Source organism: Gossypium hirsutum, chromosome D04 (assembly GCF_007990345.1).
Source record: "Gossypium hirsutum isolate 1008001.06 chromosome D04, Gossypium_hirsutum_v2.1, whole genome shotgun sequence".
In the NCBI taxonomy this organism is placed as follows: domain Eukaryota; kingdom Viridiplantae; phylum Streptophyta; class Magnoliopsida; order Malvales; family Malvaceae; genus Gossypium; species Gossypium hirsutum.
This window is the reverse complement of record NC_053440.1, coordinates 36304869-36376957: the sequence shown is the minus strand read 5'-3', so window position 1 is coordinate 36376957 and position 72089 is coordinate 36304869. Positions and strand designations below refer to the sequence as shown.

Sequence of the window (72089 nt, the reverse complement as noted above, 5' to 3'; positions counted from 1 at the left end):
TTTTTAGTGATATCGAAAATAGTGATTTTGGGACCATAATTTCAATAAGAGAGTTATTATTTTATTATTATTTTTAAGTTTATGGGATTATATTAGGGTCATATTAAAATTTCATTAAGAAATTTTGATGTTTAAATGGTTAATTAAGTAAAAAAGACTAAATCGTAAAAAGTGTAAAAGTTGATTTCTATTAGTTAAAGGGGTCAAATGGCTATGAAACCTTAAACTAATGGACTAAGATAGTATATATACCATTATTAATGTTAGTGGAAAATTTTGGACACAATTATGTTAGTTTTAAGTTATATTATTAAGGGTAAATTTGTAAATTAATAATTAAGGTTAAAATAAACTAAGGAAAATGTGTCATCTTCTTCACTTCTTCTTTGTTTCAACAAAAATTGAGGGAAAGAATATCCATCATTAGGTTTTTAAGGTTCAGCTAGCCTAAGTGTGTGCATGTAAGTGAATTCAAGCCTCATTTTTAATGATTTTTATGTTTTTGAGATCGTTTTAGCTTAATCTAACTAGCTTAGGGGTTAGCTTGAAAAACTATTAAAGGTTCAGGGTTATGCCATGGATGTTTTTGAATAGTTTTTGATGTTATTTGATAAATTATGATTCCTTGTTGAAAAATAAACAAGTTTTGTTAAGTGATTTTGATGAATTTTAGAAATAAGGATTAAATTGTTAAAAGTATAAATGCTAGGGTTTTTTGTGAAAATGTTGTAAATATGGGTTGTTTCAAGGTCCCTTACATCTTTGATTAACATGGATTTAGATTAAAATGGTTAGATTTTAAGTTATAAGCTTAATGACTAAATTGTGAAAAGTTAAAATGTTAGGGGCTAATTGGTAATTTTTCATTAATATGAAAATAGATTAAATTGAGTAATAAAATTATTTAATTGATTGAAACTATCTATATAGATCAATATAAACCACGTTCAGACTTAGATCGAGGAAAGCCTAAAGCTTCGGATTAGCTCGATCTTACTTCTACGCCCCAGTTATTAAGGTATGTTCGAATGAATTGTAATCCTTTAAATGTTGTAAAAATTGAATGATTATTATATTTTTTTGATGTAAATGAATGAATATACAAATGTATCAATGCTATGATGAGTTGATGGATACCACCAGTTGAACCTTAGGAATTCTTAAGATACAAATGACATGTCATTACGGATTTCATGTTTCGGGTGCTGGTCTTAAATGTCCTACCGATGGCTAAGGTTCTGCATCTGTTGTGAATTCTCCATAGCTCATGTGAGCAGCATCGTGTAGCTTACATTTCGACCCACATCTCTTATAAGTAGGCCCATTTCACAGCTCGTGTGAGCATCAATGTAAAGGAAAGGTTACGGTTATATGTAAGGGCACACTTCGTGTAAGCTTTCCTGTGTATCCGATGTAATTCTAGATGGTTCAATGGGTAAGAAAATGAAAAGAAAATGGTAAGTGTGCATACAGAATGAATCATGATCTTATGGTAATGTTGATGACTTAAATTTTATGTTTATATATGGTAAACTTCATATATTATGGTCGAACTCATATGTATCATGAACAAGTACACTAACTTGTAAGTTTAATGATGTTGTTTAGGCTTTTACTAAGATTTTGGCATTGGTAATGGTTTATACTTGTTCTATGAATTGTATTATTGAAATGGTAAGTTACGTTTTAAGTTTATACGAGCTTACTAATCACTCATTGCTTACGTAGTTTATTTCCTTTGTTTTATAGATCATCGGAAGCTCAATTTGGTTGGAAGCTCGTCAGAGACCTATCACACTATCCAGAGTAAATTCGGTAGTTTTGAGTATTTTGACCAAGGTTTATAATGGCATGTCTAGGATGATATGTAATGGTATTTTGGTGAATGTGGTAATGGTGTTTAGGCATGTATAATTTTTGAAAGTTATGTTGGTATGGTACTATTAGATGCCTTATCAAATTATGTCATTTTGATTATCTTATGGTGCATGTTGATAAGGCTCTTTATGGTATGTTTTGAATGGTTAGAAAACGGTTAAATGTGATATGTTTTGTAGGTGTTTGAAGCAGGTATTTATGGTTGAAAAAATGGCAAGTTTTGTTAGTTGATGTTTTGGTATAATGTGGTGACTTTGAATGACATATTGGTTAGGTGATTTAGCATGGTTGGAATGGTATGTTTATGCAAGTTTGAATGGTATTTGAATACCTTCAATGTGTGTTTAAATGTTTTGAAAAGTTATGCATGAAATGGTTTTGAAATGGCTTGATTTTAGGTAAATTTTGGCTTCACACGACTTAGAATACGAGCATGTGACACAGCCGTGTGAGGCTACTTAGTGAGTTGCATGGGTGAGGACACGGGTTGGGACACGGCCATGTGTCCCTTGTTTGAATGTTACACAAACTAGGGTGATTCCACATGGCTATGTGACCCTTGTTTTTCAAAATTTTCAACTTTTTCCTTAAATTTTCGTTTTGTTTCAAATTAGTCTCAAATTGCTTCCAAGCTATTTCTAGGGCCTCAAATGCTTGATTTAGGGAGGAAATGTATGAGAATAAATGGTTTATGTTATATTTTAATTATTAAATGTTATGTTGTTTAATATTTCTGATTTTACGGTAATGCTTCGTAACCCTAATTCGATGATGGAGACGGGTTAAGGGTGTTACATATATTGGTATCGAAGCTATGGTTTAATCAATTCTCAAACTGAACATAGCATGTATGGAGTCTAGAAATACATGCCATTATATAACCTGTGATAATGTAATAACTCCTGACTCAAATTGAACTATGTTTGGGAGAATTTGTACAAGAGAGAATTTGTACGACTCAACAAATATGCTTGATAGTGTATACCATCAAAGGCTGTTATGTGTACCTGATTTAAGGATCGTCTAAATGAAGATATCAAGTTGCTAGTTTGGATTCTAGAGCTGAAAGAATTCATGGTTTTGGTTGATAGAGCATATAAGATCGAGGAACTTAGTAAAGAAAAAAGAAAAGAAGATTTTGAGGTTTGTGATACGGGAAAACAACCTATGGAAAAGTTATCCTCATCACCATCAAAGAAATAAAAAGAATTTCACAGTCGTTCATCAGCTTTAGTAGAATTCTCAATGAGAGATAAAGAGAAACATCATTCGAGTTCGAGATCTTAGGCTACATCTGTGGCGAGTGTGGTAGTGTTAGAAATAACAAACTTGAATGTCAGCAATTCAATAGATGACATTTTAGAGAATGCAGATTGAAAGATGGATCATGCTTCAAATGCGGTTCTTATGATCATTTTCTCAAAAATTTCCCTGAAAGATTAGATAAAGAGAAAGCTCATAATACTCGTTCGAGCTATACGGCTTCGAGAGGGAGACTGCCCAGAAATAGTGGTAATACGGGTAACAGTCGGAGTGGAAGAAAAGATTCTGCTGTTAGATTTGAGGCACGGGCACCAGTTAGGGCTTATGCGATTCGTGGTCAAGAGGAAGCTTCAGCACCTAATGTGATCACTGGTACATTTTCTATCTTTGATACTATTGTTAATGTTTTAATTGACCCGGGGGTCAATGCACTCATGTATGCACAAATTTAGTGTCGAATAAGAAAATACCTTTTGAGTCTACTGAATTTGTGATTAAAGTAACGGATCCTTTAGGCTAGTATGTGTTAGTTGATAAGGTTTGTAAAAACTATCCTATGATGATTAAGGATTGTAACTTTTCGACAAATTTGATATTGTTTCTATTTTAAGAATTTGATGTGATTCTGGGTATGGATTGGTTAACTCTACATGATACTATTGTGAACTGTAGACGAAAGCATATTCTGTTAAAGTGTCAGAACTGTGAAAGGATCTTAGTTGAGTCAGATAGATTGGATGGTACATCTAAAGTTATCTCAGCTATGATGACACAGAAATATGTTAGAAAGGCTGTGAAGCATATCTAGCTTACATGTTTGATTCCAGAGTTTCATAAGTGAAACTAGAGTCGGTTCTGACTATTTGTGAATTCCCAGATGTGTTTCTAGAAGAGTTACCAGGGTTACCTTCGGTCAGAGAAGTTAAATTTTCTATTGTGTTAGTACCGGGAACATCTCCGATATCGATAGCTCTGTATAGAATGACATTTACAGAATTGAAAGAATTAAAAGCAGAGTTGCAAGAGTTGACAGACAAACATTTTGTTTAGCCCAGCGTTTCTCTTTGGGGTGCTCCTATATTATTTGTTAACAAAGAGGACGGGTCAATGCAGTTATGTATCGATTACCAACAGCTCAATAAAGTCACGATCAAGAACAAATATTCCTTGCCACGTGTTGATGATTTGTTTGATCAGCTGAAAGGTATGATAATATTTTCAAAGTTTAGCCTCCGTTCTGGATATTTTTAGTTGCAGGTTAAAGACTTGGATGTGTCAAAGACTGCTTTTAGAACTAGGTATGGACATTATAAATTTCTTATTATGCCATTTGGTTTGACCAATACGCCTGCTGTGTTTATGGATTTGATGAACAGAATATTCATGCTGTATTTAGACAGATTTGTTGTTGTGTTCATTAATGATATTTTGATTTATTCTCGAGATAAAGCAAAGCATGCCCAGCATTTAAGAATTGTTTTACAGACTTTGCGCGAAAAATAATTGTTTGTTACATTTAGCAAACGTGAGTTCTAGCTCCACGAAGTTGGATTTTTGGGACACGTGGTATCGGCAGATGGTATTAGAGTTGATCCGAGTGAAATACTGACTATAGTGGACTGGAAACCGAGAAATGTTTCAGAAGTTAGAAGTTTTCTAGGTCTAGCCGGATACTATCAGAGATTTGTTAAAGGATTTTCTATGATTGCTACACCATTGACGAAACTACTTTAGAAAGATGTCAAGTTTGAATGGTCTAAAAAGTGTCAGCAAAGATTTGATCAGTTGAAAGTGTTGTTGACCGAAGCCTCTGTGTTGGTTCAGCCAGAGTCCGATAAGGAATTCGTGATTTATAGTGATACTTCATTGAATGGTTTAGGTTGTATTTTAATGCAAGAAGGAAAAGTGGTAGCTTATGCGTCACAGTAGTTGAAAACACACGAAATATCCGACTCATGATTTAGAGCTTGCAGTTATTGTGTTTGCTTTAAAGATCTGGAAACACCATTTGTACGGAGAAAAATGTCATATCTTCACAGATCATAAAAGCTTGAAGTATTTGATGTCACAAAAAGATTTGAATTTGAGACAACATAGACAGCTTGAACTGTTAAAAAATTATGATTTTATCATTGATTATCACCCAGGAAGAGCTAATGTCGTTGCTGATGCTCTAAGTAGAAAATCTTTATTTTATTTGCGAGCTTTGAACATATGGTTGCCGTTGATTGATGATGGTTCTATTTTAGCTGAATTAAAAACTAAACCGACATTTTTGCAACATATTTGTAAGGCTCAGAAAAGTGACACTAAAATGATTGCAAAACGGGAACAGAGTGAGTCGACACCTCATTCGGACTTCCATGTTGGTTCAGACGATAGTTTGTACTTCAGAAATAGGATTTGTATTCCGAGAAATTCTGATGTTATTCATAAGATTTTACAAGAAGCTCATAGCAGTAGCTAGTCAATACATCCTGGTAGTAATAAAATATACGGTGATTTGAAACAGATGTACTAGTGGCCAAGTATGAAATGAGAGACTTCAGAATTTGTATCAGCTTAAGGACTATTGTGAAAAGTTAAAATGTTAGGGGTAAATTGGTAATTTTGCATAAATATGAAAAATGGATTAAATTGAATACTAGAAGTATTTAATTGATTGAAACTATCTATATAAATCAAGATCAGCCACGTTTGGACTTAGATCGAGGAAAAACTAAAGATCTGGATTAGCTCGATCTTACTTCTACGCCCTAGTTATCAAGGTAAGTTTGTATGAGCTGTAATCGTTTAAATGTTGTTTAAATTGAATGATTATTATGTTATTTTGATGTAAATGAATCAATATAGAAATGTATCAATGCTATGATGAGTTGACGGATATCGAGTCTTGGTTGAACCTTAGGAATTCTTAGGATACAATTGACATGACGTTAGGGATTTCCTATTTTGGGTGCTGGTCTTGAATGTCCTATCGATGGTTGAGGTCCTGCATCTGTTGCAGATTCTCCACAGCTCATATAAACATTGATGTAAAGGAAATGTTACAGTTATATGTAAAACAACACTTAGTGTGAGCTTTCTTGTGTATTCTATGTAATTTTTAAATGGTTCAACGGGTAAGAAAAGAAAAAGAAAATGGTAAGTGTGCATATGAAATGAATCATGCTCTTATGGTATTGTTGATGAATTAAATGTTATGTTTATATATATAAACTTCATGTATTATGGTTGATCTCATATGTATCATGAACAAGTACACTAACTTGTGAATTTGATGATGTTGTTTAGGCTTTTACTAAGCTTTTGGCATTGATAATTGTTTATACATGTTCTATGAATTGTATTAGTGAAATCGTGAGTTACATTTTAAGTTTATATGAGCTTACTAAGCACTTATTGCTTACGTAATTTCTTTCCTTTGTTTTATAGATCATCGGAAGCTTGATTTGGTTGGAAGCTCGATTTGGTTGGAAGCTCGTCGGAGACCTATCACACTATCCAACAGTCAATTCGGTAGTTTTTGAGTATTTTGACAAAGGTTTATAATGACATATATAGGGTGATTTGTAGTGGTATTTTGGTGAATGTGCTAATGGTGTTTTGGAATGTATAAGTTTTGAAAGTTGTGTTGGTTTAGTACCATTAGATGCCTTATCAAATTATGTCATTTTAATTACCTCATTGTGCATGTTTATAAGGCTCTTTATGGCATGTTTTTAATGGTTAGAAAATGGTTAAATGTGATATGTTTTTGTAGGTGTTTGAATTAGGTATTTATGGTTAGAAAAATGGCAAGTTTTGTTAGTTGATGTTTTGGTATATTGGTTAGGTGGTTTAGCATGCTTGAATTGGTATGTTTATGCAAGTTTAAATGGTGTTTGAATCCCTTCAATGTGTGCTTAAATGGTTTGAAAAGTTATGCATGAAATGGTTTTGAAATGACTTGATTTTAGGTAAATTTTGGGTTCACATGGCTTGGGCCATGGGGGTGTGACACAGCCATGTAAGGCACATGGCCTGGCGACACAGTCGTGTGTCATCTGAGGATTTCTTAGGGTTCAAGTCAATGAGTTACATGGCCTAAAAAATGGCCTGACACACAGGCATGTGACACGCTCGTGTGACCCTACTCAGTGAGTTGCACGGATGAGGACACTGGTTGGGACATGGCCGTGTGTCCCTTTTTTGAAAGTTACACGGTCTAGTGTGATTCCACATAGTCGTGTCACCCTTGTTTTTCAATTTTTGCAACTTTTCCTTAACCTTCCGTTTTGTTCCAAATTAGTCCCAAATTGCTTCCAAGCTATTTCTAAGGCCTCGAAGGCTCAATTTATGGACAAAATGTATGAGAATGAATGGTTTATGATATATTTTAATTATTGAATGTTATGTTGTTTAAATATTTTTGATTGTATTGTAATGCTCTGTAACCCTAATAAGACGATGGAGATGGGTTAGGGGTTTTACAGAAGGTTACAGGTACAAAAAGTCTTCAAACAAGGATATTATTGGCCAATAGTACAGAAGGATACTCACCATTTGGTGTGAACTTGCGACTCTTTCCAGAGGTATGCTCAGGTGCAAGACAACCAGAAAAGCGTCTACATATCATGTCGAGTCCTTGGCCATTTACGACTTGGGCAATTGACACCCTCGATTCATTCCCAATAGTTACAGCCCAGAACAAGTTCATAGTGGTAGTTGTAGACTATTTCACTAAGTGGATTGAAGTTGAAGCTCTAGTGACCATTACAGAGAGACAAATGGAATCTTTCCTTTGGAAATAAATCGTGTACAAGTTAGGCATACCACGCTTAATCATAGCGGATAATGGCACACAATTTTAGGGAAAAATTAAGAATTTTTGCAATGACCTACAAATCGCCTTTGCTCAGAGTTTTGTCCAAGTGCCACAAACAAACGGTCATGTCGAGGAAATGAAAAAAAGATTTTGACAACCTTGAAAAAGAAGGTGGACGAGGCCAAGGGTGCTTGGTTGGAAGAACTACCAGATATTATGTAGGCTCTACGAACTTCACCTCATATAGCAATAAGGGAGACTGCATTCTCTCTTGTTTATGGCGCAGAAGTGGTAATTCCTATTTAGATTGGCATACGATCACATAAAATGATACATTTTGATGAAGATACCAACCAAGAGACCCTAAGACTTAACCTTGATCTAATTGATGAAGTCAGAGAAGCAGCAAAAGTTAAGAATGCAGCACGCTCTCAGCAGGTGGCTCTATACTACAATTCCAGAGTTAAGAATAAGCAATTCCAAGTCGGTGACCTGATCTTTAGAAATATTGAGATAAGTTTCTCTACATCACAACAAGGCAAGATGGCTCCCAATTGGAAGAGACCTTACAGAATCATGTAGAAAATAGGGTATGAAGTGTACAAGTTGGCGAAAATGGAAGGCATTGTCCTACTAGGAACCTGGAACGCTTGACACTTGAAAAAATACTATGTGTAATTTCTTACCCTTTAATGAAGAATGTTATTGACAAATATTTGTACTTAAGTTATTCAATTGTTAACACAGCTCGGAAACCTACGCTCCTAGCTGATGTTTAAAGGTTAAATGAGTTATACTCACAACCTTTATTTATTTGAGTTAGCATAGTCAAGCTCACTATTGCGAAACAGCACATGGACCTTTGCTTCCAGCTGATAAACTTCAACACAGCTCGCGATCCTATGCTCTTAGCTGATGTTTAAAGGTTAGATGAGTTATACTCTTACCCTTCATTTATGTGAGTAGGTTGAGTGAAGCTCGCTACTTTGAAACAGTTCGTGGACCTACGCTCTCAATTGATGTTTTAAGGTTAGATGAGTTATACTCACAACCTTTATTTATTTGAGTAAGTTGAGTTAAGCTCGCTACTCCGAAACAGCTCACAAACCGATGCTACTAGCCGACAAATCGCTAACCTACGCTCCTAGCCAGTTTTTAAAGGTTAGATGAGTTATACTCACAACCTTCATTTATTTGAGTAAGTTGAGTTAAGTTCACTACTCCAAAACAACATTTATTTCTCCTTAGTCAATTTTTAAAGGCTAGTTGAGTTAAGCTCTCAACCCAAGTTACTTAAGACCTTTTGAATCGAAATGGGTTAAAGATCGCATAAGTAAAACCATTTGGATACTATAAGTCAATTGAAAGCTTATGAAAGCGTGTTCAATTTTTTTTTTTTTGCAAATTCCAATTACTCAATACTAATAGTACCATTATGCAACGAGTTATATAATGTTCAAAAAAGGTTATAATGGCATAATATTAGTAAATCAACTTAAAATTTTTTCAACTAAAAATTTTCATTCCATACTTGAAAACATAAATACAATAGAATACAAGTTAAGGCATATCATTAGTCCCTTCAGGGTTGCTGGAGGCTTCGTTCTCTCTTGTACTTCCTTAGTCAACTTTGCTGTTATCATCTTCGTTAGAAAGGGCAACGCTAGCTTCAGCTGGATCTTCGTCCAAATAAAAATCTTTAGAATTTCTCCACTTGAACGCGAACTCAGCCCACGTAGCTCCAAAAGGGAAGTGGATATGAAAATCTAGTTTGTCACCAGTGACATTGCAGAAAGTATCGAAGTCAACCCTACATGCATCAAAAGGCCCACCAACAACTTGAGCATGCAACAAAATATTGACTTTCAACTTGGGTTGGAAGTTGTTAAATTTTTTAAAAGTTTCCTGTTTAGAACTTTCCAAAGCATCAACTTACCTCTATTCCGAGCTCACCATAGTAGCCTTTTTCTCTTCACCCATCTTGCTCATAGTGGCCTGATGCTCTTCAACCATCTTCTTTAGAGTAACATCCATGATTCCCTTTTCTGCCCTTTCAGCTGCGATGTAATAGCCCGGTTTAGACCCTAGTCGGAACAGTAGTTTCAGAACCACAAATCTGAGGTCGTAAAATTATTTTAATATTATTTTTAGTAATTACAGCATGTTATTTGATATGTGTGAAAATTTCGTGATTTAATTTTACCGATTGGTTGTCTAATTTGATAAAAGGACTTAATCGCGTAAAATGTAAAACTGACGTTCTAATTGTTAAAGTGATGGGATCCTTATGTTGTAATTTGTACATTAAACCATGGGATGGACGGTTATGGGCATATGTTATATAGTTTTCTAATTAAATTACAAAGGTTAAAATAGTAAATGGTATATTAATAAGAAATAAATAAAACAAATCAAAAGTTAGTGGGTGTTCATCTTTTATGGCCGAATGTGAGAAGAAAAGGAAGCCATTTACTTTGTTTAAGGGTTCGACACTTTGAAGTAAAATTCGAGGTATGAATTTTGTTCAATTTTTGATAATTTTTACGTTTTTGAGATCGTTGCTTCGTGTTTTAGCTAACCTGTGCTTTAATTTTCTGATTGGATGATGAAGTTAAGATTTTCCATTGTTGATAGCTTGATGATTTTTGCGTTTGATGATGAAAAATAAATATATGTTGTTAGATTATTATGTTTAATTAAGTAATTTTTGATAAAAATGTATATTAAGTATGAAATTGTGAAATTTGTAAACTTAGGGGTCAAAATGTGAAATAAATGAAAAAAATGGGCTGCTAAGGACCTAAGGAGAATTCGGCGTAACATGGGTTTAGTGAAATTTTGAGTATTTTGTGTTGTTTTGAAATAGGTCTAAATGGTGAAAATGTGAAATGCTAGGGGCTAAAGGGCAAATTGCCCAAATCATGTATTTTTGGATGAATTTGAGTGAATATGTTATTAAGCAAATCAAATTTTAATTAATCTGGATCAAGAGAGAAAGAAATCGAATTTGGAGAGGGGGAAATCAAAAGTAGTCGAATAGCCGTTCCGGTCCATTCGTCTCCTACGAGGTAAGTTCATAAGTAAATAATTGTTGTTAATTTATATGAAAATGTATTTAATTACGCTGAATTGAATTTTAGTAACTATATATGAGTTTGTCAAATTGATATAAGTGTGGGAGAAGTAGATACGAGCTTGAATCGATCGACATATATGTCATGACATAGGATTTCGATATGTGATTTCGTGTAACACCACGTCTGGGACGTCGGCATCGAATTGAGATTTACATGTAAGACCTTGTCTGGGACAGTGGCATCGATATTTGATTACATGTAAGACCTCATTTGGGACGTAGGCATTTTACGAGTTTTTCGATTTATCTGAGTATCTTATTGATTCTGAATGGTTCAATGGACAGTGATAAGTTAAGATCGAGTGTGAAATCGAGTTAAATGGCTCAGGTACGTGCGAAATTAAATGTTCATGAAAATAGGTAAGTATAATACTTGAGATGATGATATGAATTATACATGTTAAAGGTGTGACTATTATGTGCATGAGTTTGTTCATGTTCGGCCATATTGATATAATTATGCTAATGTTCATTTGATAATTTATTTTCTTATAACTTACTAGGCAATTTAAGCTTACTCTGTGTGTGTTTGTTCGTTGTTTTATAGATTTTTGGAAAGCTAGTTACGAGCTCAGGGATTGTCAAGGAAGTCTGTCACACTATCGACCTCTATTTTAGTATTTTAAAAGCTTGAAACTTTGAACATATGGCATGTATAGGCTAGCATTTGTTTTGTTTAGTCTTGAAATGTGTATATATTTAGCCATGCAAAAATGGCTTAATTTTGATATTAATGTTATGTGTATTCGGTCATGGCAATAGCTTATTATGGAAATATATTTCATGGTGTATATATATGTGGTATTTGGTTATATGGTTTTGTTTGATTAATAAGTTAGTTGATGGTTGTGTAATTCTGGTCATGGTATACACACGTTTTGGTAAGTATGTTCCAAAACAAGTATGAACGGTGTTTTGGTTATATGTCTTGGTTGAGTAATGATATGAATGATTTATAAATAGCTCATTTAGTAAGCTTGATACATGATTTGATTTGTAATTGTGGCTGGTCTTGTGTTTCAGCTCAGTGAAGAGGTAAATTGATGAAATTATGTTCGATTGTGTAAAGGTTATTTAAATCGGTTTGTAATGGTGAAGCATGCACATATTATATGCTTGAATGAGTGAATTTTTAGGTACAGTTCAAGATGAAAATGGCATGAATTATTTTTGGAGGTTAAATGTGATGACTGAATATTGGATTAATGGATTTGGTTGTATATATGAAATTTTGGCATGGTACATAGCATATGAATTTGACATGTTTAATTTTGATTATTGAACTTAGAAAATGGTTAAGTATAGTCAAGTGGGCAGTGTATGAAATGGTTAGTTTTACAATTAAAATTCGATAATTTAGAAATTTGTTGTATGTACTTGTATAATTTTTCCCATTTGGCCGTGTGATATAGTTCGGCTTAAATTAATATGTGCATGTACAAAGATCGTAAATAATTTATATTAATATTAGTTAATGTTATGAATTGATATGGTTAGTTGTGGTTTAAATATGAGCAAGTGGGTAAGTTAATATAATGGATGTATTGTTGTAAGTTGAGTATACAATATGATTGATGTTTATTTAGGTGCCCAAATGCCTTACTATATAGCCACAAGTTTCGGCTAATGGAATTATAATGTATATATATTACGATATGATGTTTTATAATAGTAAAATATGTTTGGTTAGTTGGTTAAGTAGTACACATGTAAGAATTTTTTAAATTTATGACATATGATTTGAATTTGGTTTTCATGTGTTAGTTTGATTAAAAATTTGATGTGGATTGGCTTTATGATTCATATATTCGAATCTAGTATAAATGATTCGTGGACATTCGAGTTTAGTAATGTTACAAATGTATCGTTATTCTTTGGTGAATAGAAGCTGATAAATGATTGTGCTGAATTGTGTCTTTTACGGTAATGCCTCGTAACCCTAATTTGGCGACGGATATGAGTTAGGGGTGTTACATGTGATCTCCCTATACAAATTTTCTATCTTGCCCTCAAAGACCACCAAATATGCAGCTAAATCTTTATTCCTCCCCCACAAGTCTTGGTTTTCTTTTTTTTAGCTTGGAATGGAGCTCACAGGCTCTCTCTAGGGCTTGCAGAGCATTCTTGTAAGAGCCATCAAGCTCCTTTTTTTTACTTCAGCTTTGCTTATGCCTTCCCTCAGACCCAAACCAACCATGCTAGCCTCAGCCAGGAGAACTTGTAGGGACAAAGCTAGTTCTGGCAAAGAATGTTTCTTCACACCACTAGATGAACCAACCGAACACATGCGATCTTTAGTTGCTTCTTGCAGAGAGGTCATCAAATGGTTGGTGACATCATTAGGGATATAAAGGAACTCCCTTGTGCTTAGGTGCTCACGCCAGGGGAACAGTTCTCCAGCCTTGCCACCCATCCTAACAAATTTTACGGGTGCACCAGTAACACCATCCTTCACGATGGTATCAAAAACACCTTCATTCGAAGGTCCTTCTGTGGTTGGGGGATAAGAAGGAGGATAAGTAGAGGGTGAGTTAGTAGAAACATCAAGTGATGAACTTACATGAACAACCGCAGGTGAGCTCACATGAGCGACAGAGCTTGAGCTCGCAACAAGGGAAATAGGAGCGGTGACCACAATAGTAGAAGGCCTAGCATGGTCTGTCCTCTTTTTCTGATGTTGTTCTAATCTTACAATATCTTCCTTTGTAACAACTTATTTTTCAGTTGTGCCAGAAGTAGTGGTTGTGGGGCCACCAAATTTGATAAGTAAGTTCATAAATATTATTATTTAATATTTACGAGTCAAATATGGTTTTTAAAAGGTTTTTGATTGATAATTTATGTTTTATAAACAATTTATTAAGTTCAAGTGGTAAGACTTTAAAGTCAAGTAGTTTTAGAAAATGAGGTATCGGGACCTCATCTCTATAAATCGAGCCGCAAATATTTTTATAATTTTTTTCGGAGTGTCATTAAGGTTGTATTAAAGTTTCGTTAAGAAATTTTAACGTTTCAATAGTTAATTAATTAAAAAGGACTAAATCGTAAAAGATGTAAAATTTGATCACTATTTGATGTAAGTGATTAAATAGCTTATTGAAAAAAGGAAAAGGGACTTAAATGGTAATAAACCATTCAAGGAGTTAGTGGACAATTATGGGCTTGAATTTGATGTTTATTTTATTTATTAACTAAGGTTAAAATGGTAATTTGATAAATTAAATTATATCAAAAACAAAACAATTAGGCTATCATCTTTTTTTTCATGATTTTTGCCGATATTGAAGAATGAAGAAGCCATGGATGATAGCTTAAGCATTCGGCCAAAGTCCTCCTTTGCATGTAAGCTAAATTTGGGTTTATTTCTTTTAATTTTTATGTTTTAGAGATCGTTGCAACTAGGTATAGCTAGCCCGTACCTTCGATTTTGAAACTGTTAAAGATATTTAATGTTGCCTTTGATGAATCTATGTGATTTTAGTTATTAAATGATGAATTTGAAATGTTGATTGTTATTTAAAAGTATTTTATTAAGTAATATTGATGAATTTTCTAATTAGGGACTAAATTGTTGAAATAATAAAAGTACTAGTAGTTGCTGTGAAATTATTTCAAAAATGGATTTTTTTATGCCATGAATATTCGGATAGTGGGAAATTTCAATAAAAATGGTTAATTTGCATGTTTTAGGCTCAGGGATTAAACTGATTAAAATTAAAATTTTAGGGTCAATTTTGTAAAAATATGAAAAATGACTAAATTGCATAAAATACATTTTTTACTATCTAAATTAACACACCGAATGAAATTATTAATTTACATCAAGATCAAGTAGAAAATCGAGGAGAATGGAAAATTACCAAATACTCTCTGTACTTTGACATTTCTGCGATTTGGCCAGGTAAGTTCATACAGTTTAAAAATTTAATATCTATATGAACCGTTGAATTGTATAACATGATACCGTAAGTATTTATTCAATTGATGATAATGAATGATGATTTGAGAAATATTATTGAAAATTGATGTTCGGATTGGATTGAACGCGGGATAGAGTACAATCATGATTTGGTGTGTTACAGGGGATTGGAGTGGAGATGGCTATGGCGTGATGTATATTCATATTACCTGAGTAAACCGAGATTCAACATTTGTTGCGAACTCTCGTGTTATACTCTCTGTTTGGTGTGTTGGTTGTTTTAGCTCTTGTGAGCATTGATGTGTTGGTTGGTAACTCTTATGAGTATTGGTGTGTTGGAGGGATTGGCTCATGTGAGCATCTGGTGTGTTTGGTTGGATTGACGATGTACTCTTATCTGTAATTCACTCTTCGAATGGAAAATCTCGGTAAGGTAATCTATATAATAAATTTGAAAGATTTGTTGTAACATCCCGATTTTGGGCCTAATCGAAACAGTGGTTTCGGGACCACAAATTCGATGAGGAAAAATTTATTTTTACTGTATTTTTATGGCCTAAAATTTCACAGAATGATTTTTTGAAAATTTCGTTCAAAAATTTCGATGTTTGGGCACTCAATTTTGTCAAAAGAACTAAATTGTAAAAAGTGCAAAAGTTGAGTTCTACATGTTAGAGGTGTCCAATTATTATGAAATTTTAAATTGGTGGTCTTTATAAGGTAATTAGACCATTGGTTAAGTTATGGACAAAAATGAACCTGAGATAAGTGAAATAAGAAAATTTTAAGTTAGGGGCATTTTGGTAATTTGAAATTAAAATGAATTAAAAGGGAAAAAGATGAGAAATTGTGCTCATCTTCTTCATTTGGCCGAAATTAGCAAGGGGGAAGCCATAGTTAGGGTTTTCAAGCTTCCAATCTCTATAGTAAGTGATTTCAAGCCCCGTTTTTAATGTTCTTTATTTTTTTAGTCCCGGTAACTTGATTTAGCTTATTCTAGCAATAATTTAACCTAGGGTTTATATTTGGGAAAATACTCATAGGTGAAATGTGTTTATTTTGATGTTTTATGGTAGAATATGAAGTTTGAAATTATGTTAAACAACTTTTGCTAAGCGATTTTAAGTAAAAACGAGGAAAACGACATAATCGGTAAAAATACCTAATGTTCATAAGTAAGTGTTAGAGTGGGAATTCGATGTTACCATAGAAGGGAAAAATTTTCAGCGTGTTATAAAACATAAGAATATGGGATGAAATTTAATTTCCGAGCTTTGGGGCAAAAGTGTAAATATGTAAAAGTTGAGGGGCAAAATCATAATTTTTCCAAAGTTAGAGTCGAGGGCTGTTTTGATAAATGTGAGTATTAAATAAACTAAAATTGCTATTATAGATCAAGAAGAATGAAATCCGGGGTTAGACCGAGGAAAGAAAAAGGTTGAAGACTAAGTTGATAGATTTGGTCATATTTTGTACCGAGGTAAGTTTACAGTAAATAAATACAATATTTCAATAATTATTATTAATGCTGCTATTTTCCAGCAATTATGTATTTATTTCATGAAATTATTTAATGTTAACTCAAGTATGAGATGATAGAGAATCAGTGTTAAAAAGTCCCGTTGAAACATAAGGAATGTATTGGATACAAATGTCATGACATTTGGGTAAAGAGATCCCATGTAAGACCATGTTTGGGAGATGGCATTGGCATCATTGAGACTATGAGAGGTCCCATGTAAGACCATGTCTGGGACATGGCGTTGGCACCGAGATGAAAGGTCACATGTAAGACCATGTCTGGGACATGGGGTTGGCACCGAGATGAGAGGTCCCCCGTAAGACCATGTCTGGGACATGGCATGGGCACCGATATGAGAACTCCCATGTAAGACCATATCTGGGATATGACATTGGCAATACAAGTAACATCCTATGTAAGACCATGTCTGGGACATGGCTTTGGCATGTAATTATCAGAAAAAAGACCCAAGTATCCTTATTATTCCAATGTGGCTCAACGGGCTAGTAAACAAATTATGTTCCATGAAAGTTCAGGTAAAAGCATAAATAGGAAATTCAGGTAAAAGCATAAATAAAAAATTTAGGTGAGTTATAAGAGTTAAGAACATATTATGTTATCAATTGAGAACCAACATTTCAGCAAGAGAAGAGTAAGTTATAATCATGAGTTATCTAAGTAAAAAAGTAAGTGAACGAGTAAGAGATTAAGTAAAGAGGAAATTAGAGATCATGACACTTGAGTATATTTATTTGTGTTAAATGTTGTTATTTATTTTCTTGTAAACTTACTAAGCTTTATGCTTACTTCCTTTATTTTCCTTCTTTTATAGTATTACAAGAAAAGTCGGGGATCTTAAAGACGTCGGAGAGCGCTCACACTATCAACAACAACAACTCGGCATTTTATGATGATCAATGTTTGAGCTATGGCATGTATAGGGACTTAGTCATTTTGAATGTATGTCCTTATGATATTGCTAAAGGATGATGTGTAAATATGTGATAATTTTTAGCTATTAAAATGGCTAAGTAAGAATATGTTTGGTATTATGAATGCCTAGGTGATAGTTTATACCTAAAAATTATGAAAGAGTAAACATTTGCAATGAAACAGTTTTGGGACAGCAGTAGTGACGTGACTTTGAAAAATCACCAAGGATAGTATAAAGTGAATTAGAGAGTGAATGATATATAGAATTAAGGCTTATCAAGTCTATTTTCATAGAAAAATAACGGTAAAGGAATTTTATATTCTGAGATATTTGAATTTTTGTTAGAGAGGGTCAGAATGGTTTTTAGAGTCCCCTGTTCTAACTTTATAAAATCATTAAAAATTGTAAAAAAATAATTATGAGTTATAATTTATATGTATAGATTCCTTAGTGAGTCTATTTTCTGTAGAAACAAGTGAGAATGCCATATGAAAATCATACGATGAGAAAATTTATTTTTAGTGAATAAAGGTCAGAACCATCAGGCAGTGAAACATGGGAGATTTTAATGAATAAACTGTACTAATTGGCTAAACCAAAAATTCTAAAAATTTTATGGTAAGATAATATACGAGTCTAGTTTCAAGGAAAATTTATGGATCTAAATTTTGAGCTTCTTAACTCGAGTTATAATTAAATTACCGACTGCTGTGCAGGTGCACAACATTATGGTGAACAGTGAAATAAATTTTAAAAGCAAATTTTATGCCCCGAACTAATAAGTTAAGTAACGCCCCATGCTCAACTCCGGAAACGGTCTAGGGTAAGGGGTGTTACATTTGTTATTTATTAGATATTGATTTGAACATGAATGAATTCAACAGTTGAGACTGTAGATAATGCTTAGGTTTATGTTAAGCTTAAAGATACATTATATCATGTTTAATATTAATGATATACATTGAAATGGTAAATGACAAAAATTAGAATATGCTTATGTTCTTGAGAATGTGGTATGATTCAAAAGGTGTATTTTCTTATAAAATGGTTTATCATGTGATTGACCTCATATGAATTGTATACATAAATACACTAACTTGTATATTGATTATGGTGATTAGGCTTATGCCAATCTTAATATTATGATTGATGTTTATGCTTATGTCTGGTATTATACAAATGAAACGGGTAAGAAAGGGTAATGAAACGGTAAGTATATTATTGAAATATGATATGAATAAAAAGGGATTGATGAATTGAAAGATGTACTTATATATGAGAAATTACGTATGTTATGGATGAACTTACCTATGAAGTGAATAAATATACTAATTAGTGAATTGATGTTGTTATTTAAGTTTATGCTTAGCAAATGGAATGGAAAGTAAGTAAAGGAAGTAATTCATAGTTTTATAAAAATATTAATGATGGTGTAAATTGTTTTATAAAATCCTATTAAGTTAGGAATGAAAAATATATATGATGTTGATAAACTTACTCATTTATGAGTTGATGGTTATGTAGTTGATAAATCTTGAGCATTGGTATAGGTTTATATTTAATATACAAAGTTCATTGTTGAAATGGAATGTCATGTTTAAAGTTTATACGAGCATACTAAGCATTCATTGCTTACGTAGTTGTTTTTACCTTACTTTACAGATTATCAGAAGCTCGATTGGGTTTGAAGCTCGTCGGAGATCAATCACATTATCCAGCGATAATATCGGTAGATTTTGACGTTTTGGGCCATGGTTATAATGGCATGTATAGGTGGACTTATGTTTAAGGTTTAGTTAATGTTTATGACTTGTAATGTTGTTTTGAAGTGCGGAATTAATGGTATTTTCATACCTTGGTGGTTGGTATGTTTGTGGTACTTTGATGCTAAATGGTTGATGTTTATTTGGTCAAGTTGATGCAAGGTTTTATGACCAAAATTGGTATGTGATGAAAAGGTTTCATTGAGGTCATCTGAGGTAAGTTTTGGTATGGAAATACATTAGATATAAATGCCAAAGGAATGATCAATTATGCCTATGTTTTGGGTAAACTTGATGAATTGTGTTTGAGGTGCTTTAATGGCATATTGAAAGTGGTCTTATAATGCATATTTTGGTATGTTTTGGTGCTTTGTTCATAGATGCTTTTAGCTTGTAGGTTCAAGGTTGGTTTGGGTGAAAGGAATGGTTTGAAATTGGCCTATTTTTTGTCCACATGGCTTAAGACATGGACATGTGTCTCAGCCGTGTGTGACACACGACCACGCGACACGACTGTGTATCCCCTATAGGTTTTTAAAGGTTGCATTTCGAGAGTTACACGGACTGTGTGTCCCCTATAGCTTTTTAAAGGTTGCATTTCGAATGTTACACGGCCTGAGACATGGACGTGAGTCTCAACTGTGTGAACGACATGGCCTGGTCATAGGACCATGTGACCCCTGCAGTATAAATTTTTCAAACTTTTTTTAAACTTTCTAAATATTTTCGATTTAGTCCCAGACTGTTTCTATTGTATTTTTTAGGGCCTCGAGGGCTCGATTAAAGGATGTTATGAATGTATTGAATGAAATCAGAATATGTATTGCATTGATATGAGTTAGGGGTGTTACATCATCCTCCTCGCAGCTTACCACAACATTAGCAACCCTTGTATTAGTATTGCGCTTCTTGTGCATGTCCAGCATAGAAGCTCGCACGTCCTTATATTCGTCAATTTTGTGCGACAAACTAGTAGTCTCCTTTGAATTGTCCTCACTTTCTCGAGCTGTGCTTGCACACCAACAATTTTAAGATCAGTAGTAGCAGTATGCAAGTTAAGGTTCGCACCACTTTCCACATATAACAAAGGTAGTGAGAACCAATAACAATGCCTCATTTTACAATAACCATAGAAATAATTTCTTGGTTCTTCTTTGTATCCTAACAGAACCAGTCCCAAGTCATCTTTAGCCCTATGTGGCCATGTGAAGCTCTCAGACTACACCCCAATAGTATCAGCTACTTATTTATCATCACTTGGTCTCCATCCGTTGGGGCTAAAATTTGCCAAAAAAATCAAATTATATTCCTTGCTGTTAAGACATCCTCCAAATCTAGAACACAACCCTTATGAAGCCTCTTAAATTGCGTCTAACCCTCTCTAGTCATAATGTCCCACTGAATTAAACATGCGTCCTTACTTGGCGAGGACCACTCTATGGGAAAATCGTAACCATTGACAAGCTTGCACTTCACCCTAATGTACTTCCCCCAATTCAAGCAAAGGTTAGAGCACTTGTTGGAAATGATAGATTTCACATCTTTGTGAGCGGTGAAGTAGTAGAGACCTGATGAACTCCCTCAGTTTTGGGCCTTCAGTCGGTACATGTTTTGGAAAACAATGAACAATGGTACTTCATCACGGTGATAGCAGTTGACGAAATAGGCCGTCGCAATCCAACAGAAAAACCTAGACAACTGGCTTAGTGTGATCCCATAATTTTCAAGTAGGTGACAAAAGAAACGGGGAAGAGGCAAATGAAACTCAGCCTCTGTTACGTAGAGGGGAAGAAGAAAATTGTTGTCGCTGGTGTTGCTCAGGCGATGCGATTCCTTAAGAACTGAAAATTGATATGCAAAATTGGGAATTTTAATCCTTCGCACTTCTAGGGTTCAAAACATTTCCACCATCTTCGTAGTACAAGTGTAGAAATTAGCCTCGACAGGAACCTCGCCGCATGCTGTTGCGGTGGATAGCTTGGAATTATCTGGCGACTACTACCTCCCCTAGTTCTAGGCAAGATCATAACAGAAGAAGAAAGAATACCCAAAGTAGAAAAATTTGCAAAATTTTACCTTAAAGAAAACATTCCTCGTCGAATGTAGCAGTTGAAAGTGTTTGAAGCAATAATTTTTAGGGCTTTATAAACCGCTTTTTAAAGAATTTTTGCCCTCATACGTTAGCGGTTCGAATAAACAAGGTCAAAGGAACGGTAAGATCTGAATGGGTATAATCCCTCCATACATGTGGCAAGGTAAACGTTAGGCACTAGGGACCAATGTGTGTTTGGTAAGCCATTAAAATTTAAAACATCGGTTCTAAGAAGTGTCACTTTACAACCCTTCTTAAAACCACCAGGGGGTGATTATATTGTTATAGAATATCCGATTACCAACCCAAAACCCAGATATAACCTGGGTTATTGACCCGCGACCTGAGTTTAGGCCCCACCAAGTAGCTACGTTGAGGGGCTTGCGGGGATAGCTCGCATGTTATCTCGTGAACCCAGTTTTCATGTCCTTGGTGTTCGTAAGTACAGGGTACAAAGCCAAACAAGTGAACTAGCAAACACCCGAACCAGTGAACATGTGTTAAGTCTAGAATAGTATATGTGTCGACATGCATATAGCCTACCTAGAACGTTAATTCAATGAACAGTAATCATACCATATAAAGACCCAATTCTCCCCACCAAGAAGACACACAACAACTACACTCAACATAGATAATTGACACATGTTCATAATTTTTTGAAAAGAATTCCCAAATATCTAAAAGAATATATCTAAACATTATTATTAATAACAAAACCTTCTCGGAACAAATTCTGTTTCGTCTGGCACACCATTTTTTAAACCAATGTAATATAGTTTCTTTAAACAAATATATCTAATCTAGTATAACTACAATACATCAAACATCGTGTACGACTATGCTCCATCATAATAAACAAGACTTTTTAAATCAATAAATAATAAAGTTTTTATTTGTTTTAAATTTAAAGGCTTAACCCATAGTAAATTGATCTAATATATTGATTAATTTAATTAATAAATATATTTTATTCTTAATATATTTAGTAAATAATTACCATAAAAATAAATAATTAAAAAAGCTTTAACTATTTTAAGTTTAAATTGTTATATGATTATAATCTACTTTATATTTGAGCTAGATCTTTGCACTAAACACATACATTTACATCAGATTCGAAACATCTATTTCTAATTTTTTTTACCCAAAATCATTAATATGTACCATTTTTTTTGCAATCGTTAAAATTGTCTAACAATATAAACTTTCTAACTGTTGATCCGTGGGGATAAAAATAAATTTATGAGAAATTAATGATGGTTTCAAGGCGTGTATTAATGTCACTTTCTTTAAGGTTGTATTCGTCCCCATCTATATTTTGGCGTGCAAAATAGTTACTAGCAAATGAACCTCGAGGATACAATGAAACCCATTGACTGTCAACATTTTGCACTGATGGAAACAGTCTACTGAACATTGAGCGCAGCATAGCAAGAGTATCAATTTCCATAAAGAACTTCTGCAGTTATGCTTTATAGAACAATCTAGAAATATTAGAAGATGGAGGAGAATAAAAAGAAACTTTTTTTTGTCAACTTTTGATGTGTTTTTGGTATATCAAATGAATGAAATTTGAATCCTATTTATAAGAGTTCTTGTATCTCTTCATAGAGATATAATTTTCCAACTGGATAGTCACATCTTTTAGTAATAGACATAATTATTCAATAGATATCTACTTGAATAATTATGACTCTTTGTTAATAACTGTAAACGGAAAAATATTTAGGATTTTTCCTATGTAATTTATTACCTTTTTACTTAAATCTATTGTTAAAACTAAGTAATTGTTTAATAAATTAATGAAATATATGAAAATATGAAATTAGGACATAGAAATTATTAAAATGTGATTTTATACTTTATCATATAGTTTTCATACAACAAATGACTTATTTTATATTAATTTGAATATATTATATTTTTTAAGGCATAAAGTGGGCCATACATGATTAAATTAAATAATAAAATATAAAATTATATTTAATAATTCATTTTAAATATTTCATTAATAATTTGGGTTTTAATTAATTAATTAAATTGGATAAATTTTATTCTTTGGTCCTCTAACTTGTTGATTTATTCTGGACAGGTCTGATAGCTTTGTTGTATTACAAAACTGTCCAAATTGGACACCAATTCAACCCAAAATTCGGCTACACATGGCTGTCTATAAACCACTCTTTGGTTTAATTGCACAAGGTCCTTGAAGAATTGAAGAAATTAGAGATTTACCTGAAGATTTGCACTTGATCGAGTCTCAATCCTGAGTTGTTGTGGCACTCAAATTGACCAAAAATCAAGGAAAAATCAGCTCAACTTGCTTAATTTTTGGTCAGCCACCCATGGAAAAAAGATGAAAACTCCTATTTTTAGCAAACTATCCCCCTCTCCTCACCAATAAATAAGAACCCTCAAGCATCCCTTAATCATCCCTCATTCATCATTCTCTCTTTTCTCCAAATTCTCTTAACATTTTCCATTCCCACACCTAGCATCATCTCTTCATAGAGAATTTAGAAATTAAGCCTCGTAAAGAACCCTTGGTCAGCCACCTTGGAGAGCCATCAGCAAAGGAGCAAAGCAAAGGAACAAAGGAGCCTCGTTAGTTAGAGTCTTGGGTGACAGCCACTCTGAATTAGGTTTAAGCATCATATCTGTTTGCTATGTGTTCTTTGTTCTTGTTTACAACAATGTTAGCTTAATTTTATTTAAGCTAGGATAACTGCTTTGATTAAATAATATTTATTTGATTCATGCTTATAATGTTTGTGCCTCAATCGATCACGTTTTCAATTAAAATCAAGTCTGTATTTCGTTTATATGTGATTGAAATACACCTGAATTAGGTGAGCGATTCTGACCAGACGACGGCTAATGGACACATAATTGAAATGTGCATGCTCAATTTAGATCTTGACCCGATTAAATCGTATTTTGCATAACAACTCTGACCAACCTCTGTTATCTGCATAGTTTTTAGATTTGTGTGATTAAATTGTTTCAAACCTGACACGTCCCTGTTACCTCACACGAATGCTAAGAAACCCTTAGTAAATAAGGATCGGTAAAATGCGTATTTACTAATTAAAGGATTCCGAAAGAACCTAATGTGGTTTCCAAACTCATGAAAGATCGAGTTGCCATGGAATGTTTTTCCGAATATTATTAAGCATGTTGATAATAAATTGAGTTTAATTAAAGTAATTGTCCTAGTTTATTTATGTTATAATTGTTGCAAATTGTGTTTAACTTTACAAAAATCTATTTCATTCATATAGTTTGCATACTTAGGATAATTTGCATTAGGGATAATTGCCTTTAGTTTAATATATTTTAATCACCACTTCTTAACTATATTGTGTTTTTATTTACCAAATTGTTAATATAATTTTACAAATTAAGTGACTTAGCACAAATACAATCCCTGTGGAGATGATAACTCGATACTTACTTATTACTTAATAACGACTGTGTACACTTGCACAAACCTACGCATTACAAGTTTTTGGCGCCATTGCCGGGGATTGTCAACTGTTGCCACAATCAAATTTTTTCGTGAAATTATTTATTTTTAATTTGATTTATTTCTAACATTAATAACTTATTCTTTTTAATTTTTTGTGATTTTTTTTCAGGTATTTGTGAGCATAGATCGAATTATCGATTTACTCCCTGTAGACCTTGAAGTTGAGCGAACTTTCAGACAAAGAAGACGTCAACGAATAGCTCAAAGACAAGTCGAGATGGACCTTGGAAATCAAAATGAAGACCAAGGTAATGAAGTTGATCATGTACGAAATCCCATCCGCATTGCCGACGATAGGGATCGATGCATCAAACAATATGCTATGCCACTTTTGAGTGAGTTGAAATCAATGATGTTTCAAATGCTACAAATGGTAGGCCAATTTAGTGGTATGCCCATTGAAGATCCACATCTCCACCTTCGATTGTTTATGGAGGTGAGTAATAGAAGGCCAGATATTGAGGCAACCCAGTTTGAATTGAAATCAATGATGTTTCAAATGCTACAAATGGTAGGCCAATTTAGTGGTATGCCCATTGAAGATCCACATCTCCACCTTCGATTGTTTATGGAGGTGAGTAATTCATTCAAGATAGCTGGTGTGACTGAAGACGCACTGAGGTTGAAGTTGTTTCCGTACTTGTTGCGAGATCGAGCACGAGCATGACTCAATTCATTGCCACCAAGTTCCATATCTACATGGCAAGAATTAGCAGAGAGATTTTTGGTTAAGTATTTCCCACCTAGAAAAAATGCTAAGTTAAGGAATGAGATCACAACTTTCCAACAATTGGATGACGAGTCTTTGTATGAGGCTTGGGAGCGATTCAAGTAGTTACTTCGTAAGTGTCCTCATTATGGGATTCCTTATTGTATCCAGTTGGAGACATTCTATAATGGTCTCAATGCATATACAAGATTGATGGTAGATGCTTTCACGAATGGTGCAATTTTGTCTAAGTCTTATAATGAGGCTTATGAGATCATCGAGAGGATCGAGAGGATCGCGAGTAATAACTATCAATGGCAAAAAAATTTAATAGCTTCAGAAAGACGTGTAGCCGGATTTCATGAAGTTGACGTCCTCACTTCGTTATCAGCCCAAGTATCGTCTATTTCCTCTATGATAAAATAGGTAACCCGCTAATAGTACTAATAATTTTGCAGCTCAGCCACCAAGTCTGTTCGAAGTAGTTTCTTGTGTGTACTGCGGGGAAGGTCATTCTTGTGAGAATTTTCCATCAAATCCCGAGTCAGTGTACTATGTGGGGAACCAATATCAAAATAGGAGTGGAGAAAGACCCCATTCTAACTTTTACAATCCTTCATGGCGTAATCATTCTAACTTTTCTTGGAGCAACCAAGGAAATGGACCGAACAACAACGTATTACAGCAAAGACCAACCAATCTCAAGGGTTTAATCAGCAAGCTAAAGCATACATGGCAAAGAATGATGTTTTAATCCAAAGCCAAGTAACAACACTAAAAAATTTGGAAAACCAAATGGGTCAGTTAGCTACGGAGCTACGTAATAGACCGTAAGGAACCTTGCCGAGTGATACTGAGAATCCAAGAAATTTGGGTAAAGAACATATCAAGACAGTGGCATTGCGAAGTGGTAAAATTCTAGAACCCCGATTGATTGATATCGAAGATAAGCTCGTTGAGAATAATCAACCAGTTGTTAAAGTTCCTACACCAAAGGAATCAGAATATGCAAAGTCTGACAAGGTAAACCCTCACTTAGTGAATTCAAATATTTTAACATCTTTGGATGCAGATTTACCTACTCAGAAAAGTTGTCTGGTTCAACCGAAAGTTTCATCACCTCCATATCCACAAAGATTGCAGCAAAACAAGCAGAAATATGAGGTGCAATTCAAGAAGTTTTTGGATGTTCTGAAGCAGTTACACATCAATATTTCGTTGGTGGAGGCTTTAGAACAAATGTCGAATTATGTGAAGTTTATGAAGGATATACTGTCCAAGAAGAAATGACTGAGTGAGTATTAGATTGTTGCCTTGACAAATGAGTGTAGTGCGTTCCTCTAGAACAAATTGCCACCGAAATTGAAAGACCCACGAAGCTTTACTATACCCTGTAACATTGGTGAATCTTACTATAGTAAAGCTTTGTGTGACTTAGGAGTAAGTATCAACTTGATGCCTAAGTCTATTTTCAAGATGTTAGGGATAGTGAAGTAAGACCTACAACTGTGGTGCTTTAGCTAGCAGATCGATCTTTAGCATATCCCGAAGGAAAGATCGATGGTGTTTTGGTAAAATTTGATAAATTTATTTTTCCTACTGATTTCATTGTCTTAGATTTTGAAGCAGACAAGGAAGTGCCGATCATCATTTGGAGACCTTTCTTAGCAACGGGAGGAACGTTAATTGATGTGCAGAAAGGAGAACTCACCATGCGAGTTCAAAATGATCAGGTAACCTTTAACATTCTTAAAGCGATGAAATTTCCCGATCCGGCAGAGGAGTGTTCAGTTATGGAAGAGATGGAAACCTTGGTTTCTATGGAAAGCAATTTTGAAGTAGATCCATTGAAGAAAGCCTTAGATCTTGACCCTTTAGAGGCTGAAGAAGGTGAAGAAAACATGGCTTTGATGGAAGCCAATCCTGGAAATTTTATTCAATCCACACGGTTTGAACTGTTGGAGTTGGAAGTTAAAGAATTTGTGCAACCCAAGTTGTCAATTTAAGAACCACCTAAACTCGAACTAAAGGTACTTCCTTCCCATTTGAAATACGTTTATTTAGGTGATTGTTCTACTTTGCTTGTGATTATTTCAGCAAAACTGACGAAAGATCAAGAGGAGCAACTAATTGATGTTCTAAAGAAATTTAAGAAAGTAATTAGTTGGACCATAGCTGATATTCGAGGTATAAACCCTTCTTTTTACATGCATAAAATCATTTTAAAAGAAGGTGAAAAAGCTCGAATTGATGGGCAAAAGAGGCTCAATCCTATTATGAAAGAAGTTGTGAGAAAGGAAGTGATTAAATGGCTAGATGCAGGAATCATCTATCCTATTTCAGATAGTTCGTGGGTAAGTCTGTTGTAGTGTGTGCTGAAGATAGGTGGAATCACGATTGTTAAAATGAGCGTAATGAATTAATTCCAACCAGAATTGTTACCGATTGGAGAATCTGTATTGATTTTAGAAAGTTGAACAAAGCCACTTGGAAGGACCATTTTTCGTTGCCTTTTATAGATCAGGTGTTAGATCGACTGATAGGTAATGAATTCTATTATTTTTTAGATGGCTATCGGGATATAACCAAATAGTTATAGCCAAGGAGGACCAATATAAAACTACCTTTACTTGTCCATACGGTATGTTTGCCTTTAGGCGAATGCCTTTTGGTTTATGCAATGCACCTGCAACTTTTCAACGATGCATGATGGCAATATTTATTGATATGGTTGACAATTTTGTTGAGGTTTTCATGGATGATTTTTCTATTTTTGGTAACACTTATAATATCTGTTTGAGTAATTTGGCTAAGGTACTGAAGAGATGCGAAGAGACGAATCTTGTCCTTAATTGGGAAAAATGTCATTTTATAGTCAAGGAAGGGATTGTCTTAGGTCATAAGATCTCAAAGAAAGGAATTAAAGTCAATAAAGCAAAGGTGGACGTAATTGAAAGATTACCAGCCCCAATGAATGTGAAATGAGTCAGAAGTTTCTTAGGCCATTTCGATTTTTATTGAAGATTTATCAAAGATACAATGTTTGATTTCAACAAAGCATTTTTGGAAGCTTTTGAAGAGCTAAAGAAGCGTTTAATCTCAGCCCCAATAATCGTTACACTTGATTAGAACTCACCTTTTGAGTTGATGTGCGATGCAAGTGATTATGTCGTTGGAGCTGTGATAGGTCAAAGAAGAAATAAAGTGTTTCACCCTATTTACTATACAAGTAGAACTTTTACGGGAGCCCAACGTATTATACGGTAACTAAAAAGGAACTCTTCGCTATAGTTTTTGCTTTTGAAAAATTCCGCTCATATCTTATAGGTACCAAAGTTACAGTAATTACTGACCATGTGGCCATTAAATACTTGCTCACGAAGAAATATGCAAAACCAAGGCTAATTCGTTGGATACTTTTACTCCAAGAATTTGACCTTAAGATCCAAGATAGAAATGGTGTCAAAAATCAAATAGTTGATCATCTGTCAAGGTTGGAGCAAGATGTGGTAACCCAGTCATGTGTGCCTATAAACAAGAATTTCCCAGATGAACACTTATTTGAGGTAAATCGAATTCATGAAATACTCTAGTTTGCTGATTTTGCTAATTATCTTGTATGTGGAATAATTCCTCGAGAAATGACATACCAACAAAGGAAAAAATTCCTTCATGATAGTCGGTATTATCTTTGGGAGGATCCGTTTTTGTTTAAACAATGTGCAGATAATATAATCCGAAAGCGTGTAACTGAAAGCAAGATTGATGAGATCTTGTATATTGCCATTCATCTCCAAGTGGGGGACATTTTGGTGGTTCACGTATTGCAACAAAGATTTTGGAAGTAGGTTTCTTTTGGCCTACACTATTTAAAGATACTTATGCTTATGTGAAGAACTGTGATAAATGCCAAAGGACTGGAAATATATCAAGGAGGAATGAGATGACCTTGACAAACATTTTGGAGATTGAATTGTTTGACGTATGGGGCATTGACTTCTTAGGCCTGTTTCCTTCTTCGTACGGGAACAAATACATCTTAGTTGCTGTGGACTATGTATCCAAGTGGGTTGAAGCTGATGCATACCCTACAAATGATGCTAAGGTAGTCTTGCGATTTCTACATAAGCATGTGTTTACATGATTTGGGACACCAAGAGCTATTAGTAGTGATGAAGGTTCTCACTTTATGAGCAAATGGCTTAAATGGTTGTTTGAAAAAAATGATGTGAAGCACAAGATTGCTATTGCCTATCACCCCCAATCTAATGGGCAAGTTGAAAGAGTGAATCGCGAAATCAAAGGTATCCTTGAAAAAGTAGTACGCCCTAGCAAAAAAGATTGGTCTTGAAGACTCGATGATGCATTATGGGCCTATCGAACAACATTTAAGACTCCGTTAGAAATGAATCATTGTCGGTTAGTCTTTGGAAAGGCATGCCATTTGCCATTAGATTTGGAGAATAAAGCTCACTGGGCTTTAAAGCAGTTGAACTTTGATATTAAACAAGCCGGTGAGAGAAGGATGTTACAACTTGATGAGTTGGAAGAGCTGAGGTTGTTTTCCTATGATAATTCCAAAATGTGTAAAGAGAGATCAAAGAGATGGCATGATAGTCATATACAACCTCGTGAGTTCAAAGAAGGTTAGAAGGTTTTTTTGTTTAATTCAAGGTTGAAGTTATTTCCTGGGAAGCTTAAATCCCAATGGAAAGGACCTTATACCATCTATTGAGTTTATCCTTATCGAGCTATTGAATTATACAACAATTATGGAGGTAAGTTTAAAGTTAGTGGTCAACATCTCAAACACTACTGGGATGGTGAAATTGAGCGAATTGAATCCTCGCTCAAATTAGCAGACCCTTAGTTTGTCATGAACTCATTTTGTAAATAAATAATTAGAACTTATTTTCTTAACTTATTACATTTAATTAATTTTGTCTAAGGAGATTGAAACTTAAGTGGGACTGCTGTGACCCCTTCAACCTTTCTTGGGAATTAATTTAATGTAATTTGTTAAGAAGAAATTTTCTAATTAAGACTTAAAATTTTTAAGTTTCATTTGTTCAGTTTAAATTTTAAATTTTTATGTTAATAAAGGGGGTCAAATTTGGCCCAAGTACTAATCAGTTTTTTTTAGTAAGATACAGTCTGAGTTTGAGTCCCAAGACAGCAAAAAGGAGGGAAAAATCCATGTCTTTTCGTCACACCCATTGCTTGCCGCCAAGTAACCCCAATGTAGCTAAATTTTTGCTACATATTGCCCTAATTTTTCCCTATATAAACCCCTCTCCATTCTACTAATTTTCATATCCCTCAAAGCAATTTGCTTACACCCTAAAAATCCCTAAATATCCCTTTTGTGCCGTCAACTTCAAATCTCGAAAGAAACCCTAGTTCTCTTCTCTTTTTGTCAAAATTCCCTTTTGTCGTCGCAAGATTTTTTCCTTAGAGTTCTTCCAACTTTGCCGATTTCTCTTTTCTCTTTTGTGCAGAAACTCTGCCAAATTTTTGAGAAAAGATATCATGTCTCACAAAAGAACCAGGTCTTCAAAGACTGCTCTTGAAAACCCAATTTTGATAGATGAAGAAGTGAAAGAGAGATTTGATTCAATCTTTAAGCATCAACCTATGATGCTGGAAAAATGTTTTGACTTGAAGAGTAATGATTTGATGGTTGTTCCTATACCGATTAGAAAGAAAATCAACGCTCTCAAGTGGGAACAATTTTGTGATAATCATTCACTTCCCGATGATGAACTAGTTCGAGAATTCTATGCTTGTTTGACTATGCAAAATGCTACTGAAGTCATTGTTCGAAAGAAAAAGGTACCTCTTACTTCTAGTTCCATCAATGATTTGTTTAATTTACCTGATGTTGAAGAATATGAGTACTACCCTATGATGAACAATATCAATTGGGATTTTTTTCAACAAGTGCTTGATGTTGTGACAAATTCGAGATCCCAATGGATTATAAGAAAGTATAAGAGTCATTCTTGTCGAAGAGAATACATAAAACGAGTAGCAAAGGTATGGTTTTATTTCGTTCGCTACAATTTTATGCCTATCTCACATAGTTCCACCATCTCGATGGAACGGATGCTTTTGTTATATGTAATTTTGACAGAAAAGTCCACTAATGTTGGGAAAATTATCCTCAAGGAGATTCATGATTGTGCTAAAAAAAAGGCAGGAAGTGCTTATTTCCCATCATTAATCACTTCACTTTGCTTAAAGGCCCGTGTTAAAACACAAGCAAATCTGAAGGGGAGATATGTTCAAGGATGCATTACAAATTATGATCTTGAAAGATTAGTTGAGAGGGTGCATGAACTGAATCAAGGTGAGCAAGAAGAGCCAACTGAGCCGAATATAGAGGAGTCAAAAGATGGAACTGAAACTGAAGCTAATTCAGTCACAAACACTGAAAAGGAAGAATCTGATAAGGAACCTAACATTCCTAAATCAAAGGTTGAGTCAGAAGAAGAACTAGTCAAGCTAAGTGTTGAACCTGAATATACAACTCCCATGCCGACTTCTACAAGTACTTCAAGGAAATCGGAGTTGTCAATTTTGATGGATATGCAAGTTCATGCACAATCAACAACAAACTTACTAGAAATATGCAAAAATTAGAGATGACTTAATTCGAAATACTTTTAAGAATATCTCTAATACTTTTGTTCCTGAGTTCCCAGATGCTATCTTTCAGACATGGATGGAAGATATAAACGATGCAAACGGAGATGGAGCTAAAGAAGACAAGGGGAATGAGTCAGAAAAGTAAAAGGGGAGATTCTTGTCCTGTTATTTATTTAATTATTTTTAGGTACTTAGGAATTTATTTCTTTCGTAATTAGAATTTAATTTCTGCAGAATAAAACATAGCAAGCATGAGCAAACTTAAAACTTCTTTAGAAAGAATAAGACTAAGTGATGTAGTAATGGGAATGAACATGCCTAGGATTGGATTATTAGGGAAGACTTGGTATTTAAGCAGTCTTAATGACTCACCTCTTTTTTTTTTTAACAACCCTACCTGGTGTTCAGTTTTCATTTATTACTTTGTTCTTGCAATGAGGATATTGCTTCTTTTTAAAGGGAGGTAAGGTAAATAAATTGCTCAAACTTTTAAATTTTTTTCAAGTATGCTTCAATCATTTCTTTCATAAAAATGTTTTAATAAATGAATGTTTAGAGATAGTTTGTATGCAAGTATGAATAATAATTTTATCTAAGTGAAAGTATGTTATCATGAAGAATGGAATGCTTGTATGATCTTAGCCTTATTAATGTTTGCCATGAAAACTTAGTTTCTTTTGAGATTAGACATGCATGAAGGTTTATATCTTTAGAACTGACTTAGTAACTTTCTTGAGGCAAAATCCTAGGGGACATAAAAATCTAAAATGATATAGGCACTATTTCTTTGGACCGTTTGAGCCTTTTCAAGCCAACCCTATGGTATTAGACCCTTGAAACTGTAATTTTGAGCTTAAAGACCTGTTTTTGCAATGAACCTACATTATAAGCCAGTTACCATTTTTTTTAAATTATCCTAATTTTGTGCACCTATCTTAACTAAAGTTGTCTTGGGAATCAATATTTGAGGAAATTTTCATAAAGATGTATGTACTCATGCTTCAAAAAAGAAGGCGAAAAAAAAATTTGCTTAGTCTTCAAAAAGGAAAAATGTATGAGCTTGAATTCAAAATAAGTTTAGGGTCTTCCTAAGGTTCATTTAAAGAAAAAGGTTGTATTACGAGAAAACCAAGACAAATTAAAGGTTAAGATTTTTAAAACCGAAATGTCTCATCTCTTAAAATCCCTACCTTTAACTGAGCTCCATTACAACCATATAAAAGACCTATTGATTTGATGATTATGTCACCTACATTAGTGGAGAGGAAGTTCTGAGTTCAACATATGAAGATCATAAATAAGCCTTTTGATTTTTTGCTTGATTTATAGGAAATTATGTTGAATGAAGAATGTTATCTATGGCTATGACATACATGCAAACTATGATTCATGTTGGCATATTTTGAAGCTTAGTATAATTTTAAGGAATGTTTGCATATGAATTATTTGTTAATAAAGAAGATTAATAAGCATGAAGTTATTAATGCATGATTATGGGACAAAGATTGATGTTGTTTACACAATTAGCAATTTTTCCTTAGCAATACCTTTTTGCTGTGCATAAATATTACTTAGGACGAGCAATGGTTTAAGTTTGGGGGTGTGTAAACGAAAAAATATCTAGGATTTTTCCTATGTAATTTATTACCTTTTTACTTTAATCTGTTGTTAAAACTAAGTAATTGTTTAATAAATTAATGAAATATGTGAAAATATGAAATTAGGACATAGAAATTATTTAAATGTGATTTTATGCTTTATTATATAGTTTTCATGCAATAAATGGCTTATTTTATATTAATTTGAATATATTATATTTTTTAAGACATAAAGTGGGCCATGCATGATTAAATTAAATAATAAAATATAAAATTATGTTTAATAATTTATTTTAAACATTTCATTAATAATTTGGGTTTTAATTAATTAATTAAATTGGATAAATTTTATTCTTTGGTCCTCTAACTTGTTGATTTATTCTAGACAGGTCTGATAGCTTTGTTGGATTACAAAACGTCCAAAATTTGGCTGCACATGGCTGTCCATAAACCATTGTTTGGTTTAATTGCACAAGGTCCTTGAAGAGTTGAAGAAATTAGAGATTTACCTGAAGATTTGCACTTGACCGAGTCTCAGTCTTGAGTTGTTGTGGCACTCAAATTGACCAAAAATCAAGGAAAAATTAGCTCAACTTGCTCAATTTCTGGCCAGCCACCCATAGAAGATGCTTCAAAAGATGAAAAATCCTATTTTTAGCAAACTATCCCCCTCTCCTCACCTATAAATAAGATCCCTCAAGCATCCTTCAATCATTCATCATTCTCTCTTTTCTCCAAATTCTCTTAGCATTTTCCATTCCCACGCCTAGCATCATCTCTTCATAGAGATTTTAGCAATTAAGCCTCTTAAAGGACCCTTGGTCAGCCACCTTGGAGAGCCATCAGCAAAGGAGCAAAGCAAAGGAACGAAGGAGCCTCGTCAGTCAGAGTCTTGGGTGACAGCCACTCTGAATTGGGTTTAATCTTCCTTTTCTTTAATTTAATATAAAGATGTTTGCTATGTGTTCTTTGTTCTTGTTTACAACAATTTTAGCTTAATTTTATTTAAGCTAGGATAATTGCTTTGATTAAATAATATTTATTTGATTCATACTTATAATGTTTGTGCCTCAATCGATCATGTTTTCAATTAAAATCAAGTCTGTATTTCGTTCATACGTGATTGAAATGCACCTGAATTAGTTGAGCAATCCTGACCAAATGACGACTAATGGACACATAATTGAAATCTGCATGCTCAATTTAGATCCTAATCCGGTTAAATTGTAAGTTACATAATAACTCTGACCAAGCTCTGTTATCTGCATAGTTTTTAGATTTGTGTGATTAAATTGTTTCAAACCTGACACGTCCCTATTACCTCACACGAATGCTAAGAAACCCTTAATAAATAAGGATCAGTAAAATGCGTATTTACTAAGTAAAGGATTCTGAAAGGACCTAATATGTTTTCCAAACTCATGAAAGATCGAGTTGCTATGAAATGTTTTTCTGAATATTATTAAGCATGTTGATAATAAATTGAGTTTAATTAAAGTAATTGTCCTAGTTTATTTATGTTATAATTGTTGCAAATTGTGTTTAATTTTACAAAAATCTATTTCATTCATATAGTTTGTATACTTAGGATAATTTGCATTAGGGATCATTGCATTTAGTTTAATATATTTAAATCACCACTTCTCAACTATATTGTGTTTTTATTTACCAAAATTGTTAATATAATTTTACAAATTAAGTGACTTAGCACAAATGCAATCCCTGTGGAGACGATAACTTGATACTTGCTCATTACTTGATAACGACTGTGTACACTTGCACAAACCTACACGTTACAATAACCAAAAAACATAACTTTCAGTTACAAGAGATGTAATTATTCACAATGAATAGTGACAACTCTTGGTTAATAACCAAGTGACACAACCCTTTATATTTAATAGACATAACCTATCAATATAAATAGTGACAATTTTTGGTTAATAACAAAGTGATATAACTTTTGGTTACTTCTAAATTTTCTTTTGGAATTGTTGGAACATTATAAATATTTTCAAAATGTTCCAACAGGAACATACACATATATATAAGTAACACCCCATACCCAACCCAGTTGTTAGGTCCGAGCTATGATCAATTATACACACTGCAACGATTTACACATATAAATAAGTACATTACACATTCATAATATGTTACATAATCATTTTCGAGTCTTATATGAGCTTACGAAATCTTTTTTTCTAACCTGAGGTCGATTTAGGACCAAATAGTAAAGTTTGCAAAATATTGAGTTGACGTCGTGATTTCGGGGGTTTTTCATAGCTACACAACTCACTTATTTGATCTTGTCACGACGTTAAGGGTCCAACATCTCGACATGATTGCTATTGGAAAAAAATATGGTTTGAAAATAGTTTTCTTGCACAATGAAAAATAAAAATTTTGAAAACTGAGCTGATTTATGATATTTATAGCAATAAACCTTTTACCGAAACTACACATGTGTTTTCGGCTAGATGAATCCTTTTCGTTCTTGTCTTTCAATCGAACGACCTTTTCTGTTATTCTTATACCATGAACTGCTTCAAGTGTGGGCTCGAATAAATTCAAATCAAATACAAAATCATAAATTATTTACTTTACTTTTAGTAGGAAAACAAATCACTTTTTAATAGAAACCAGTAGAATTGTTAATTTAGAAAATAAACTATATACTTAGAAAATAAATTCTCACTATTTTCAGGAAGAATAAAAATATCTCAAAGTATGTGTATTTAGCCCTACCAGTGCCATCTATTTATGAGGAGAAGAGATGAAACCCTTGTTGAATTGTAGAAGTGTATTTTAATAGAAAAATAAACTCCTAGTCTAACTATGATTAGAGGCCCTAGAATTAACATGAGGGGATTTTTGGCCTCTCTTGTATCAAGTCCAATTATAAATACTTCTTGAACTTTTAACCCAATACTTGAGTATATGTTTAACTGCTTGCTAGTGTCTTGGTCCTGAATTCGCCTAATATTGACTCACCAACCCCATTGCGAAACAAATATTTGGACGTGTGCATTGTTGGATCTAATGCTCTAAGTGTATTATTTTCGTCTAAGTACACTTGTAATTTTTTCAAACAAATTGGTTAATAAAAAAACATTGATTACATTAATATGCTTTGCATAATTGTCCTCACATGATTTTTGCACGCAAAACAAAATGAAAGAAAATATTTCTCATTGGTTGTCTAATATTTAAACTAATATTATCACATCCTAAAATTTGGCCTAGTAGTTTCGAGTTAGTGAACCAGGTTTGTCAATTTGGATCGGGATTAGTTTTGAAAATTAGAGCAAAAATTAGGTTCGAAAATTTAGAATTTAGTAACCAGAAGATATTTTCCTTAAAACAACTTGCAAAAATAAAAATTAGTTTTAAGAGAATTGAGAGAGAAAGGCTTTTAATTAGAAAAAAATAGACTAATTTAAAATTGGGGCAAAATTAGGAGTTGCCCACAAGCAATTTGACCAAAAATTAAAAGAGTTGGGATTTGGCAGACTTTTTAAGCGCGAACCACCATTCCAGATTATCATAGACATGAATACGATTTATAAAGGGAAAAATATCCAATTTAATTCTATCAAGGAAGTTTAAGCCAAGTACAAAACCGTAATCATATAATCTAGAATTACCATGTGTTGTGTTGGCAAATCAAGACATAAAGATTAGGACTAAGGTGTTGTCGGTAATCCAGTTAGCTGAGGATGTTTCATATGGGAGAAACATTGACTTGGTAAATAAAAATGCTACGGAAGCCCCTTTGAGAATGATAGTGGAGTAGAAAATCAATATGAAGCTTGTTGGGTTACCAGTAGAACTACCACTTATGGGAGAGATGGGTTGTACATTGGACTTTGGGAGGAAAGTAAATATGCAAACTGGACAAGAGTGAGTAAATGTTGTGAGTAAGGTACATTTCAAACACTTTGGTAGTGTTTTACATGCTAACTTAGCATTGGCCGGGCAAGAACATAAGGGCCTTTTTAAAGTCATGAATCGGGAAAGCCAAGGGGCTCTCGCATGCTGAAGACTAGTTGTACAGATCAATGGGATCTCGATCGAGGCAAGTCATAATATGGCAAAGTAAGAGTGATGGACTCTTGTGAGCGAGATGTACCAATGAGTGGAACGGTTCAAGCCAAAAGGTGACAGAAGCCGAGGCAAAAGTTTTGAGGGGCGAGACTAACTGATAGTGAGACTGGTTAGGAAATGGCCAAGGTGTTGAGAAAGTTTCAAGGTGAATCAAGTCAATGCCATTCCGAGGGCGTTGCAAGAATGGATGGGGGGAGAATGTCTTGGGCCAAGGTTCAAAGCCCGTGACCATTGCGCAAAAGATGTGTAATATCCCAAAAATTACTACTGTAATATCCTGAAAATTACTACAGTAAGAAAGTAGGTATCATTGATAGTAAAATAAGGAAATAAAGTGACAGAAAGAGAAATTTTGAGTTATGGCAACATTGGTAATTATATTATGACATATTAATTCAAGAAAGGATTAAATCGCAAAAGTGAGAAAAGTTTTGCTGCCCAAGAGTAAATACTCAAAATTTGAGGGATTAAAGTGTAAATATGAAAAAATTGAAGGACCAATAGTGTAAATATTTTAAGACTAGAATAATCTAGATACTAAGGAAAATAGATGAATTAGGACCAAATTGAAAAGGTGAATAATTTTGAGGGACTAAATCACAATTTTACCAAATTAAGTGATGACTCAAGGATGGAATTTTTAAAGATTATAAAGGGAAAAATGGTCAATTATAAGAGAGAGAAATCTAGAAGGCAATGATGATGTTGGTAATATTTTAGATTAATTAATTAAATAAATATTAGTTTATTAATATTTTAATTTAATTTTTAAATGATATTTTATTATTTTATTATTATTCTATTTAGTATATATATGGAAGGAAAGATGAAGAATCTTCATCTTCTTCCCATGCATCCAACGTATGAAGAGAAAAGAAAGAAAGAAACTTTCTTTTCTTTACAATTTGGTCGTTTCACCAAAAATTCACCATTTTCACTTAGAAATCAAAAAAAAATTCATATCCATCAAGAGAGAAAGATAACAAGGAGACAATGGGGAGCTTGAATATCAAGTTAGATTCAAGAAATAGAAGCTGGAGGAGAGAGAAAATCAAGTTAAAGATTGAAATGAATAGGACAAGGTAAGAACATCAAGATTTCAATATATTTTTAAGTTTGTTATTATTGAAAAAGCATGGAAATGATGTTATAGTAGATTTTACTTAAATAAATTCTTATGTTCTTGATATATTAGTGAAGGGAAACAAGAGAAGTGATGGAAAATATTATAGAGAAAATGAATAAGGAAGTTATAAACTTAGTAATCAACATTTTGCACTAAAACAGTTTTGGATAGTAGCAGTAGGCTAAATTCAAAAAATAACCATAAATTATGGAAATCAAATTAGAGGATGAAAAAAATATGGAATTAAATCTTATTAATTCTAGTTTCTCATAGAAGAAACGGTGTAAGTAATGGAATTGTAAATCATGAGATATAATAAATTATGTGAGACAAGGTCAGAATGAATTCGGGTTCCCCTGTTTTGACTTTGGAAAATTATCAAAAATTGGAGAAAATAATTATGGGCTTAAATTTATATGTTTAAAATCCTGAATGAGTCTATTTTTCAAGAGAAACAAACGGTAACATCATCTGAAGCCTGTACGAGGAGATAATTAACTTTTAGTGAAGAAGAGTTGGAACTGTCAGACAGCAGAATAGGGATGAATTTAAAGAATAAACTGTACTTATTGGCTAAACAAAAAAATTCTGAAAATTTTATAGTAAGAATATATGTGAGTCTGGTTTCATAGAAAATTAACGGATCTCAATTCGGAGTTACATAGCTCAAGATACAAATAATTTTGTGACAATGACTCAAGTGGACAAATTTGAATGAACAAATAAATAAATAGTGAAATTATAGATAATGTTACATATAAGCATGTTATATACATTAAGGATGTGGAATGGAGAGGAGGAGTAGGAAAATATATGATTATTCAACTAGCAAGAGTTTTCATTAAAAATGGCTAATTTGCATGTTTTAGGTTCAGGGACTAAATTGAATAAAAGTAATATTTTAAGGGTAAATTTGTAAAAATGTCAAAAAGTGACCAAATTTCATGAAATGAATTTTTTATTATTTAAATTAATAAATTAAATGAAATATTAATTTATATCAAGATTGGGTGGAAATTCGAGGAAAATAGAAAATTTCCAAAATGTCCCTGAATTTTGGTATTTCTGCAATTTAGCCTGGTAAGTTCGTGTAACTTGAATTATATTATTAGATGATTGAAATATATATTTTGGATTGAGAAATTGATTTGAATTGTGAACATGAGAAATTGTGAATTGAATGAAATGGAAATGAAGCTTTAAATTACATGAGTAAATATCGGGTCTCGTAGGCCCTATTTGTTATGAATATAATATTTCGAGGATATGTTGTAAAGAATTATAAAAGCACGTTAATAATTTGAAATTTTTAATTCGGATGAAATTTTGTAACTCGGTTTAATACGTATGCAAATGTATGTCTTCTAGTAATGCCTCGTACCCTATTCCGGCGTCGAATACGTGTAAGAGGTGTTACAATGTGACATCGCCAGATTCGGTCATAACGTTTAGACCGGGTTTGGAGTGTTACAAGATGTCCCACAGAGGTCTATCTATTAGATGAGACTCACTTAACCCACGGGAACTGGCTCGATTCGAATAACTTATGGAGAAGCATGTCTATTTGAAGCTTGGGTGGCCTAATGAAACAAATATGAAAAATTAGGCTACCTTGGTAAAAAAAGGAAATTAATCTTAGTAAGGGGAATAAAATTTGATAAGAGTATATTCGATTTGATTGTGTAATCTTATAAATCCCTTAATTTTAGGGATAGGCTTCATCTCGTATGTCTATGTAAATTTAGCTAGACTGTTGGATTTGGGGGAGCTCAACTATAAATAGAGAGTCTACCCCTCAGTTGTAAACCACCCATTGTATCCATTGTATTACATTTTTTAGTAGTAAATACTAAGTTGAGAATATTTACTCAAACACTTATCCTTAGGGGTGCTCAGTCGGTTAACCGACCGGTTAACTAACCCGAAATAACATTAACCGACCTTTCAAAATTTTTAACCGTTAACCGAATTGAAATTTTTTCGGTTAACCGAATTAACCGAAAATTATATGTTTTTTAATTTTGGTTAAAAAATTAACCGAATTAATCGAATTACCCGAATTAACCGAATTACCCGAATTAACCGAGTTAACCGAATTGAATCACTACATAATTAAAAACATTATATAAGTCTTTGAATTTTATTTTTATTTATTAAATTATTTGTTTAAACTTTTAGACTTTAGTTTTAGTTTTAGTTTTAGTTTTAGAATTTTATTTTTATTTACTAAATTATTTGTAATTTTTATGATTGGGTTGGGTTGGGTTGGATACTTGGGTTTGGATTGAGTTTAGGTGAATGGTGGGCCTATTTATATATTATAATTTTATTTATTAATTTTTCGGTTAAACTGAAAAAATTCGGTTAACAGACCGATTTCGAACCGAATTAACCGTTAACCGAAAAATCAAAAAATAATTAACCGACCCCGACCAAAAAAATTTGGTTAACTAACCGATTAACCGAATTTGGTGGGTTAACCGAATTTTTTCGGTTTTACCAGAATTTTGCACACCCCTACTTATCGTGCATTGTTTTTCTATGTTTATTTTGTTCTTTTGAGCATTCTTTTGGCTTGAGTTGTTTCCACTATATAAATTAGTGTCTTGGAGAAATTTTGCGAGAATCTTCACTTTGCAAAAGTTAAGCTGACTTAGGCACATTTGAGTCCAAGAAATCGCCTAAGGCCGCACGAATTGCGAGAATAAAAGTCTAGCCCCAGGATAGTAGCACCATGGTTTTTGTTTTTTCTATTTTATAAAAATGGTTATTTGTCAGTTTTGGTCCTTCTAATATGCTTAAATTTAAGATTTAATCTTTATACTTTAAGTTTGACATAATTTGGTTTTCATATTTGTATAATGTTATTAATTAGTTCAAATAGTTAATATCTTTAAATTTTCAATTAATCTGTTACATGATTATATGTAATTTGAAAGTGGATTTATGAATCTAAAAATGAGGGGATTAAATTATTGAAAATAAAAGTAGGAGAACTAAATTCCAAAGGTACAAAATGTAGAGATTTAGAGTCATGATTGTTTGAATCGAACTAAACCGGTTGGCGTGTTGGTTCGAAGAGATACATCAGGCAAGTTGATCCACAAACCAATACAGAACGATTAAACTAAGCTAAAAAAATTGATTTAACCGATTTTTTTATTTTTATTTTTAATGATTTATTTAATTGAATCATACGAAGCAGCGGCCTGACTAATTCAACTATCGATCTGGTTCTAAAAACCTTGCTTAGAGTATATTTTAATTTGCAAAATTTTACTCTAATTTGACACAAAGAAATAATTAACCTAGTGTGAAGTGTTGGTAGACGATATTGATTATGGGCTATTAATGTAAGGTAAACAATAATATGATGTTTGTCAAAAGTAAAATATAGTCTTTAATTGGATTTATACAAATATTTGTAAGAGATTAAAAATTTAAGGATAAGAGTATTTGAACGGAAGGATCCACTTATATTAATGTAAAATTTTAGTGGTTTTAGATTATTTTGTAATTTTTTAATATTCTAACAGTCCAACTATTGAATTTATCAATATATTTGTACTTATCATTCATGCAAATTTTTTTAACTTATCTGATATCTTTATCACATCGATCTAAAACATTGTCTATATTAATATATATTTAATGGTTGAATTTTTTTACATAAAATGAATAGTTAAAAATTTTTAATTTATTTTATAATAAACTTGGCATGCATGATTTACATGAATGGATGATAAAATATGACTGTTAGATTGTTAAAATATTAATTGCGTAAAAAAAATACAAAAAGTGTACTACCACTTAAATTTTACACAAATATAAGCAGACTCTTATTTAAAAATACATTTTATATAAAAATAGTAGACTTGGTTTAGTTTTTTCTAAAATGTTTTAGATTTGTATTTTCCATTTTCATTTAAAAAAAATTAATTTTCAATTTTTATTTTCTAAAAAATGAAAAATAGTTTGATATAAAAATATATTTTCAATAATGAAAACATAAAAATATGTTTTGTACCTATTTTGCTATAATAGAAAATATAAGACATACGCTAAGACTTCTTTAGAGTAGTGATTAAAATTTTAAATGGCACCTATCTGACATGGGTTCAAACCTTGTTATCCTCTTTCACTTCGGCTAATATTGTAATAACAATAAAAACACAATAAATAAAATAAATTTGAATTAGAGTAAATCTATTTAAAGTAAAAAAAAACTCTTTTTAATTTTCTTTTTTTTTTGCTTTTATATGAGTTTGAACTAAAGTCAATCTATTTTCTTCAACTTTTTCTGTTTTACAAAATACTTTTAATGAAAACAATGGGAATAACTTTCTACTATTTTCTTATTTTCATTTTCTAAAAATTATTTCTAAAATTTTAAATAAAATATGTTATTTTTTTCAATCCGGAAATATCTAGGATTTATAGATGCAATGAATTGTAAAAGAAAAAAAAGCTAGAATTTGATACTATAGTTTTAGAGAGGAGCGAGATATCCATATCAATTTGAATATTTTCATACAAAATAGTAATCCAAAATATAAAAAGCACCTTTTTCAAATATATAAAGTTAGTTCAAATTTTTTATTATTTTAAAAAATATCGTATGATGATAATTTTTAAAAAATAAATTATGAATTTTAAGATTTTTTTAATATTTTCTGTTATTTTTATTTTTTAAAATTATTGTTAAGAAATATTTTAAAAATATTAAAATGATATTTTAGTTATAATTTAAGGGTTAACCCTTTAAATTAATATGTCACGTCATAATTTCATTAAAGGGTAATAAAAATTAGCAAACAAATGATCAATATTAATATGCATGTTTTGAAAATTAAATAATCAAAATATAATTTAAAACGAAATTTAAGGACGTTGATGTACTATTGGCAGTCCACTTGGATGCGTTGCTTTGTGGTCTCAGGTCATTTCTTCAAAGTTGGACTTGGTCGGTTCAATTCATGTGGCTCATAAAACTAAATAAATATGATTAAAATAAGCAGTAAGCCACCAAAAAGTTCAACCAAAGCATTGACATATATTGTTTATAAATTGAAATTCAAAACATGCTCTAATTGCACCCATTGGACAGTCAAATTACGCTCACCTCAGATTAATTGAGATCAGAAATCATTCAAGCTCTATCATTACATGGAGGTTTAACACTTTACCAAAAAGCCTTCACCTTTACACTTCAACTATTAAAAAAAGGAATGTCCTTTTCAGGGATTATATCAGCCATTAAACATATCATGTCAAACAAGTTATGTTAGGTTGTGAAGTACCAAACGTTTCTTCTTCAGATCTCTTTGGTCTTTTTGGTGTTGTTCTCTGCAGACTTTTCTAACACATTTGGGTGATTGTTGTTTGGGGGGGGGGGGGGGTTTAGTTCAAAGAGACCCAAAGATGGCAGCAGGTGTTAATAGGAAAATATCAGCCGCTTCCGCAAGAGCTCACACTAGAAGAGCCAAGCAAAACGCTTCTTTCAAGCTTCCTTCAGGTGGGTTTTCCTTTCTCCTTAAGAATTACCTTTTATTTGATCTAATTTGGTTTATATTATAATTTTAGAATTCCAAGAGTTTTCTTTTTTATCTGGGTTACTTTGCTTTTGTTCTTACAAAGCATAAGAAAGTTGAAATATTTGGATCTTACAGATTCTTAACATATTGACTCATTTGAGGGTAGTAAAATCTTTGGAATTTTGTCTCTCTTTGTTTCTGCTGAGATTGTATGAATATCAGTCATTTGCCTTCACTCACTTTGTCTTTGAGTCAACCCTTGAACTTCGATCTTGGCTTGATGTAAAAATGAGTTCCATTTATCTTTTGGATAGAGAGGAGCGAGTGTGAGTTAGACTGATGATATTTCTCTATAGGTGAAAACAGAAAGGTGCACTTTAAATTAAAACACATGAGGTATACCAGGTGGCTGATTAACAGCCTATAATGGGATTTCTTTATATTGATTAACTGCCATTTATTTTAAATTCATTTCTCCAATCATTAAGGACTGTTTGACTTGTGCAGGGATTTGCACAAAGATACTATTGGTCTTGTTTGCTGGGATATTGGCATGGGCTTATCAGGCTATTCAGCCGCCAATACCTAAGACATGTGGCTCTCCTGATGGTCCACCGGTCACGGCATCGAGAATAAAGCTCAAGGATGGAAGGTATTTGGCCTACAAAGAGCATGGTGTTCCCCGAGATGCAGCAAAGTATAAAATTGTCTATGTCCATGGCTTTGATTCTTGTAGACATGATGCGGTTGTTGCCAATACCTTGTCACCGGTACTTATTTGTTCTTTTTCTATCTTGTTTCGGATACTCATAGTCCTATGAGCTTTCTGCTATGACATGTTGACGTAAGTGTCATTGGACTTTGCACTTTGTTCCTACCAGGAAATTGTTGAAGCTCTCGGGGTCTATATCGTGTCTTTTGACAGACCAGGTTATGGAGAGAGTGACCCTAATCCAAAACGAACGGTTCAGAGCTTGCCTTTGGATATAGAAGAGCTTGCTGATCAATTGGGATTAGGATCCAAGTTTTATGTAATTGGATTTTCTATGGGGGGACAGGTTATTTGGAGCTGCCTCAAGTACATCCCACACAGGTATTGTTTTCACTGAACTACTTGAATGCAAGAAACAAAGAAATAACATAAGATATCTGTTCTGTTGTCAGTAGACTGCTTGTGTTTTTCACATCTGTTCAATCATGTGAGGGACTTTTTGCAACTCTAACAGGTTAGCTGGGGCAGCATTGTTAGCTCCAGTTGTTAACTACTGGTGGCCTGGTTTTCCTACAAACTTAGTTACGGAAGCATATCAGCAACAGTTACCCCAAGACCAGTGGGCCGTTCGTGTGAGTCACTATGCTCCCTGGCTTACCTACTGGTGGAACACTCAAAAATGGTTCCCTAGTTCTAGTGTTGTTGCTCACAGTACCGATATTCTTAATAGTGAGGACAAAAAACTCTTGCCCGAGATAGTCTCTACTAGGAACTACACGGTACGTGTTTCTTTCTGCTACAAAGTTGCTTGCACTTGCATAGTGACTTGTATTCGAGATGTGAATAGTTGTTTTTGCCAATTGTGGTGGTTCGGTCATGGGAATCTGTTGGCATACTAAAGATTTTGTTGTAGTAAATGATTATGGTGGGTTACTGGTGGTTCTTTTACTGGTCTGTGGTCGTAGTAGTGATTTGCTATTATTGCTGAATGCCATCATAATTTGTCTTGTCCTCCCCTCAGGCAGTAGTAAGACAGCAAGGTGAATACGAGTCTCTGCATCGTGACATGATGATCGGATTTGGAACATGGGAATTCTCTCCCATGGATCTGGACAACCCATTTCCTAACAACGAGGGATCGGTGCACATGTGGCATGGAGATGAAGATAAGATAGTGCCGGTTATACTGCAACGCTACATTGCTCAACAACTCCCATGGATTCACTACCACGAACTACCAGGTGCTGGACATATGTTTCCACACGCTCCAGGGATGTCGGATAATATAGTGAAGGTTTTGGTCGGAGAGTAGTAGTCTGCATTTATAGGTGGAATTTCCCTTTATTCCAACCAACATTGATACTGCAAACCTCTCTATATGGATTGAATTCGACAATTATACAAGAGAAATGCGAAGGGGTTGTTTAGTTTTAAGGTAATGTTTGTTTGACAGAATATTTTGTAGAGAAAAATTTCAGTATTTTACCGTGTTTGGTTCAGGAAAATATTTTACTCCTCAACTTGAAAGAGCGTGTTTTCCTGACATTTTACAAACGCATCACTGTTTGCTCCTCGTGTTTTTTTTTCTCTTCCTCAAATAAAATATATATCTTCTTCAACAATTCTTCTCTCCTTCTCTCACTGTTCTCCATATTTGCTATGTCGTGGATGAAACTTTATTCTTCTACTCAATTTCCCTTAAATTTGTTTTAAAAATCATTAAAAAGTCTTTTTTTTTCTAAAATTATAAACAAAAATTAGAATTTTGAAAAAAAAGTTAAAATAGAATATTGAAAAATTATAACAAAAAAGAAATTGCAAAAAGAATATAAAATTATGAAAATATAATAAGTTATATTTTCTATGAATCCATCTTTGAGATTGATCAACTTATCAATATCATCAATACAAGCATCAATGCTAATGGGAACATGGTGCTAACATTAAGGATCCTGAATTTCTCCCCTTTGACAACTCAATTCTGATTTTTTTTCTCGACGATCAACTCTTTGTGGCATGTTAGTAACCCATGCAAACTCCTTTCCATAATTTTATATAATTTTTTAATATTTTTGTAATTTTATATTATTTTTAATAAATTTTATAATTTTTTAAAAATTCTAATTTTTTATAACATTTAGAAAATCTAATTTTTATTTTTAAATAATTTCTATTATTTTATTTTATTTCATTTTTATAAATTTTAAAAATTCTAATTTTTTAAAATTTTTCGAAAAATCTATAATTTTTTTATAATTTAGAATTTCTTTTAAGATTTTTAAGAACTTATTAGAATTCTTTATTACTTTTTTACAATTTTTTATTTTTCAAACAAATTTAAAGAAAATTACCAACTTTTACCACGTGAGATGTGCCACGTGGCAAAGTTAATAGAAGCCAGGGGTTTATATGAAAATTGATTTTTCGAGAGCTTAATTGATTGCTTATCTTCGATTAAGGACTCAACTGAATGTTATTTTCAATTGAGGGTTCAATTGATAACCAGTACTCTAATTAAACCTTGAGATTCCGCCCTTTAAAACAACAGTGAAGAGTTTTTGCAACTAAAGCAAAAAGAAAAGGGATAATGGATCCCCTTGTCTAATACCCGGGGCATATAAAACTTTCTAGATATGCTTCCATTGATTATGTTAGGATCGTCCCGATTAAGCAACAAACAAGTAAAAATAGCAAAAGAAATTGAGAAGATGAACACACAAATTTAACGTGAAAAAACCCCTCCAAAGAGGATAAAAAACCACGGGCAAAGATAATTTTACTATAATGAAAAAAGAATGAAGAGTACAAAAGATGGAGTTAAAACTAAACCCCGAAAACTCGAAAAACAAAGAACCCTCAAAACGTAAATACAAAATTCTCTGAATGTGCTATGAGTTCTAATCTAATGGGTATTATTTCTAAGATTGTGAAAGAGCCTATTTATAGGCTAAATTAGTAAGTCAAATAAACTATACTAATAAATGCTAAATATATTATACTAATAAATACTAAATCTTCTAGAAAGAAAATATATTTTTGTTTAACTTGACTTGCAAGCAATCTCTTAGAATTTGGTTCACACAACTCTAACAATCTCCACCTTGACACGAATTCTTTCAATGCCATCTTTGCCAAAACCCACAACGGGCCTATCTTGAACTATGCAGGGAATTAACTGAGTCGAATCTACGCTTAGAAGCTGGAAGACTTCTAGCCTTTGACTTATGCACTACCAAATCAATACTAACCCGGGTCTGATTTTCACGAATACAGTGTCCTAACTTTTCAAAACCTGCATCCAAAAGAGAACCTCTCTTCAACGAAACGGTCATACCTTTTTCCCTCATATGACCAAGTTGCCTCCACTCCAAACGAGTTGACTTTGACTCCGTAACGGACGAGGGACGTCCGATTTCACCGGTCACTGTAGAACCTTCCAGAATATAAAGACTTCCAGCTCTTTTACCTTTTAACAAAACGAGAGCTCCACGAGATACTTTAATGTCACTCGACTCGATGTTGATTCTACATCCTTTCAAGTCTAAAATACTCAAGGAGATGAGATTCTTTCGTAAATCAGGTACATACCTGACATCTGAGAGTGTCCTAATCGTCCCATCGTGTATCCTAATTTTAACAGTACCAATATCGATTATCTTACTAGATGAATCGTTTCCCATGTGCACAACTCCACCTTCAACTGAACTGTATGTGGAGAACCATTCTCTATTGGGACACATGTGGAAAGAATATCCTGAATCTAGGATCCACTCAGACGTAAGCTTGGAGTTATCGCTCGTTGACACTAACAAGAAATCATCACCACCTTCATCAACCAAATTAGCACCAACTACATCTTCCTCGTTACTCTCAACAGCTCTTTTATTTCGCAGTTTATAACAATCTGCTTTGGCGTGACCTAACTTTTTACAATAGCGACACCTTTTGTCTCGTTTCTTTGATGCTACCAAAACAGAAGCTTGCCTATCTGCTTTGCTATTCAAACCAAACTCATTGTCGAGTTTGTCTCTACTCAACAAATGACCCTTCACATCTTTGAACGAGAGTTTGCCTCTGCCATAAATCAAGGTCTCCCTAAAAGACTTGTATGAAGAGGGTAAAGAGCACAATAATAGCATAGCTTGATCTTCATCGTCAATATGAACCTCAACGTTCTTTAAATCATTTAAAAGAGTAATGAATTGACTAATGTGATCTCTAAGAAGCTCACCTTCGTTCATACGAAACGTAAATAGACGTTGTTTCAACACTAAACAGTTAGCTAGAGACTTAGTCGCATAAAGAGTTTCTAACCTTTTTCACAAGGCGAATGAGGTCTTCTCCATCAATACCTCCTGCAATACTATATTCGCGAGGCACAACTGGATTGCAGATAAGGCTTTTTCATCAAGCTCTTCCCATTCTGTTTGATTTAGATTTTCAAGCTTTTTCCCTGTAACAACCTTTTTCAAGCCGTTTTGAACTAGAATTGCCATCATCCGAACTTGCCACAGATTGAAATTTGTCTCACCATCAAACTTCTCAATTTCAAACCTTGTTGCTGCCATCTCTGAATGGGCTAATCTATGAAATTGAACTAGCTCTGATACCACTTGTTAGGATCGTCCCGATTAAGCAACAAACAAGTAAAAATAGAAGAAAAAATTGAGAAGATGAACACACAAATTTAACGTGGAAAAACCCTCCAAAGAGGATAAAAAACCACGGGCAAAGATAATTTTACTATAATGGCAAAAGAATAAAGAGTACAAAATATGGAGATAAAACTAAACCCCAAAAACCCGAAAAACAAAGAACCCTCAAAACATAAACACAAAATTCTCTGAATGTGTTATGAGTTCTAATCTAATGGGTATTATTTCTAAGATTGTAAAAGAGCCTATTTATAGGCTAAATTAGTAAGTTAAATAAACTATACTAATAAATGCTAAATATATTATACTAATAAATACTAAATCTTCTAGAAAGAAAATATATTTTTGTTTAACTTGACTTACAAGCAATCTCTTAGAATTTGGGTCACACAACTCTAACAGATTAAAACTGACAACTTTGATGTGCCTACACACTCTAAAATCCAACAACTCCGCCTACAACCAAAACCCATACAATCCAATACATAATCCAAAAAGTCCCATTTGACACAATCATATGCCCGCACAAAGTCTAGTTTAATCAGAATCTCCCCAACCACATTCTTCTGCTTCTACTGTCTAATCAAATCCACAACTTCATTTGCTAATAGTATACCATCCATAATTTGCCTACTTTTTATGAAAGCACTTTGAGTAACACTAACTAATTCACCAATGATCCCCTGAAGTCTCCTCGTCAACACTTTTGATAAAATTTTGTAAAGTGAATTCACGAGGCTGATTGGAAGATAGTCTTTTACCGACAATAGGGATGAAACTTTTGGAATAAGCACAATAAATGTGGAGTTGCAACCCCTCGACAACTTACTAGTCTCATAAAAATTCTATAAATAAGTCAAAACATCCTCCTTGACAAAGCTCCAACATTTCTTATAAAATTCAAAAGTAAATTCGTCCGATCCCGGAGATTTTGACCCTTATACTTGACTTCCACAAAAGGTATTTCTATAAAATCTTTCTCACTAGCTTGAAGTTTTTTAAAATCCTATCCCAAACTAAAATTCCATCTTTGTGGTTCATGTAATAGCCCGTTTTCAGTGAAATCAGAACAGTAGTTTCGGGACCACAAATACGATGTGAAAATATTTATTTTATTATTATTTTAATATCTACAACATGCTAGTATTATCGTATAAAAATTTTGTTAAGAAATTTTACCGTTTCCATGTTCAATTCGGTAAAAAGGACTAATTTGCAAAAGGTGCAAAACTTGAGTTCTATAAGCTAAAGGGATTTAATAGCTATGAAATTATATGTTTATAAGGTTTATGTTGTAAATAAACCATTTATATTTTGAGTGGACAATTATGACCATTAAAATGAAATTTTAAAGGTTTAATTATAAGGTTATTTTAGTAAATTAATAAATACATGTTAGTAAAATAATTTAAAAACAAAGGTCATCATCTTTCTATGTTCATATTCAACCAAAATTACGCTTAACAAAAGCCATTGAAGAAGCTTTAACATTCGACCATCTCTCATAGCTTGCATGGCATGATTTTCCGTCCTATTTTTAATGATTTTTATGTTTTTGGAGTTATTGTAGCTTAATCTAGTTAGCCCAGAGACTAATTTGTAAAACTATGATAAGACTAGGGTTTTTCCATGAATGAATACATGTTGTGATGTTTAATGGAAGAAAATGAACTTTTTTTGTTAGATAAACAACTTTTATAAAGTGAATTTTGTTGAAAATGTCAATTAGGGATTAAATTGGAAAATGTGAAATATTCATGGTGTAATTTGTGAAATAATGAATTTTATGAGTTGATAGGGACCTATATGAAATTCAGCTAGCATGGGTTAGTGGTGAAATTGCATGAATTTCATTTTATGAGCTTAGGGACTAAATTGTAATGAAATCAAAACTATAGGGGTAAAAGTGTAATTTTGCAAAAATATGAATTTAGATTGAATTGAAAAGAAAGATTATTAAATGAATTGAATTTATTCATTTAGATCAAGATAAACCTCGTACGACTTTAGATAGGGGAAAAGATAAAGTTTCAGATTAATCGACTCTGTATCTACGTTTTATCGTCGAGGTAAGTTCGTGTAATTGCATAATGTTTATATGTTTTTTTATCGAATTACATGTGTTGTGGACTGCCATGTAAACAATTGTTGCATATCCAATGATGTTACGTCGACTACAGAGCCCCGTTTGAACCTTTGGAATTCGTAGGATACAAATGACATGTCATTAGGGTTTACATGTTCCGGGTGCTGGTCTTGAATGTCCTACCAGTGGCTGAGTTCTGACATTTGTTACGGATACTCAACAGCTTGTGGAGTAGGACCGTGTAGTTACATTCCGACGCACACCTCGTGTGAGCAGGCCCATTTCACAGCTCGTGTGAGCATATATGTAAAGGAAATGACAGATAACGGTTTTAATTTTAGTACACTACGTGTGAGCTATCCCGTGTATCCAACGGTATTCTAATCGGTTCAACGGGCATGATTTTGAAAGGAAATGGGAAGAGTTCAATATGAACTAAGACATGTACATATATGAATTTCATTGAATTGGTGATACATAGAAAGTATGTAAGTTGAGATGGATGACAAATCCAAATGATTCATGTTTAAGTTTAATGGTCATCCATGTTAAATTTCCTATGATTTATGTTTAAGTATGCTAACATGTTTATGTTGATGCTTAGGCTTTGGCCAAGTTATTGGTTGGATTATGCCATGCTAAGTTTTAATGTTATGTAATGAAACGGTAAGTTAAGTTTTATGTCATATGAACTTACTAAACATTGTATGCTTACTTTGTGTTATTTTCCATGTCTTTTAGTGAATCAAAAGCTCGTTCGGGTTGGAATCTTATCGGAGAACTATCATACTATCCATCGGCTATATCGGTAGATTGTGATGTTTTTAAGTCATGGTTATAATGGCATGTATAGGTGTTTTGTGCTTAGTGATATAACCATTATGTTGGCTTGTAAATATGGTATTTTGGCGGACGGATTGGTTGTTATCTTGGCATGTATATATGGTTTATAAATGTTGATTTTTTGGGCATCTTGGTGCTTAAATGGTGAGAGTTGGAATGGTAAATAAAATACATGTTATGAATGGTTCTTTTGATATGCTTGGATGTAGCCATTGTGGTATGTTTGGATGTGTTTGTCATATGGTCAACTTTTTGAAGGTTTAGGGATGTTAAATGTTGAATGGTCAAATTGGTATATGGAGTGTGAACTTTGTGGTAAGTTTTGGCATAGACTTAGTTACAAGTTGGTTGATTTATGGCTAAACTATGCAAATGTATAATACATGTTTGGTTGTTGTGATTGAGGTGCCTTTTGGGCATATTGGTTGTATGAACAAATACCATATTGATCTAACATTTTTATGCATGGTTTAGGTACACATTAAATGCCTGATTATATGTGAAAAAAGGTTGTAGGTGTGTGCATGATTGGGTGAGAAAAATGGCTTGGAAATGACCTATTTTTCTTCCGCACGGCCTAAGACACGGGCATGTGTCTCAGCTGTGTGTGACACACAACCATGCAACACGGCCGTGTGTCCCCTATAGCTTACAAAGGGTTGCAAGTCAGGCAGTTACACGGCCTAGCGCACGGCCTGACACACGGGTGTATGAGGTCATTTTGAAAGTTAGACGACTTGGCACACGGGCGTGTGGTTTGGCCATGTGACCCAAGTCAGAGAGTTACACAGGCACAGACATGGGCTGGGACACGGCCGTGTATCCCTACTTTGAATACCCACACGGTCGGAGACACGGACATGTGTCTCAGCCGTGTGAGCCACACGGCCTAGCCACATGGCTGTGTACCCATGCAGTATGAAAATTTGTAACTTTTTCCTAAAAATTCTATACATTTTTTATTTAGTCCCGATTTGTTTCTAAAGTGTTTTTAGGGCCTCAAGGGCTCATATAAGGGACAATATGTGTGAGTTTGATTGATAATGCTATGATTTATGTTATGTTTTGAATCTTTTGATTAATTGAATGTTTTGAGATGTAAACTTCCGGTAATGCTCCGTAAGCCTATTCCGGAGACGGATACGAGTTAAGGGTGTTACAATTCACATTTGAAATGATTTTCAAAAAACCTCTACAATCTTCTTTTTAATCACTCTTGGTTTGGAACACCAATAGTTACCCTTTTTGCTTCCTACCAAAGCATTCATCCCCGCCCTGATCTTTGTCTTCCTATGGAAAAAAGTAATATTATGATCCCTTACTTTAATGCATAAGTTTCTTTACTTTTGACACCAAATCAAGTCATTAAGTCTAAAGGTTTTCTACAACTTAAGACATAAGCTTCTTTATTTCCTTTGTTTCAACCATTGTGATGGAATTATTAACGCACTTCCAATCCAAATCTTCAATTACCTTTTCTAATGTGAACACCTTCTTTTACATGTTTCTAAATTCTTGTTGATTCCATTACTTTAAGAATTATTTTAAACTTCTTTTCTTTTGGAAAAACCCATTTCTATTACCCTAAGCTCTTACTTAATTCATCCAGGATTCTTTAATCCTTTCCAAGTTCACTTTATCTTCAAAGCAACAATTTAGATCTTTGAAATAGCAGAAAATGATCGAATATTGTACCTTTCAAGACCATCCACTTTAGATCTTTGAAATGACTCACCCAACATCGGAAATAAGAAAACGATCCAATTGTCTAAATCTATTACCCGGACCAAACCACATGAAACTCTTTCCAACCATTGGTGCATCAATTAATTCTGATTGCTTGATGAACTCATTAAAAGCCTCCACTCATCTACGATCTTCCCTACATCCTCTTCTTTCTTCCCATGATCTAACTGAGTTAAAATCCCCCTTAAACACTAATTCCCTTTGACAATATCCATAAAACTTCTCAATTCCCACACACTGTTCTTTTTTATCCTCACTACCACAAGGAGCATAAATAGTTGCAATAATTGTTTCGAAATTTAACTCGCACCATCTACCAATGGCCATAATGACAGATTGATATACCCATTTATCAATAACCTCAAACTTAACCCTTGCCTATATGAGAATAGTACCCCTTAATTTTCCACGAGATGGAGAAAAAATGAAATCAAAATAAAAATTCGACCTTACCTTATCCACCCAATGTGAGGTGATCACTTTTAACTTAGGCTCTTAGATTAACATTATTTAAAACTTGACGTTTCAGAATAATTTTCTTTAATAAATGCATGTAACACTGCGAAAATTTTGATATGATACGTGGCATAATTTTAGGCTAGAATATTCAGAAAAATTATGAGAATTTATGGAATGAGTCGGATGAGAAATTGTATGAAAGAAATTTGATAATGAAGATGGAAACATATGAAAAGAATCAGAAAATTGAAGATATGACAAAAAAATCCAAATTGTAAATTTTGAAAAGTATGAGGACTAATATGCAAAATTATCCAAATATGAAAATATTGATTCTTATGTATTATTTGACACAAAATGGATTGGAATGTGATTTTTTGTGATGAAAATCCCTTTTGGGACTAAATTGGAAAATTCAAATAGTACAAGGATTAAATGTAATTTTTTCAATTTATTGGGAAAAGAGAAAAAGTGTGATATTCATATACTCATGGAGTTATAATAAATATTTATGATGATTTATAAACTTAAATTGGTCTAATATAGGATTTTGAGAAGAATCGCTACAAATGACAAAATGGGCAAATTTATAATTTTGTAATTTTTTTGTAAAAGAGTAATTTGATAAATTCCCGAGACTTTTATGATGGAAATAATATTTTAACATTTTAAATGATATTTGATATTTTAAATTATTTTGGATCCTTTGAAACCTCGTTTTAAAGAAATGAGCTTTAAAGTGAAATAAATTAGACTTTAAATAGACGGGCGAGTGCCCATTTGTCAACAATTTTAAATGGGAATGAAACCCCATCAGCTTATTTTTCTTCCTCTTTAGCTGCTAATAAGCTCCCATGGCTTCCATTTTTCTTTTATTTATTTCCTTGCTTATTTCTTCAAGTTCTTCCAAAATTTACACTACCTACATTGAGATTTTGTTAAAATTTTCATGTAATCAACCTCCTAAGCTCAGTTCCTCCATCAATTTCATCATTCCTAAGCTAGGGTTTATGGAGCTTTTGTGAGAGAAGATGAAGCTAGTGTGATAAAGCTTCAAAAATGGTAAGAAATGGTTTCCTATATCTCTATTAGTTTGATAATTGCTGAGAAATTATATGAAAAAGTTTAGAAAGAATTTATGTTAATATTTGATATATTTTTTATTGTATGGAATTGGGAAAATGTTGATTCAGGAGTTTCAAGCTTAATTGATGGTAATTGGTGTTCATGGGCGCTTGATTAAGTGTTAGGAAGCATCCATTAAGGTAAATATCATGGATAGTCATCTTTCTCCTAAGTTAGTAAACTTAGGGTTTATGTAATTAATATTATAATTAAGCATTTAATGGGGCTAATATTAGTGTGAAATTTCATGGCCTTAATATATAAAATTACACATTAAAATGTGAAGTTGTAATTATATAGACATGAAGTGCTTAAGAATTGAAATTATGACATAAGAATTTTGGGGTGCCATGGAAGTATTGGTGGACATATATGAACCATGTCACTATTATTTAAAGATTAGATAAGGCCAGTATGGCCAAAAACATGTCAAATTGCAAAGTCTTGCTCTAAGTCGTCAAGTGTCAATACAAGCTTAAAATACTAAAACGACTGAAAGATTATGAAAATATTTTGTAAATACTTATTTCATATTTAATTTAATTTATTAAAATTATATCGAGTATAATATTGTCAATTCATTTTTGTATGCTTGAAAAATATGGTTTCGAACAAGTAAAGTTCGACTATGTCGTATGATGTTAGAATTCTGATTATTGGCATGAAAATGACTTCCAAAAAGAACCTTGTAAGATATCTCTATATGGAGATAAAAATGATAGCTTTGAAATCTTGTGTAGTGGCATAATGTCATGATTTAAACTATCAATTTATAATATATTGGTTTACGCCATGAATACTAATACAGAGTTATAATTTGATTTAATACATGAGTTTACTGATATTTTGAAAACCTTGAAACAAGGCCTTGGTAGCTTATATAAATAACTAGGATACGGTTGACATGTCAATAATTGACTCCTGTTTTTACTCTGATACTCTTGTTACTAGCACGTCGGTGGTCCTGTTACTAGCACTTTGGTGCTTTTGTTCCTAGAATTTCGGTGCGATTTTGATCTGGTCTTCAGATACCTCCGCTTCGGTACTCCTATTATTGTAATTCCAAATAACTTGTCCCTAGTATCCTTTCTTTATTTTTCTAGACTTACTAAAGGCTGAACTTAAATCGGTTTTGTCATTGTATAAATGAATTCTGGAAATTGTTAGATGCTATTAACATTACTTTTAAATATTTTATAAACCATTGTATGAAGTTTGAATTACCGTTTAAAAAGATATTAATTGTCAAGAACTGAATGGAGAAGCAAACCTATAAAAAAGTGGTGTAAAAAACAAATTGTAGTCTATTTGAAAGCTTTAATGCATTATTAATGTGCGTTAACAATTGTGTAATGAAAATTGAATTGAAAGGTAAGATTCATAAATGAATCAAATGTTAAAATTGGGAACTCATGCATAATGGGAATTATTAATAAATCATCAAACTATAAGTTGAGGCTTAACTTACAAACTCACATGAAAGGATTAAAATTGTGATAATGTAGCTTAAAATAAACTTAAAATGATGATTATTCTAAAGGGGCTCAAGGTTAATAAAGACTTAAGATTATCCTTGTTACTTATTGAACTTTATAGTTCACACTTTAGTTTTTTAAAATGCATAGGTTTGGACTTGTTGAGAAGTTTTTATGATAGCTAGGGAACATCGCATCTAGACCTATTCATGGGTCGAGTTACCCAACTAGGCCCGAAGGCCCGCCCGATATTTGGGAGGGCTTGGATAAAAACATTAGTCCCGAAAAATGGGCTTGAGCAAAAAAAATTATGCCCATTTAAAATATGGGCCGAGCTTGGTTTTGAATATTCAAGGCTCAAGCCCAGCTCGGACCGGTTTGTTTTTAAGTTTATAATACTTTGTGTTATGTTATTTTTATATATTATGTAATTTACAACACATTAAAAAAACCTATACTAAATATATAATGCTACTCTAATGTAAACATTTAAATAATGTTAAGATGAATATATAAAAAATTTCAACAAATAAAAAATTAAAATTATTAAATACTAAAATAATATAAATAAATTTTTTTAAAAATTTATAAAAATATGGGCAGGCCTAAAATGGGCTTGGGTTAGTCTTTTGCAAATATGGACGAGCTTGAATAAAATTTTAGGCCGATGATTTTAATGAAATTAGAATTGGGTTGAGAAAATTATTTAATTGGAAAATTATTTTATTTAAATTAATTTAATAAATCTTGTCAATTTTTAGAAATATAAAAACATGTACTGGGTTGGATTAAATTATAAAGTGGTGGGTTAAAAGTCTAGAAAACATGTATAATTAGGGGTGTTCAAAAGGTCAGTTAGGTTAATACCCCAACCGAAGTACTCGAAATATAAAAAAAATTTAACCGTTAACCGAACTAAAGTTTTTTTTTCAAATGCATTAACGAATCGAAATATTTTAGTTAATTCGGTTGTTTAACCGAATTAATCGAAATTTATATGTTTTTGTCTTTTGGTTAAAATAAATATAAAACATATAAAAAATACATTGCTAATGTTCATTTTCTTTTTTTAATAGTTCAAAAAATATATCATATATAATATATATTATTTATTTCGATTAATATAAAAAATAATAGTTCAAAAAATACATTTCTAATATAAAATATATATAATATATAATATATATTATTTATTTCGGTTAATTGGTTAATTCGGTTAATTACCCAGTTTAGAAACGAATTAACCTATACTCGGAATTCCAAAAAATCATTAATCGATCTCTAATCGAACTAAATTCCGCCACCAACCGATTAATTGAAGTTGGTTAATTTGGTTTTAACTGAATTGTGAACACCCCTACGTATAATTGGACCAAATATAATATAGACTTGAATCTCTATCATAATATATATGAGGGAAAGCACACCCTATTAGTCCCTCTCTCTCCTAGTTCAAGTAAGGGATTGTTTTTATATTAAATAAGCATTAAATGCATTCTACTAAACCAACTAAAGTTTCATTTCCTCTCCCTATAAATAGATGGAACTGGTAGAGCTAAAAAAAACACTAATACATAACTTTGAGATATTTTTATTTTGTCGAAAATAGTGAGAATTTATTTCTAAGTATAAATTATATTTTTCGGGAATAACAATTTTACCGGTTTCTATAGAAGAGATATTTAATTTCATATTAAAAGTAAATAAAATTTTTTTGGTTTTGTGTTTGATTTAGAATTATTCGAGCACGCACTCAAAGCAGTTCGCGACATGAGAATAACGACAAAGGTCGTTGTAGCACCCCAAACCCGGTTGGGATGGTCTGACCTGAATTCAGAACGTTACATTAGCCAATAATCACACCACGAAATACATGTTTATGTGTCAAACATTTAGTTCAAACTAACATGCAAACCCTAAATCATGCTTCCGCAACACTACTCTGTTCAAAATTACATCAAGGGTAAATATGTCATTTAACATGCATCATACAAAACATCAATAAATTCCCAAAGTTACTATACATATAGATCACAACATTTATTTTAAGACAATATTTGAAAGAAATAGTTCAAAATGACAAACAAATCTCTTTTAATTTTGAAACAAAGTTTAAAGGACTAAATCGTAAATTTAAAAAAATACTATGAATTTTTTTTTGTAAAATCAAAAGTAGAATTATAAAATTAGGCATAAAAAACTTATTTTTGCTTAATTTTAAAGCATTTGGTGTCTTTTAAGGTCTTCAATTTGATTGTATAAAATTCAAGACTAATTTGCAAAGTTAACAAAATAGACCCAAAACCACGTCTCAGCCACACAAAACCCACGTCACGACTTCGTCTGGGAAAGTTCACTCGTCTCAAAGATAAAATCTTTGGTGTCGAGACGAGGATACCTTGTCACAACGTTGGGTCAAGGTTGTCGGGGTGTCACCTATATTTTTTGCAGAAACAACCCAAAACTTGCATATGACACTTTGACACTTTACCAAGCATACCAATTCGTACATTTAGCCTAATTTCTCTAATCCAACAATATCACATAACATTCATATGTCATATTAAACATGTTTAATATCATTAAAAAAAGCTCTAACTTAGTTTAACATTCCATACGATTATTTATGTTAGCATGCATTTCAAAAATCACTAAACAATTACTTGACATGTCAAATTTTCATATCATGCATTTCTAAAGGTAGAATAAGTTCTTTTCATACCAATAGGCTATTTTCAACTTGTCTAAAAATCCAGCATACCATTTAAGCATCTTTAACAACGTTTCACTAAGAAGCATGCATATTGGCTTTGTAGCAACGATTGCAAAGATAAATGTTTGGAACTATCGTTCTAGCCATAATGTTATGCATTATTAGGGAGATTAGGTTTGCCTAAACCACTTCCCTAAGTTCCAAGGTATGTGTCTCTAATCGATCAATTATCGATATGCAAAATATGTTTGCAAGATGAGATATGTTATGTGTATGTTATGTGTTTTGTGGTTGAATGTGTTATGAGTTTGTTGGATTTATGCACATTGTATAAGATCTATATGATATGACTCTTTAAGCATTACATGAGCACTTAATAGTGCATTTTATCAGATTCAATTATGTGTTATGACATGTGAAACGTTATGTAAAAGTGTGCATAAACCAAAAATAAATGTGTGTTCAAGTGGATATATTGGCATTATAATCTCTTGGAACCATTGGAAATAGTTGGCATGCCATAGGATTGTGAGCTACTCACCACTTTTTGGTTGTGTTTGGGGGTATACTAGTTGTGTTTGAAGGGTATATTTGGTTGTGCTTGGAGGGTGATAGTTCTATGCTACACATTATATTAGTTGTGCTTGGAGATTCGTTTACCCAATGCAGTATGTTTATACATGTTCCACAGTCACAATATGCTAATATATCATTGTGAAATGCTATAAATTATGTCAAAAAAATTAAGTAAAATGTTCCTTTGTGAAGCATCTGGTAAGACAATTATATTGCTAACTAGACTGGCGGATCACGATACGAAAGTAAGTACATGACCATGTGGCTAAGACCCATGGGATTGTGTGATACGAAAACACCTATGATAATGCCTCAATAAGATGAAGACTAGATTGGTAGATTACGACATGAGGATGTGTAAGTCCATGTGGTTGAGACCCATCGCATAACATGATAGTAGGAATATTCATTGTGATGCCTTCAATAAAATGTGAATCAAACTGACAGATCAAAACATGAAGTTATGTATAAGTCCATGAGGGGGTAACCCATGGCACCTTCCGTGAAAGTCTGACATGACAATAAACACATGGTTCTGTATGTTGCTTGTAGCGTGTGTTAGAAAAACGGGTTTGAAAAACGCAGCGGAAAATAAATTTAGGGAAAAACCAAATATTTAAATTTTTTTTCTAAAACAATTGTCATAACGTTGCCTACATAAGAGTGCGAGGGCCTAGTAAGCAAAGTTAGACACAGAAGGACTAAATTACGTAGAGTCGCCACTAACCAATTAGGGCTAGGTTGGTTAGCCACATATTGTCTAAAAATTTAGAATTAAAACTGCGAAAAAATCCTAAAAATCTAGAGTCGATCTCATCACCAAATTTCAGGTTCGGGAATACGGTTATGTGTGGGGAAGGTTATAACACCCCCACAATGCCTATCCGAGGATAATCTTACGAGGTCTTAAGAGCTAGATTTTTTTATTGAAACATATTAATGTCTTAATCTAAACTAAAATATTATGGAAATCTTAAATAAAAACTCTAAAGGAAACGCCTCTGGTTTACTTGCAGCCTGATTAAGATGTGTTTACCAAACTTACCTAATTTGAAACTTAAATTAGAGATTTTTACTTTTAACGGGAACCTTAAAGGATACCTAAATAATTCTAGTAAAATACTTTCAATTCCTAAAATTAATTCTATTTTAGAATTCTAAAAAAGAACCTAGAAATTACCAATAAATTAAGAGAGATGTTAAAATACAACTAAAACTTATTCGATCTTTTATTATTATTATTATTATTATTTTAAAAGATTTAACTAATAACGTTGAACCTATCAAGATCTTACGAAAATATCCTATGTCGGGTTTATGATTTATCTTACTTTAAAATTCCTAATCTAAGATTTAAATTCATCAAAATCCTAAAATAGTAAATCTTAAATAACATTTATTAGCTTTCTTAAAAAAGATTCTAAAATAAAATACTTAGAAAGACCTACTCATGATTTACAATCACTACACCAAAACAGGCTTTTAGCGGCACTTTTTTAGAGCCGCAAATCTCAAAGCGCCGCCAAAAACGCCACTAATGACAGCGTCGCTAACTTTAGCGGCACTTTTACACAAACGCCGCTATAGATCAGGACCTTTAGCGGCGCCTTTACACAAACGCCGCTATAGCTCAGGACCTTTAGTGGCGCTTTTCCCACAAACGCCGCTATAGCTCAGGACCTTTAGCGGCGCTTTTCTCACAAACGCCGCTATAGATCATGACCTTTAGCGACGCTTTTCCCAAAACGTCGCTATAGCTCAAGACCTTTAGCGGCGTTTTTCCCACAGACGCCGCTATAGATCATGGCTTTTAGCGGCGCTTTTTCCACAAATGCCGCTATAGCTCAAGACCTTTAGCGACGCTTTGATTACAAACGCCGCTAAAAATACCGTTCTTTGGCGGCGTTTATAGGAAAACGCCACTAACTTTTAAAAAAAATTAAAAAAATTAAAAATTAAAATAAAACATTATTAATATAAAAAATTAATTAGTATTAAATATATACTTTTAGTTAAAAAGATAGTATTTAATCATATAATAAATTAATTTTTTTAGTCAAATATTGAAAAATCATGTTAATATTTGAATAGAAAAATTACAAGTTCAAATAGTGCAACTAATTGATTGCAAAAAAAAAATGCACAAGTTCAAAATGTACAGTAATAAACTTGAAAATTTATAGACTGAAATGGGTTTACTACATCCACTGTTTACTACATGAGTTTATTGCTTCTATAAACTCAAATTAGACATTGTTGAGGAAATATAACACATTCTGATAAAGTAACAGGCTAATGGATATTTTACTTCTGAGTAGTGACTTAATTTATTTAATTCACTCACTGCTACTGAAGGTGGTCTCTCCTCTTCAATAGGTCTTTCATGCAAGAATCTACCTCTGAGTAGTGACTGCAAAATTAAGATAAGAGTGCTACTAGTTTAGCATGGCAACATGTGAAAACAAAAGGATTTTCATAGAGCAAAACCATATATATATATTAACATCAATCATCAAAACATGTGATCACACAATAGTCCAGAAGTGATTTGTAAAAGCAATGTTAATAACTTCTTTCTCTCAGCTGAACATTAGAAGAGTTACACTCAAAGGAAAATATCCATTCACCATAGAATTTTTAAGCCAAACTAACCTTGCTAAAGTTTGTGAAGTCCCTTTCAAAGTAGACTTGGTTTCTGAGGATAAGTGCCAAGAAAGAGTATTTGATGCAGGAGTATCTATACTTGAAAAACATTTAATCAGTACCATGATGTTTACCTTCTTCCTTTAAGAAATTATATCACAACAATGCCGAAAACAACTAACATAGAAGAGTTCCTACTTGCTAAGAAACACTATACCTGAAGGCTGAAGACAAGATTTAGCATGGAGATAATTTTGCCTAGGATCTGTCTGTAACTGGGGACTAAAATGTACCTTCTTGCTGACAGAATCTGGCTTAGAAAAAATTGCAATAGAAGAGAGACAAAGAAACAGGACAAAAAGGAAATGGAAATGAGAAAACATACAAAACTTCAACCCACTAATTAGTTTCCAGGAAAAAAAGAAGGCCTCTATCAACTACTCTTACTCGGTAAAATGTAGTGCTTGTGATGTCTTGGGATAAATGCCAACAACTGCTGCTGCCTGATACCTTCTTTATCCGTGTATGTTTGGCACGTAAGAAGTTTCTGAAATTAAAAAGCCTAAATTAGCTAAGGCTCTCCATTCAATAAATTTCTTGTACTAGCTTATTAAACCAGAGAAGGTCAAAGAGCATTATGGTACTGCTTGCATGAACATGAAAAACAAGTTGCCATGACAAAATGAAAACACGAGTATAGGTCTTAAAAAAATAATAAGATAAATAAATAAAGATATTATAGTAAACATTATTTTTATATTTTGGAAAAGCTAGAATATATAATATCAAAAAATTAAAATGCTATAATAATATTGGATGCGCATTACTTATCTTTTGAGTTGTTAACTATGAATTATCTTGTAATTTAGAATTTAACTGTAATTAAAATCAAAAGGTTCATAATTCATAAATATAATAATTTTTAATAGTAAAAATAAATAAAAACTAAATCTTATATGCCAATTTTAAGCTTTTTGACTCTATATTTTACTATTGTTCATAGATTTTTATTTTTAATATTTCAAAAGAAAGTTATATTTTGATAATGAAAAACTATTGCTAATGTATTAAATAATAAAAGTATTATTAAATATAATATAATATTAAAATAATAATATAGTAAACATTAAACATATTTTCACTAGGCTAGAAAAGAATAAGATAACATTCTAACATCTAATAGTGTTCCATTGATTATCTAATTCTCAATCAGTCACCACATAACAGCATTACGTGAACCTACACTTGTTGCTGCAAAATATATATTCAAACCAAACCATGAAGTAATTAAACAATGTCAAAAAGGAAGTTTAGATTTACAAAGCTAAAGGCACAATCAGGCAAATACTACCAGGAGAATAAATACAAGTATGCTGCCAGAAGTTTCTCAATTAAACACAGCAATTTCATATAGGCAACGGCAAATGCATAACATAACAGATTAAAACCGTATAAAAGGAGAAAATAATAGTTTAGCAAGTTGTGTATAATGTATTAAGTTATGTAAGTTGTAAGTTATGTAAGTTATGTAAGTTATGTATAATATTAATGTAAGTTATGTATTATGTAAGTTATTTAAGTTACGTAAGTTGTGTATTATGTGAGTTATGCAATTTATGTAGGCTATATATTATGTAAGTTATTATGTTATTATGTAAGTTATGCAAGTTTATATATAAGTTTTTATATAAGTTATGTAAGTTATTATGTAAGTTATGTATTATGTAAGTTTATATATAAGTTATGATATGATTGATAAATTTGAGTTATCCAACCCAGCAAGCTAAGCACAACAACGCGGCCAAAGACCCAACTTTCTTATCCAAAAGTATATAAAGCAAGCATAGGAAAACATTATCAAAAGTAGATCCATAATTCAGAACCAAAGCATAATTCAGAATGTAACTACTAATCAAATGTTCCTAAAGGCCATATTGCAGTTTATGTCGTGGAATGCAACCGGAAAAGGTTCAGCTCGTGCAATTAAATTCTAATAACATTTCTCATATATATAATACAAACAGGATTCTGTATTGCATCACTATTTTATTTTACATATTCTGTAGAATTCACGAAAAAATAGTTTAATCTGCAGCTGCATTCTAACACTTGTTGAGTTGAATACATAGAAATTTGGGTTTGAATAAACATAATAATAACTTTATTATTATTTTGAGATTCGATTTAGCTAGATTTTCCCTTTTGTGTCCTGCACTTAAAAAAGCCACTAACAATATTAACGTTTTGCAACATATGCTAAGAAACAATAACAAATAAACATGAAATTATGATATTTTCTGCTGCAGATTAGCTAGAGGAACGGTCAAAGACATTCAAACGAATAAAAATAAGGGAAACCAAATTGGAAATTTGAGTATACTTTAATAACAAATTTTGACAAAAAAAAAATTAGATACCAAAATAAGAAAACAGGTATACTTTAGAAGTTAAATCGTGAATTAAACTAATAAACCGTGAACTAGAATCCCCACAAATGGAGTACAAACCCTAACATGCATAACTTTTTCTACAAAATTATCGACCTTAAAACATTTAAGCAAAAAGAAAAAAAAAGATTAACCATCGATAAAAAAATCCCAAATTTGACTGAAAGAAAACCCTAAATGTAGATCGATTATTGAGGGAAAAAGGGTTACCTTTAAAACAAAAATTCCGCAGCTTTGATAACAGAGTGCAGATCAATTCAACTCTTGCTTTGTTTCTTTTGATTTCTGAGTTCTCCTCTGATTTTTTTTCTTTGTATTTTTTTCTTTTCCTTTTGATTCTCTGCTCTGCCTTACTCTGTGTTTTTTTCTTTTCCTTCTTTCTCAGATACTAAATCGATAGACTTAAATTGATGTTTAACAACGTATAAAGAAACAGCGCCGTTTTATAGAAATTATACAGATTTGCGTCGCTTTAGGAAAAAAATGCCGCTATTGCTTCCATAATTGCCAAAATTAAATTCTGAAACAACACCGTTTTAAGAACCTTCAATATATATTTGTAGCGTTTTTAGCAAAAACGCCACTAAAAATTAACTTACTGAATAGAAACGGCACCGTTTTAAGAAACTTTAATCCATAGTTCCGGCGTTTTCCGCAAAAACGCCACTAAAATTTAAAGTCCTGAAGTGAAACGGTGACATTTTGAAAAACATTAATACATCATTGCGGCGTTTTTAGCATAAACGCCACTAACAGATTAAACTCCTCTAGTGAAACGAGGCCGTTTTGATAAATTGTAATACATATTTACGGCGTTTTCCCAAAAACGCCACAAATTAAATTAAATTTCTAAATGGATACGACGCCGTTTTGAAAATAGTTGCTGCGTTTTTACCCAAACGCCGCTAATGTTTTTTATTTCTTATAATGTGGTCCTATATATCCAAAATAAATAATTATACCTAAATATTCATATATCAATCTATTACTTTTTTAACTTATTTATTAATTTTGTTTAAACTAATATTTAAATATATCAAATGGTTTAGATTAAATTTTTTAAAATATAAAAGCATTAATTAATTGTATAAAATTTTATCATTTAATAAATCCCAAGTACTAAACCCTTAATTAACCTTAAATCCTAAATTAACCATTCAATACATATAAATTAAAAAAACTAATTAATCTAATCCTAAAACCCAACTTGACCCTGAATCCTTAAACCCTAAATCATATTCTTAACCCCTAACGTCTAACCCCTAACCCTTAAACCTTAAATTCCAACCCTTAAACCATAATCTCTAATCCCTAATCCCTAAATTCATACTCCATAAACCTTAAAATAGTAACTCCTAAATTGGCCTTAAATATTAAATTAATCATATACCCTAAACAAATTTATTACTATCTCTTTTATAATTATATAAGAAAATATTTAAAATATAAATTAAAAACTAAATAATCTAAACCTAAAACCCTAACTCAACCCCTGAATCCCTAAAACTTAAATCATATTCTTAACCCCTAACATCAAACCCCAAACCCCAAACCTTTAAATCGCAACCCTTAAACCATAATCCTTAAATCCATACCCCATAAACTTTAAAATAGTAACTCCTAAACCGGTCTTAAATCTTAAATTAATCATATACCCTAAACCAAAAACCCTAAACAAATTTATTATTATCTCTTTTATAATTATATAAGAACATAGTTAAAATATAAATTAAAAAACTAATTAATCTAAACCCAAAACCCTAACTCGACCCCTGAATCCCTAAACTCTAAATCCCTAACTCTTAACACTTAACGTCTAACCCCTAGCCCCTAACCCCTAAACATTAACCTTAAAATAATAACTCCTAAACCGGCCTTAAATCTTTAATTAATAATCATATACCCTAAACCAAAAACCTTAAACTATAGTGATAATTAATTCAATATTTTAAAATTAATACTATCTCTTTTACGATTATATAAGAAATTATTTAATATATAAATTAAAAAACAATTAGTAATCATGTACCCAAAAACCTTTAAAATTATTTTAAATAATAGTATTTTAATTTTTCCATTTATTTTATTTCAAATTATTTTTACATGTTATTATTTTTTCTTTGAAGATTTTAAATATTCAATTAGAAATAAATTGAATTTTATTTAATTAATATAAATAAACTAATTAAGATAAAATGTTTTTAGCGGCGCTTTTAAAAAAGCGCCACTAAAGACCCCAGCATTAGCGGCGCTTATCCAGAACGCCGCTAAAGGCCAAAGCATTAGCGGTACTTTACCAAAAATGCCGCTAAAGGCCACAACATTAGCGGCGCTTTACCAAAAACGCCGCTAAAGCCCACAGCATTAGCAACGCTTTTCAAAAACGCTGCTAAAGCCCCCAGCATTAGCGGCGCTTCCCTAAAAACGCCGTTAAAGCCCTAACCATTAGCGGCACTTCTTCAAAAATGCCGCTATAGCCCTGAGCACTAGCGACGCTTTTTTGAAATCGCCGCTAAAGACCCAAAAGGTAAGAAAACGATGCCGTTGGGCTTTGGTTTTTTGCGGTGTTTTTCTTAAAAGCACCGCTAATGCTCTTTTTTAGCGACGTTTTTTTTAAAATCGCCGCTAATGCTCCTTTTTTAGCGGCGTTTTTAAAAAAACGCTGCTAATGCTCAATTTTTGCGAGTGTTTTTTGTCCAAACGCCACTAAAAGTGCCGCTAAAAGCCTGTTTTGGTGTAGTGAATTCACCTACAAAAATATTTTGTTTTAATCTTGAATAAAGTCCTAAAAAATATTTACATATTAACTTAAGATTCTAATCCAATACGATATTTAAAACTAATTTAAAACCCTAAAAAGATATCTTACATATTATTTATAATTTTTCTAAGGTAAATGGTAGGTAAGATATTAAGGACTAACCTAAATCCAAATGTAAAAACCTTATGGTTTCATTAAAATATAACACCTAATTAACTAACTTCATGTCAACAACTATAGTATGGAAAAATGACCTAAAGTTCTCTCTTTTAAAACGAATAGTAATAAAATAGGAAAATTAATTAAATTGGCTAAATGAAATAAATAAGACATTAACATGATGATAATAATAATGACAATAATACACCTTATTCATAATACAATAAAAGAATCAAAGTAACATAAATAAATAACATTAAAATGTATATAAGGGGAATGCGTAAAAAAATATATAAATAGACATGAAAATAAATAAAATGAAATAAAAATAAATAAAAATAATACTAGTGTGAATAAATATAAAAATGTATAAATGCAAGTGAAATGGAAGATATAAGTTAAATTATTTATTAAAGATGGAAACAAAATGACATAGCTTAATTTTAGGACTAAAAGATAAAAAATGTGGAAGATAGAGGACTAATGTAGCAGTTAATTTGCTTTTAATTTTTAAATTTCGGATTAAATTGAATGTTTAAATAAATAAAAGGGTTACGGATGTAAATAGGTCAGAGAGCAAGGGCAGTACTGCAAAAAACGGGGTATTTTGTGTAACTTTAAAAAGTAAGGGGGTGGGAATAAATTACCCATTTTTGGCTCCTATAAATGAAAAAAAAGAACTATTCATTCTTTCATTTTAACCTCATTGTTTTTCAAAAAAAAAAAACAAAAACAAAACATCTTGCTCTTTCTTTTCCAACTTCTATGTTGGCCATGGCTCCACCACCGGAGAGCCCAACGGCTCTTTGGCCTCTGGTGGTGGAGTTGCCGCGTACGGTGGCCGGATTTTTTTTTTTTTGCAAAATCAAAGTGTTCTTTAGAAAAAATCATTAATTTTCTTAAAAATCAAAATTTTATTTTGAAATAGTTAAAAAAATCAAAATTTTGTTTTATAATTTTAAACTTTCCTTTTAAAATTACTTAAAAAAATATTTTTATTTTTCTAAATCTAAACTTTCTCTTTTAAAAAAAACTATTTTTCTTAAAGATTAAAGCTTTTATTTTGAAATAGTTGAAAAAAAATCAAAATTTTATTTCGAAATAGTTAAAAAAAATCAAAATTTTGTTTTAAAATTTTAAACTTTCCTTTTAAAATTACTTAAAAAAACATATTTTTATTTTCCAAAATCTAAACTTTCTCTTTTAAAAAAAACACTATTTTTCTTAAAGATTAAAGCTTTTATTTTGAAATAGTTGAAAAAAAATAAAAAAATTGTTTTAAAATTTTAAACTTTCCTTTAAAATGACTAAAAAACAAATTTTTTATTTTTCAAAAACTAAACTTTCTCCTTTTTAAAAAAAAAAACTATTTTTCCTAAAGATTAAAGCTTTTACTTTGAAATAGTTGAAAAAAAATCAAAATTTTGTTTTTAAAATTTTGAACTTTCCTTTAAAATAACTAAAAAAAATATTTTTATTTGTTAAAATCTAAACTTTCTCTTATTAAAAAAATCAAAATTTTTCCCAAAATCAAGCCTTTTTTGTTTTTAAAAAAGAAAACTTTATTTTAGAAAGGGGACGGAAAAAAAATAGGATTTTTTGGGGGCTCCTAGGGGCAGAGAACCGATGGTCCGATGACGTCCCCTTCATCGAAACCGAAAATCTGATCCCTCATGACATGCCTATGGCAAAAAAAAAGTAGAAGAAAAGAAAAAAAAAAGAAATAGAATGCTTGTAACTGTTGTGTTTTTTTTTTACCTTTTTTTTAAGAACAAAAATAATAAAAAGCCTGCTCTTTTTCATTTCATTTCATGTTTATATATTGTTTTTTTTAATCTAGCTTATTTGTAAAAAACGATAATAATATTTACTAATAATAATAGTAGTAGTAGTGATGATAATAATAATAATAATTAGGGCTTTTGACAGGCCTAAAAAAGGAAAGAAGAAGAAAAAAAGAAAAGAAAAATAAAGGTCTCAAATCCAAAATCGAGTGGGCTATGAACGACCCAAGAGAGAACAAAAAGTTAAATGGTCCCCTAATCGGGCTCGGACAAAAACGGGTGTCTACAACTGACCCTTTTTGTTTGTGGTTTGCGTAGCAAGGAACGTACAAAGACATAGACACCTAACCACTATCAAATCCCACTCAACATCGCAGTAAAAGGAATAACAAGTTTTTGCAATTAACAAAATCGAAACAGATCAAAACATGTTACGTTATCCAAAACTAGAAAGTAGATACCGAACCTGGGCCTCTAAATGCAATGAAAAGTAAACTAGAAAAGTAAATGGACCTCCACACCTGGGTCTCTAAATGCAATGAAAAGTCAATAGACCTCTACACTTAGGTCTCTAAATGCAATGAAAAGTGAATGGACCTCAATACCTGGGCCTCTAAATACAATGAAAAGTAAATGGATCTCCACAGCTGGGTCTTTAAATGCAATGAAAAGTAAATGAACCTCCACATTTGGGCCTCTAAATGCAATGAAAAGTAAATGGACCTCCGCACCTAGGCCTCTAAATGCAATGAATGTTCTCCTTTCTTTCTTTCTAGAATTTTTCATAAAAGGTAATCATTTTGAGAATCATGTTTTTAGGTTAAAAAAAAATCCCTATCCATAGACAACATATCATGAAAAGTAAATTCCATGGGGTATCGCCTTAACAAATTTCAAAATGATTTTATGACTCGTAAATTAAATTCTCAAATGATAATTTACTTAACAAACTTGGTACCACAGATTTCATAAATCCACCCTTGAAACATAAATTTCTTGCATCGAGATTCAACTCGTTAATTCTCATGAAGCCGAATTTACTTTTCTTGACTTTGTACTATTCCAACTGTGAACCCTGTACCATGCTCTTTTGCAAAATTGCATCTTAAATTAGATATTCTTCAATATAGTTCCTTTCTCTTGCTCTCTTTTTATTTTTTTGGTTTCTTTATTTTTTTTGTTTTTTCTTGATTTAAGAAAAATCTTCTTTCTATAGACTCTTACATTCTCCAAGTAAATTAATTCCCTAATTTAAATCGACCATGAGCAATCAGAGGTGGACTAGTTCCAAGGTTATAGTGTCGGCCCGAGTTTGGGTGCCAAAGAAAGGGCTAAAA

At 32.4% G+C, this 72089-nt stretch overlaps 1 protein-coding gene, 2 long non-coding RNA genes and 1 other non-coding gene across 5 annotated transcripts; 2 read left to right on the top strand and 2 right to left on the bottom strand.

Moving 5' to 3' along the window:
* Positions 1-25603: 25603 nt before the first annotated feature.
* Positions 25604-25710, bottom strand: LOC121216501 (small nucleolar RNA R71). Its single transcript, XR_005912681.1, has one exon. It is a non-coding gene; the product is annotated as a small nucleolar RNA R71 (small nucleolar RNA).
* Positions 25711-44131: 18421 nt separating this feature from the next.
* LOC107899224 (uncharacterized) lies at positions 44132-46902 on the top strand. Its single transcript, XM_016824875.2, has 5 exons — positions 44132-44549; positions 45076-45338; positions 45450-45661; positions 45795-46059; positions 46302-46902. Exons 1-5 carry the CDS (start codon positions 44456-44458, stop codon positions 46590-46592), a joined length of 1125 nt encoding a protein of 374 aa, XP_016680364.1. The 5' UTR covers positions 44132-44455; the 3' UTR covers positions 46593-46902.
* An 8969-nt stretch (positions 46903-55871) lies between these two features.
* Positions 55872-57395, top strand: LOC107898391 (uncharacterized). 2 transcript variants are annotated; one of them, XR_001684382.2, is made up of 3 exons: positions 55872-56131; positions 56263-56334; positions 57146-57395. It is a non-coding gene; the product is annotated as an uncharacterized lncRNA (long non-coding RNA). The 2 variants fall into 2 exon arrangements; XR_005912146.1 differs by having other exon boundaries at positions 56263-57395.
* A 5719-nt stretch (positions 57396-63114) lies between these two features.
* LOC107899225 (uncharacterized) lies at positions 63115-66465 on the bottom strand. Its single transcript, XR_001684618.2, has 5 exons — positions 66259-66465; positions 64049-64148; positions 63819-63911; positions 63611-63695; positions 63115-63368 (listed from the first exon to the last, which is right to left on the bottom strand). It is a non-coding gene; the product is annotated as an uncharacterized lncRNA (long non-coding RNA).
* Positions 66466-72089: the final 5624 nt, after the last annotated feature.

Excerpts from the sequence above, each read along its gene's own strand:
- LOC107899224 (XM_016824875.2), top strand. The coding sequence starts at position 44,456 with ATGGCAGCAGGTGTTAATAGGAAAATATCAGCCGCTTCCGCAAGAGCT. Across the intron at positions 45,339-45,449 it reads TTGCCAATACCTTGTCACCG|GAAATTGTTGAAGCTCTCGG; the intron begins GTACTTATTTGT and ends TGTTCCTACCAG. Across the intron at positions 45,662-45,794 it reads CTCAAGTACATCCCACACAG|GTTAGCTGGGGCAGCATTGT; the intron begins GTATTGTTTTCA and ends CAACTCTAACAG.